Source organism: Lacerta agilis, chromosome 14 (assembly GCF_009819535.1).
Source record: "Lacerta agilis isolate rLacAgi1 chromosome 14, rLacAgi1.pri, whole genome shotgun sequence".
Taxonomy (NCBI): Eukaryota; Metazoa; Chordata; class Lepidosauria; order Squamata; family Lacertidae; genus Lacerta; species Lacerta agilis.
Genome location: NC_046325.1, coordinates 14,696,050 through 14,765,808, shown reverse-complemented (window position 1 = coordinate 14,765,808; position 69,759 = coordinate 14,696,050). Strand labels below are relative to the sequence as shown.

General features: G+C 47.6%; 4 protein-coding genes across 8 annotated transcripts; 3 read left to right on the top strand and 1 right to left on the bottom strand.

Annotated features, from left to right (window-relative positions):
- Positions 1–1,555: 1,555 nt before the first annotated feature.
- LOC117058350 (serine/threonine-protein kinase NLK2-like) lies at positions 1,556–16,372 on the top strand. Its single transcript, XM_033169479.1, has 11 exons — positions 1,556–1,855; positions 3,412–3,541; positions 4,832–4,887; positions 5,876–5,982; positions 7,006–7,091; positions 9,288–9,497; positions 10,832–10,933; positions 11,031–11,117; positions 12,084–12,282; positions 15,596–15,689; positions 15,811–16,372. Exons 1-11 carry the CDS (start codon positions 1,602–1,604, stop codon positions 15,857–15,859), a joined length of 1,374 nt encoding a protein of 457 aa, XP_033025370.1. The 5' UTR covers positions 1,556–1,601; the 3' UTR covers positions 15,860–16,372.
- Positions 16,373–18,499: 2,127 nt separating this feature from the next.
- On the top strand, positions 18,500–19,431 carry C14H16orf54 (chromosome 14 C16orf54 homolog). The gene has a single exon (XM_033168375.1). The coding sequence runs from the start codon at positions 18,500–18,502 to the stop codon at positions 19,118–19,120; it is 621 nt and encodes a 206-aa protein (XP_033024266.1). The 3' UTR covers positions 19,121–19,431.
- A 4,367-nt stretch (positions 19,432–23,798) lies between these two features.
- On the top strand, positions 23,799–49,119 carry LOC117058629 (mucin-5AC-like). Of its 5 annotated transcripts, none has more exons than XM_033169918.1 (4): positions 23,830–23,996; positions 36,666–36,786; positions 46,410–46,853; positions 46,989–49,119. In XM_033169918.1, exons 3-4 carry the CDS (start codon positions 46,480–46,482, stop codon positions 47,785–47,787), a joined length of 1,173 nt encoding a protein of 390 aa, XP_033025809.1. In that variant the 5' UTR covers positions 23,830–23,996; positions 36,666–36,786; positions 46,410–46,479; the 3' UTR covers positions 47,788–49,119. The 5 variants fall into 5 exon arrangements, 3 of the variants coding, with proteins under 3 accessions (XP_033025809.1, XP_033025808.1, XP_033025807.1); XM_033169917.1 differs by having other exon boundaries at positions 36,666–36,824; XM_033169916.1 differs by lacking the exons at positions 23,830–23,996; positions 36,666–36,786 and adding an exon at positions 36,957–37,048.
- A 1,630-nt stretch (positions 49,120–50,749) lies between these two features.
- On the bottom strand, positions 50,750–59,554 carry LOC117057523. The gene is made up of 2 exons (XM_033168373.1): positions 59,335–59,554; positions 50,750–53,059 (listed from the first exon to the last, which is right to left on the bottom strand). The coding sequence occupies exon 2, from the start codon at positions 53,057–53,059 to the stop codon at positions 51,317–51,319; it is 1,743 nt and encodes a 580-aa protein (XP_033024264.1). The 5' UTR covers positions 59,335–59,554; the 3' UTR covers positions 50,750–51,316.
- Positions 59,555–69,759: the final 10,205 nt, after the last annotated feature.

The window sequence follows — 69,759 nt, the reverse complement described above, 5'->3', positions numbered from 1 at the left end:
CCCACCCCCACCCCCCGCCACCTTCATTCATCCTCTCTGAGCACCCCGGAAATTATCTGATTCTATTTCCAAGGAAGACCTTTTCCCACTAGGAGACACCCAGCCCCCCCAATCCACACAGAAAAAGAACACCCCCCTCCAGCACCCTAATATTTGCCATCAGCAACCCCCAGGCATCAACATCTGCCCCAATCAACAGCTGACCTTTGAGAGGGTTTTTCCAGGCACCCCTAGGTTTTTTTTTTTTAATCAAACTTCTCCAAATCGTAAAGGAAGATCTGATTCCGGGAAGATAGCTTCCCTCCGCACACACATTTAAAAACAGAAACCCCTTTCAAAGAGGAATCTACTTTCCTGACCCCCCCCCCAAATTCTCAATAGGCTTCCCCCAAAAGTGATTTCACCCCTCTGTGTAAGAGATCCCTTGTGGATCTTACTCACATTTGCTGGTCATAATTGTAGAGAATCACACAAACATCCCTTTGGACACTGCCCAGAATTTCTGCTGCTCTTGAATTTTCTGTTTACTTCAGCCACCTCTCATGATTTCTGTGGTACAACCCTGAATCTCTCCCCCCCCCACCCCGCACCTTATTAGAAAGGCAATAGATCCCCTTCCCCTATATTTTGAAGTGCACTTCTGAAATCGCTCCCGCTTCCCTGATTCCAGACGGGCACCTTGCTTAAATTTCTTTCTCCCCTAGCTATAGGTCATACCATCCATTTATGTCTACGGGGATTTCCAGATTTTCCATCCCTCTAGCAGGGAGGAGCCTGGGCTTCTTCACCACATTTCTATAGGGTCCAGCATTTGCGTCTTATCTGTTTGTAAAAGAACAGTAACAGTAATAACAGATTCCCTAAATCTCAGTTATATAGTGAGATAACATTTGAGTGCCTGCCTGCTCTCTAGTAAGCACCTAATCCCAGAGGTTCCTGATATAAAAGCCAACAATTCTTCCAGCCTATCCAACATTCTGGAACTCGGGCTCCAAAAATCTGCTTTGACAAATTGTTCCTTTTCATTTAATTCAGTTTGACATTCGCAGAGGAAGAAAAACCTCCTTAGAGATATTCCCTGGAGCGTCTCATCTCTGATAGAGGGACGTGAATTGGATAACTAGAGTTTTCGTGTGTTAAATTGTCCTGCTTTCAACGAGAGTTGAAAGTAGTGATCTGAGACCCTGCAAACTGCCTCCGTAGTGCCCCATAACCCAAGACACCCACCTACAACCTGTGTTTTCCAGATCCTTCTACGTTCAAGGTATCCCTAAATACCTCCCCTTTCTTCCTAAGTCGTGAGAGCTTTCAAGAACAGGTGCTGCTAAGGCCATACAACTGTCAAGAACACTCCTTTGCAGATTCTGGGACACCCCAAAACTTTCGAGCACTCAATATTGCAGACGTTTCTTTAGCCCTTTCGATAGGCACCCACAAAATTCCCCCCCCAAGCTCAGAGCTTCCCCGCTGTCCCAAGGGTGCCTTGAAATCCCAACTCCAGACCCAAGAGCACATCCTGCTTTTGATTCCTAAAGCAGGTTCTCTGTAGCTCCTTTCTCCAAACCATCATTTCTTTACTCCCCCCCTCCCCAATTTGTCCAATGGCTTTTCAGGACCCGAATCACCCCCTGCAAGCCCAGCTCTGTAGCAATGTTTTTGGGGCGCTCACTGGGTTAATACAACCCCCTTTAGCAGCCGGGCTAGGTGGGGGGCAGAAGTATTATTGCAATAATGGGGTACAGCTAGCCTCCCCGCAGCAGCAGCAGCAGCAGCAGCAGGCGCCATTCAGCAATGCGGTGATGGTGGAGCCGGAGCCCGACCGGCCCATTGGCTATGGAGCTTTTGGCGTGGTGTGGTGAGTGAGGAGTTGGGAATCGCTGGGGGTTGTGGGCTGGTTGGGCACGGAGGAATGGTGGGGGAACTGGCAGGGGAACCCCCAAGGGAAGAAGGCTCATGGGACAACCATGAATGGTCAGAGGGAGAAGACTGGGAGGAGGAGGTGTCGGAAGCTGAAGCAGTAACAGGGCTTAGTGAGCTGGGAGAGTCTGTGGCAGAGAAAAGCCCAGAAGCTGAAGCAGGAGAGGAGGGAGGCCCAGAGGCAGAGATGAGTCAGGCTGGTGAAGAGTCACAAGGGTCTTCCTCTCCTGCTGCAGCAAGCTCTCTTTCCCCCTGGTCTCTCAGAACCAGAAGAGGCATGAATATATTATTATTATTATTATTATTATTATTATTATTATTATTATTATTATTACTACTACTACTACAAAACAAAATAAGAGAGTATGCTGAACTGGCAAGATTATTGGCAAGGTTAAGAGATGTTACATATGAAAATTTTATCAGAGAGCGGGATATATACAGAGTATAGTGGACGCTTGGGTTGCGAATGTGATCCGTGCGGGAGACACGTTTGCAACCCGCAGCACTGTGTCTGCACACGTGCGGGTCGCAATTTGGCGCTTATGCGCAAAGCACGATTTAGCGCTTCTGTGCGTGCGCGAGTGCCAAAACTCAGAAGTGACCCATCCCGGTACTTCCGGGTTCGGCGTGGTGCACAACCCAAAAACGCACAACCTGAAGCGGCCGTAACCTGAGGTATGACTGTATATATAAAAGAACACTGTCAAAAGATCAATCCGTTGGCAGGTCTTGATTGAGCTTCGGTGTGTAAGTAGGATCATTTTATAAAATAAAATTTATAGTAAGACAAATAACCCAGAGAAATTAAAGTTTAAGTGCGTATTTAAGGAACTTAATTTGGGAACGCAAGGGGAAGATTGGAGGTCTTGTCAAATTTAGTCACAAATGGATGTACAATGCAAGTATTAGTTAAAGAATGAATAATTCTTTGTTTTTTATTTCTTATTTTGCCTATAACACCCATTGCATATTTATGTTATAAAGTTTTCAACCAATAAAGCACTTAAAAACTGGGGGGGGGGGTAACAGAAGAGGCATGAAAAGGGCAGAGGAGAGGTGCAGTCTCAGATTGCTTGGGGAAAACCCTGGAGAGGAGGGGACTTAGTCTCAGCTTCTGCTCCATGAGCTGTCGCAGGTGAGTTGCTGTGCTCAGTAGGCCTGCTACTCCTGTGCATATCTTGGTTTTGCTAATAACGAGTTAACTCCAACTTGGCTCAGTGTGATTTACTGCTGCCTCGCTCCTGTCACTGGATTTCGTTTCGTTTTTTGAGGAGGTTGAAGTCTGAAGCAGGGAAGGAAGGGGCTAGGGTAGGTGTCAGGAAAACTGGCGCCTTCTGGGTGTTCAACTCCCACCATTCCTGACCGTTGGGGTCTGCTGGGAATTGGGAGTCCGACAGCATCTGGAGAACCACTGGTTCCACAGTCCGGAGCCAGAGGACCAGGGGAGCTGCGAACGGCCATTTCAGAGGCGTTCCGTTTTTCTCTCCGCAGGTCGGTGACGGATCCCCGAGACGGGTCGCGAGTTGCACTCAAAAAGATGCCCAACGTTTTCCAGAACTTGGTCTCTTGCAAACGGGTCTTCAGGGAGCTGAGAATGCTCTGTTACTTCAAGCACGACAACGTGAGGGTGCAGAGGGTGCGAGGGGAGGTTGGTGGGGCTCGGCAAAGTGTCCTCGGCTTGGCTGCTCTGCTATCTGCTGCATCTCTCCATGGGCCTGTCGTTGGGGGGTAGGGGAGCAAGTGGTCCAGTCAGTGCCAGCCGCCATCCAGATTTCTGCCAGTAGCCCTGATGTGGCATCACTCTGTGTACTTTTTCTGCGCTGTGCATGGCTTTTATACACGTCTGTCGTGTCCCCACCCTTGCGCACCCTTTTTCTGAACCAAGGTTGCAGCATTGGGACTTTAGAGAAAAGGCGGTTAAGAAGTGACGTGATAGAAGATTATAAAATCACGCATGGCATGGACAGTGGCTAGAGAAGGATGCTGGCCGAAGTGGGCCATTGACTTGGTCTTATGTTCTTAGGACCTTGACGGTACCTTCCCTGGTTTGTGGTATGCATTCAAGCTGAGCTTTCCTCATCATCATAATTTTATTATTTCTACCTCACAAAACATAAAAAACTTCCCAATACAGCAGTTCTCACATTCTGGAGAGGTTTGGCCCTCTTGGTGTTCAACTGCCTTTGTACCAGTCCCTTCGTTTTGGGGAGGTTTCCTCTTTTGAAGCCAAATGTGACTAGTTTGGGATTTCCTTGGCACTTGTCTCGCTTCCCATAAACGTTGGTTTTGATAACGCGATGGTCGCTTGTCCCCAGTCGGTTCTACAGAACTTACATCTTTTGCCAGGTCCTGGCTGCTGCTTAACGATTACAGTCAAACCTTGGTTCCCAAACGGCTCCGTTTCGGAACGTTTTGGCTCCCGAAAACCCAGAAGTAAATGTTCCGGCTTTCGAACATTTTTCAGAAGCCGAGTGTCCGACGTGGCTTCCGCTTGAGTGCAGAAAGCTTCTGCGACCAATCGGAAGCCGCGCCTTGGTTGTCGAACACTTCGGAAGCTGAACGGGCTTCCGGAACGGATGGTGTTTGACAACCGAGGTTTGACTGCAAGTCCAGGGTCACTGCTCCCCAGGCTGTTTCCTGGACACAGTCATTCAGAGTGTTTAGAAACCCGACCGCTTTGTTGTGACTGGAGCCCATATGTGTCTCCGTCTTTCACGAGGGTATCTGAAGTAGCAAAATAATCTTTTCCCCCCGAGTGATAAAAGAGGGCTGAGGAGCCGTAACAGTTACATTGGTTTGCTGATGAAATGGAAATGCATTGAGATAGCTCATCCCACATAACTCTCTCTGACTGGACATGGGGGAAAAACAAAAACCCAACTGTTGACTTTTCTTTCTCTTGTTCTCTCAGGTCCTCTCAGCGTTGGACATTCTCCAGCCTCCACAAATCGACTGTTTTGAGGAGATGTATCCTTCGTCCCACACGCAGGCCGCTGCGGCCTGTTGCTCGGTTATCTTCCCAGCATTCCTTTGCTTATCATTTCTGCCCCCCCCCCCCACCTCTGTCCTTTGCCGGAGAGGCCAATATAGGTATTTTCTTTTTGTTGTCTCCTTCCCACCCAACCCTTTTACGTGTTCGTTCGTTCGTTCGTTCATTTATTTATTTTTTAATTGCTTTTCTTAACAGTTTTCAGGGATTGTGTTGGTTTGGGGTTTGGTTTTTCCCCCTATAATTCTTCTGCCATGCTTCCCCCCCCCAAAAAAAATTAATTTTTGTTTCCTATCTGTGTTTAGCTTCCTTAATTTACAGTTTGTCAAGCATTTCTCAGTCCCCGCCCTCCCACCCATGCAATTGTCTCATGGCTTCTTCTCAGCTCCATTTCAGTTCCTTTCTTTCTATCTATCGTCTTTGTTTCCCTTCACTTCTCAGGGTCTCCTCTTTTCTATAACCTATTTGCTTCCAAGACTATCATTATTCATTCCCCTGCCTGTTTCTTCTTATTTTACTTCCTTCTGCTGTTACCACTATTTGTCTGTCCTCCCCAATTATAACCTCCATTCGTTCCGCTTTTGTTTTCAATAATCCGTTCCCCTCCCCACCCAATTTTCATCCTTGGTGTCTCCTTTACAGCCAGCGTTGGCCTTTTCCATCGTTTCGATTGTCTTGATGACATTCTTTCACTTTGCAGTGTGTTTTACTTTCCTTTTACCTGTCTTTGATCTGCACTGTGGCCCATCTGTATAATTATTATTTTTTACACTTACCTTAATTTTGCCCTTGCCTTTGTGTGTTCTGTGCTTTCTGCCTCCCTAATTTTGCTGGAAGCAGTTGGTTCAACTAAATGGCGGAGAACCAATTTTTCTTTCTTGCTTACGATGGGAAGGGGCTGGGCGCTCAGATACCTGGTCGTTCTCTGGTCCCATCTCCCGCATCCTCCTTGACGATGTCCACCAGTTACGTCATCACTGAGTTGATGCAAAGTGACCTTCACAAAGTCATTGTGTCTCCACAACCTCTCAGCGCTGACCACATCAAGGTCTTTCTGTATCAGATCCTCAGGGGTGAGTATCTAAACGTTTCTAAACTGAGCTTTTCATTAACAATATGCCGCAAGGCAGTCAGTATGCAACACACCAAATTACGGTAGCTTCTAGCAAAACAACAATAAAAGCTCGTTAGGGGATGGGAATCATGTTTCAAAGGCTCATCTGAATAACTCTGTTTTCATGACACCATTACCGTAGCAAGTAGGCAGGGATGATTCCTGCTGAACGTCTAGTGGCAGGGAGTTCCACAGCGCAGCGCCTGCCACATCAAAGGCTTGGTCCGTAGTCAAGGCCAACTGAACCTCAGGGATATGAGAAGCCACTAGAAGTGCCCATCAGAGGGTCTCTGTAGGATGTGGAGACGCCACAACCTTTTTATTGTAGTAGGGTTGATGTCCAAACCAGCTCTGAAGTTCCATCCCTAGAATACCTCTTCCTTCCATCCTCTTAAATTATTCTCTTCTCCTTCATGCTTCTCTTCCCTCTTGAATTTTATTGCTATTTTATTGCTATTTTCTTCTGTCCCTCACCTGCACTTTCTCAGTTCTTTCTCAACCTCTTTCTATCACGCTTCATGTATTTCTTTACCGCCTTTCAATCACTTCCTTCCTTCCTTCTCTGAGGTTTTTGTTCCTTGCAGGGCTGAAAACCGGATTAACCACAGTTTTTAGTCCATTAATCGTATGAGTTGTTGTTAATTGATTTATCAATAATGCTGGCATATGGGTAAAACGATAGTTCTGAAGCCGGAAGCATACTTTCCTCTGTTTTCAGATCATGCAAGCATGTCATTTTAGAAGAGGCATTACCTGCTTTGTAAGAGAAAAGGTGGTGGCGGGAAAAATGCCTCTTTTAAGATAGTGCTAGCCCTCTAGTTGTTATAAGTAGTTGCACTTTTTTTATTATCTTTTTTAAAAAAAATTAATGGAGCCACTCTAATCAAACATCTCAGTCCTTTTCCTTTTTGCTTCTTCAGCCAGCCCATTTGTTGTAGGCAAGTTTTGTGACATTGCGAATTCCTTTCTCTCTCTCTGCCAGGGCTGAAATATTTGCACTCTGCCGGTGTTCTCCATCGGGACATCAAACCTGGGAATTTGCTGGTCAACAGCAACTGTGTCCTCAAGGTAATTCAGCCTCGTAGCCACTAGGGGGAGCCCTTAGGGTGCAATTGTCTCTTATCCCACTAATTAACATTGTGATTGCTAATCATAGGTTTGCCATATTTCAGAAAGTGAAAATCCGGACAGAAAAGTTATTGAGCTTTTTTTTGGCAAATTTGTTTTTTTGGCTAAAGTTGTTGAGCAAAAAAAAAATTTCAGGTTTTAGAGCTATTTTTTTTCCAAGAAATTGCCACTTCCGATATGGGTTGCCATGCGTCCGGATTTTCCCGGACATTTCAGGGATTTCCCAACGGCCGAATCCCGGCTGTGTCCGGGAAATTCTGGACATATGGCAACCCTGCTAAACAGGATATCTCATAGTTGTTGCTTGCTCACTGAAAATGTCTGTTCAGGTTGTGACCATTTGTGAAGAAGGGGAACTCTGTGCCAAGTAATCCTTTCTTTATTCGAAGCATTAATGCCCCCCCTCCTTTAACTGGAAAAAGCTCCCACGGTGACTTGTAGGTGCATAGAAATAACACAGCTCTTGCTCTCAGGCTTGCAGTCTAAGAAGACACGTAACGAAAAGAAAAACGGGGTGTGGAGGGAAAGGAAAACAAGCTGGATGAGGCTGGATAGCTCAGTCGGTAGAGCATGAGACTCTTAATCCCAGGGTTGTGGGTTCGAGCCCCACATTGGGTGAAAGATTCCTGCATTGCAGGGGGTTAAATAATAAATAATAAATAAAATTTTTATTTATACCCTGCCCTTCCCAGCCAAAAAACCGGGCTCAGGGCGGCTAACACCAATTAAAATCACAGCAAAAAACATAAACACAATCAATTTAAAATAACAGATTAAAATACAAATTTAAAAATTCAATATTAAAACTGCGGTCTCAATTTCAAAATAACCCACCAATAAAAGAATGAAGCATAAATATTAAACAGAAACCAACCCAAAGGCCAGGTGGAACAGCTCTGTCTTGGAGGCCCTGCGGAAAGATGCCAAATCCCGCAGGGCCCTGGTCTCTTGTGATAGACTGTTCCACCAAGTCGGGGCCAATATTGAGAAGGCCCTGGCCCTAGTTGAGGCCAACCTAGCATCTTTGTTGCTCGGGACCTCCAAAAGATTATTATTTGAGGACCTTAAGGTCCTACACGGGACATACCAGGAGAGGCGGTCCCTTAAGTACGAGGGTCCTAAGCCGCATTGGACTAGATGACCCTCGTTGCCCCTTCCAGCCCTACCGTTCTATGATTCTAAGCAGACTCGGGCAACGAACCCTTCAGTGCTGCAAGGTTCTTATGATGAGCAGCTTGGAAGTATCTCCTAATGGTTAATCGAAATCTGCTTCTTTGCAATTTCTACCAATTAATTCTAGTCCTGCCCTTTAGAACAGTCCTCTAAAACGGGTGGGGATCCTGTTGCCGCCCCTGCTCCCACCCCAAGAAAAAAGTGGTTGCTGGGTTGCAAGTCACTGGGCATGCTGGAGTCCCAACAGCATTTGTAGGGCCACGGGGTCCTCACAGACCCCCCCCCGCTGCGCTGGAAGACTTTGGCTCAAGTCCTGCCTCTGCAGTAGATGACACTGAGTTGCCTCCAACGAGTTGCTCACCTCCAGCTCAGTTCCCCTGCAATGGAACTAAAACAAGACCTGCATCCTAGTCTTGTCACGGGGACAAAGGAGGTAAAGATTAGAAGGCAATTTTGGCCTCTGTAAATAATGAATAAATCTGCAGGGATAAACGTTCAAATTAAGCAATGTTGCAGGTGCCCACCCTCATTTCGGCAGAGGGCAGCTTTTCCCTGATTACGGAGGTGAAGCAGGAGACTTTTTTCCCTTCTCATTTTGGAGAAAAACCATTTATAGTGCCAGGACCGACGTGGAATACATGAAACGACAGTGAAGGAAAGGAACGAAGTGTCACGCTCTGAAAAGCTTTTTCGTTTCTCACTATTCAATGAATCGCCGCAGCCCACCGATACACAGCTGGGATCCATAAGAAAATCCTTCCGGGTCAAAGGGCGTGACTTTCTGGTAGACTCGGGCCCCAGCAGCTCTAATGGAATCAGGGTCACTTGTGGCTTTGAAGGAAGTTGGTTCATTCCACCAGGGGGCGCTGCACACCAGACTGAAGTTGGAGAGGACTTTGGTCCAGATGTCTATGATCTTTGTCCTCCATCTAGCGCTTGACACACTCCTTGTCTTCCCTTCAGATCTGCGATTTTGGCTTGGCCCGGGTAGAGGAGCCAGATGAGTCCCAGCACATGACTCAAGAAGTGGTAACTCAATATTACCGGGCCCCTGAGATCTTGATGGGCACCAGGCACTACGGACGCCCAATTGATATTTGGTCAGTGGGCTGCATCTTCGCTGAACTTTTGGGCAGGCGTATCCTCTTCCAGGCCCAAAGCCCAATTCAGCAGGTAATGTATAGAAAGCCAGTACAGTGGTATCTCGACTTACGAATTACTCGACATACGAAATTTTCGACTTACGAATGAAAAAAAGTGCCCGCACGCCTACGAATTTTTCAACATCCGAAGGACATCCGCTGGCGGTTTTAGATGGGGTTTACTCGACTTACGAATTTTAGATGCGGTTTACTTGACTTCCGAATTTTTCGTTTCCAATGCATTCCTATGGGGAAATCGCTTTTTTTGACTTACAAATTTTTCGAACTACGAATGTGCATTCAGAACAGATTAAATTCGTAAGTCAAGGTACCACTGTATTGGGGAAAGGGTGGGAAGCTGTTAGTGTCAAAGAGCGTGGCTGGATCTAGAAGCATTTCGTTTAAATGTGTTGTAAACTTCGTATGAAAAATCGGGTTGGCAAAAACGGGGCTCCACAGCCCCATCTGGTGGCACAGTGTTAGAATGCATAAACAATGCATATATGGGTTTTTTGTCATTGTAGCGAAGTCCCATATCACCGTTGCTTGTAATTCTACAAAACGGCCACCAGTGGGCACCAAACAGCAAACCATCCATCCACCTACAATGCGAAAAAGACAAATTCTCATTTTCCTTAATGATGGGTGACATCAAAATGACATTGCATATTAGGCTTCTAAGGAAGTTGATCACTCCCAAGTTGACACCAGGTGCCTGGAAGGCATTGGGGTGAGGCAGGGCAATGAGGTTGGGGCCAGATGGATGCATCAGCCAGAGTCCTGTCACATTGGCTGCTATAGGTCTCACCACTCGTCCATCTCACTCAGTATTGCCTTCACAGTCTGGCAGCAACTTCTCCAGTGTTCCCACCTCAGCCTGGAGATTAAACCTGGGACCTTCGGCACACTAAGCAAGATGCTGTGCCATAAAACATACAGTTTTATAGGGTCCTCATAAGACGGTGTGCAACTAAAAGGGCCGATTGGAATACTTTTGAATGGGTTTAGAAAACAAACGCACACATTAAAAATCTGGCATCGTAAGAATCAGGAATCAAGTGTGATTAAAAACGGAAAGACGGGCTGGATTTCCAGCCGCTTTTGAAGGTGTGTACCTGGGAGTGCCTTTGATAGTTCTGTAGGGAGGGAGTTCTGCAACTGCAGGGCCACCACTGAGAAGGCCCTGTCTTTGCCTGGCAACGTAATGGGCTGTACCTGTGGGCATTCAAGGCGGAGGGGCTCCGTAGCTGATCACAATGCAGGAGCAGTAAATTTCTTTCTTTCCTGTCCCGCTTCTCCCTCTCGCCGCTCCCTCTTTCTCCCTTCCGGCCTCACGGCTCCTTTGCGCTGTTCTGCGGTCGGCAGCTGGACCTGATCACAGACCTCCTGGGGACTCCTCCTGTGGCCGCCCTCCATTCAGCCTGTGAGGGGGCTCGGGCCCACATTCTGCGTGGCAACCACAAGCCAGTGAGTACGGCTGGGACTGTCTGTTGGGGGGGGGGGAGAGAATAGCACCAGGCATGTGCCCCCCTTCTCAGACTCAACCCTCTCTGTCTCTTTCCAGCCGTCACTGTCTGTCCTTTACATGCTGTCTGGAGAAGCCACCCACGAAGCCGTCCATCTGCTCTGCCGGATGCTGGTCTTTGACCCAGTGAGTTGGTGTCAGGGAAGGTCTTGGTCTGGTGATGGCCTCTTGGGGTGGCCTACCTCGCAGGAATGTTGTGAGGGTGAAACGGGAAGGCAGGGGAACCACGTCTGCATTTTTTAGCTCTTGGGAAGAATGGCCGGGCGTAAAAGTAACGAAATAAAAATACAAAATGAAACGTTAGGCTGCTGCTCTCTCCCTTGTCCATTGCATGGAAAAGAAGCAGTTCTGGTTATGCTTCCTCCCTGCCACCACCTGCAAGCACAAAGTGTGTAAAGTGGTACCTCGGAAGTCAAACGGAATCCGGTCCCGAAGTCCGTTCAACTTCCAAAACGTTGGGAAACCAAGGCATGGCTTCCGATTGGCTGCAGGAAGCTCCTGCAACCAATCGGAGGCTGTGGAAGCCGCGTCGGATGTTCGGGTTCCAAAGAACATCCGCAAAACGGAACACTCACTTCCGGGTTTGCGGCGATCAGGAGCCAAAACGTTTGACTCGCAAGGCGTCCGGGATCCAAGATACCGACTGTATGTTCTTCCATTCCACAGTCATTCTGTGGCCCTCAGGGGTTGGGGTCACAGTCTTCGCTTTCTAAGCCAGCCAGCCAGACTTAAGCCTCAGAACCTGCTGGTTTCTTGGTACCCACTGCAGTTTCCTTGAAGTGCTAGATTAACTAATTTCGATAATCCAAACCACCTGAATTCCATTCGAGAGCAGATCGCCCAAAGAACTGCCCTCAACTGAAGCCCTGCCTTGAAGCAGAAATTAATATAATTTTAGAACAGAAATGTTTTGTTGCAGGCCAAAGGCAGAGCTTAAAATGAATTGTGGTGAGCCAGGTTTTGCTTTTCAGGTGTGAAACTCCCAAGTGCAAGGTGCTTCATTTCATTCTCATTTGAATATTCAGCTTCCGCTGTTCAAGTTGCGGAGAAGAATATTCAGTGTTCGTCTGACTCTCCTTCTCCTGCCTGCAGGCCAAACGGATCTCTGCCAAGGATGCCCTCTCCCACCCTTACCTAGACGAGGGCCGGCTCCGCTACCACACCTGCATGTGCACCTGCTGCTTTTCCGTGTCCTCGGGCCGCGTCTACACCAGTGACTTTGAGCCCCGGGCCGACCCAAAGTTCGATGGATCCTACGAGAAGAACCTCACCTCCGTCTGGCAGGTCAAAGGTAGAGTTTCCTCCTGCCTGGGGCTCCCTCCTCCCCAGGAGCAGTTCCACCCTGGGCTTTATTCCTTCCTCCTTGACTATTTTAATTTCTATCTCGGCTTGCCACACCAGGATCCCCGAGGCAACTGAAGCTGATAGCGTATGCAATAAAGTTGTAATTACAGTGGTACCTCTGGTTACGAACGGGATCCATTGCGGAGCCCCGTTCGTAACCCGTGACGTGTGTAACCTGAAGCTCTGCATCTGCGCATGTGCGCGACGCGATTCGGCGCCTCTGCGCATGACGTCATTTGACGCGTCTGCGCATGCGCGAATCGCCGAACCCAGAAGTAACGTGTTCCGTTATTTCCGGGTTCGGCGTGTTCGTAACCCGTGCTGTACGCATCCTGAAGCATTCGTAACAAGAGGTTCGACTAATACTTTTGAAATGGCAGCAGCAGAAAAAAATGAGCAGAGGAAAACTGCCTGGAAACAGAGACAAGGGTAGGAAATGTGATTCCCACCATAAGTTGTGGGTCTTGAAAATCTGGAGGGCCAAAGGTTTGTCCCACCCCCACCTGCGCCCCACTTGGACTCCTGGATAATCCAGAAAGGTTGCACTGTTAGGCTCGCTTGCAAGGGGTGTGCCCAGTTGGAGACAGCGGGACTTACTTGCATGTAAACGTGAACAAGGCAGTTTGGTAAATTACATATACAGAGGCCCATCAGCTGGGCAGGTCCTGGTTTTGAGGAGGAGATAATCTAGAATCTGACAGGGACTCACCCTCTGTAACAGCACTCAACTGATATATCTATGTGGAAAAAGCTGCTCGGGAGGATTTTATTGTTGTTGTTGTTGTTCTTCAGAAAGGCAGCATACGTGTATCTTTTAAAACATTTTGTACTTATAAAGAAAACACAGCAACAATTTAAAAACAGGAGGATTGCAACCATACATTTGCAGCGTTATCGCCACGTTCGATTCTGAAACTCGCGATGTGTCTTTTAATTGTTGCAATGCTTTTTTTGTTTTGTTTTTCAAGAAATGAAAAGTGGCTTTAAAATAAACAAGGAAGGCAGCATGCTAACGGTTTGAAATAAATAGCAGGGAAAGTGGAAGGAAATGGGGAAGCTTGTGTGTTTTCTGTTGGGCTGAGGTACTGGTTGAGTCACAGGAGGGGTCTGGGAACTAGGGGTCATGTGCCTCCAAACGCGTCGTGGAAAATGTCGTTTTTGAGAAGGAGGAAGGGAGGGGCATCGTGCCGCTGATCCGGGAGGCCGTTCTAAGCATGCCAGGGCTGCAAAGGGTTGTAGCTCAGTGGTTAGAGCACATGTTCCGTGTGCAGAAGTTGCGAGGTTCAACCCCGGGCATCTCCCAAGGCAGGGCTGGGAGAGTCTCCTTGCCTGAAACCCTGGAGAGCTGCTGCCAGTGAGTGTGGGCAGAGCTGAGCCAGATGGAGCAAAGGATAAGACAGATTCCTACATTACTCATAAGGGGGGGGGGGGGATGCGGGAGCAGGAGACCCTCAGGCGCTGGAAGGGGGGCAAGGAGGTGGAGGAGCCACGATTGTGGCCAAGGGCTTCAGCGGGGTTTAAGAACTGAGGGAGAAAAGGGGGGAGGAGGCCATGGGGGGCTCTGGAGGTCAGAAGGAGAGTCTGCAGGATCTAGGAGCAGGCAGGATTAGGCCAGCCTTCCCTACCCTAACGCCCTTCATCTCCCAGCAGCCCCAGCCTGCATCTACAGTGGTTATAAATGAGGGGCAGGGCCAGCACCAGACTGCAGGGGGCCCTCAGCACCGTGCCCTCACACACCCCCCCCCAGCCATATAGTTGGATCAGCCACATGCCCATCTCTCTACAGGGTGTAATGGGGTGCTTTTCCCACCCCCCTTAGTCCCTTTTCTCTCCATTCACTGACCAGGATCGGAATCTGCATTGGCAGAGGAGCATTGCATTCTGGGTAAATTAAGATGGCAGGTGGCTCCCCCGGGAGCTTCACTCTCATGCCAAAGTGCTAACCCTGCTGCTCACCACTATAACAGGGCCTTGGCGATGAGCAACGGGGCACTGAAGGGCCCGTCCGAGCCCCCGTTGCTCTTGGGGAGTGCCCCGCCGTGTTGGCCAATGGCGCCAGGCTCAGCGACGGGAGCTGCAGCCTGAAACTTTTGGAGGGCTCCAGGCTGGAGAAGCACGGGCTGCACCGTGAGTCATCGGTTGCGTTGGCCGACTTGGAGCCACGTCTGTCACCCGCCCTGCGGACTTGCTCAACCTGTGGTTTCCTATGTGTGTCTGTGTGCAGGAACGTAGTGGGGGAAAACGCACAGCAACAAGGTTGAAACAGCAGAAGGTAATAAATACACCTGAACACCACAGGGGCCTTCTTGGCCTGCCAGCGCCGTGACAGGTGGGATATAAATGCAACTAAATAAAAGGCCAAAACACCAGCCTTCTGAACTGAGCTCAGAAACAGGCCCACGACCTGCAAGGCTAAGCTGAGAGCTGGCAAAATGGGTTTGCTTAGATTGGCCCCAGCGAGCAGCCTAAACCAGGCATGTCCAAAGTCTGTTTTGGGGGGCCTAATTCAGCCCGCCGGTCGGTGTAATCCGGCCCCTGTGGCAGTTTATTTACTGGGGTAACCCCCCCTGCAAAAGCTGAACAACTTCAACCCTAAAAATAGCTCAAGAACTCCAATCCTAAAAAAAAGGTCAACAAATTTGGTTGGCCCTCATGGCCCTTCACTTCATCACATCTGGCCCTCTTTGAAAAAAGTTTCAACACTACTAAACAATCTGTTATTTTGGACTACAGTGATACCTCGGGTTACAGACGCTTCAGGTTACGGACACTTCAGGTTACAGACTCCACTAACCCAGAAATAGTACCCCGGGTTAAGAACTTTGCTTCAGGATGAGAACATAAATCGCGCTGCGGCGGCAGGAGGCCCCATTAGCTAAAGTGGTACCTCAGGTTAAGAACAGTTTCAGGTTAAAAACGGACCTCCAGAACGAATTAAGTCCTTAACCAGAGGTACCACTGTAATGGAAGTTTGCAAGCAGTCGTCAGTAGTCACCCCCCCCATGTGCCAACCACGGCAGTAAGTTTTGTGTCCAAGTGTGATTGTCCGGCAGGCCTTGGGGCGGAAGAGAAGGGAGCCCTGGGTGGGAAGGAACAAGTTTCAAGGCAAATTTACAGATATGAAGAGCTGCTTGAACTCAGGGGAAGAACAGAGCTGGGATGGGAGAGCAATGGTGAGGCTGGGGGTGAACTGGGCATGGAAAAGAGAGATGAATAAATGGGAAGACTGGAATGACAGGGGCCCCTTTCTCCCTTTCCAGAGCTGGTGCATAGGTTTATCTTGGACCAGCAGCGGGGGAAACGCGTCCCACTCTGCATCAACCCCCAGTCGGCTGCCTTCAAAACCTTCATCCGGTGAGTGTTCGGTGCTGCCCCCTGGTGGCATAGCTGGAATCCCCCCACCCAGCACACCTTAGGAGTAGGTTTCTGGCCTAGAAATGAAGATCTTTAAACTCTTCTTGTTTCCGCCCGGCAGCTCCACGGCGTGGCATTCCTCCAAAGTATCCAAAAAGGAGGAGAGATGAAGGCGCCCAGTGGACAGGATGGGGAGGAAAGAGAAGAAGAAAAAGGGAAAGCAAAGGAGAAGAAGGGCAGAATGAGAGAGCCTTTTCATCGGGTGATGAGAGAGAGAAAGAAGAAGAAGAAGAAGAATAAACAACCACTCTTCTTAATCCTGCACTCTTGAATATTTTGACTCATGGACAAACATTTGGGGTGGGGGGAAAACGTCTGTGTCTTTTTTTATTATTATGAATATTAATATTATTTGGGGTGGGCGGGAGGGTTGGGAAGGGATTGTTTTTTGCATCGATTGATGTCTTTTTTCCCTCCACCTTTATTGTCCTGCACTGGAAAACCCTTTAGGTTGTAGGTTATTCTCCTTGTGCAACTCTCCCTGTCCGCAAACTCACCCCCAAATCTGCACTGTTCCCCGACACGCCTGGCTGAGTTACCCTTCCCTCTCTTGTTCCTGCATTATTAGGGTTTTGTCTTGCTACCCCTAGAGGGTTTGCAGTTACTGGAGCAAAGGGGTGTTTGCTTTTCTCAGTACGTTCTGCCCATTCTGCACCAAACCCTGCTGTTCCCCCCCCCCAAAAAAAAAATCTCTTTAGGATCAGTGAAAGGTCTTACTGGCTGCGTCTTCCCTCCTATCTGCAAGGCACCATCCCGTAAATAGGCGGCGTGTTTTATTAGTTCCCCTAAATGCCCTGTCCCAAAAGAACCACAGGTGTGGGGAGTGGAGGGGGGGGACACACAATTTCCCAGGTGGTATCCATACAGCCTTTATCAACCCTATTGTTCACACTGAATATTCTGCCACTTCTTACAATCAGAAAAGGGGCCTAGGTAAATATGATCAGTGATGGAACACCAGTAGGATTTTAAGTAAGTAAAATGACAGTGAAAGCATGGGGCAGGGATTTGAAAAGTGTGGCAGAGAGGGGGCTCAACCCTTTCCTTGTCTGCTTGCCCAGTTGTCCCACCACCAACCCCAGAAAGAAAAACAGGTGAGGTGCCACTTGGCTCCATTTTGGCATCTCCCAACGTAGCCTTTAAAAAAAATAAATCACTGCTGGGGTTTACTGTATAGTTTAGTTAGTCCTTCATCCTGTCAGCAGAATCTCTGGAAGTTTCCTTCTCCCACCACCCCACTCTGCAACCAGAAAAGCACCCCAGTTCTTCTTAGCACTCCTCAAGGACATTTATTCCTTCCTTATTTCCACACCCGTTCGAAAATCTACCTCTTTTTTCTCCTAGTGTGTGTTTGGTTTGTGTGTTTGTTGTTTTTAGCTGGGGGTGGGGGTGTTGAACTTTCACACTACTGTTGTTAATTAATTTGTATTTTGTTTTCCTGGCTTTTTTGCGGGGGAGGGCGGCTGTTGGATATTTTTATTATTATTAATTTTTTTCAGTTTCATTTATTAATTTATGACCCCGTCGGTTTTTAGAGACTCAAATCCTGAATGCGTGTGTGCGTGTGTGCATTTTTCCTGTCCCTGAAAAAGAAAATGAAAAAAAAAAAAAAACACAACCAACAACCTGGAAACTTGAACTGTCTTGGCTGTAATAATTTTTTCTCCTCCTAATTTAATTGTGCTCCATGGTAGCTGAATTAAATTTATGCTGTGTATTTTTCTCCTGTGAATTTTTTTATTTCTCTTCCTATTATTATTATTATTATTATTCCCTTTGAATGTAAAAGCACTTTTCCTAGCAACTCTGTTGTACACCTGGATCCCTTTCCCAGTTCTGCTGGGGCGGCAGGTTGCTTTCGAGGGGCGGTTTGGGGTGTGCACCTGCCCCAGTGAGATTGCAAGCAGGAAGTGCCCTTCTGTGGGCTCCCGGCCTCGCAGGGCGTGCTCAGGAAATGATGCGATCAGGACGCCTCGACCACATCCTTTTATTCCACTGTTGTCAAAGTGGAGGCAACCTTTGCTTTGTCGGGGAAGTTCCTCTAAGGCAGAACTGCACACTTGGAGGTCCGCAAACCAAGGAATCCGGCGCTTATCAGGTGAGGTTTTATATATTTTGGGTCTTCCCGTTCCTGTCCACTTCCCCACTCCTCAGCCATTAGTAGGTGGGAGACAGTTTCCTCTTCATGTCCTGATGTGGAAAACACCCAGAGGAAGAGGCCCATGTAGGGGTGGGGAGTCTGGGCCCTTCCATACCTTGCTGCACCTCGGCTCCCATCGCCCCTAACCATTGGGCATGCTGGCTGGGGCTGATAGGAAGACCACAAGCTCCCCAGACCTGCTGTGGGAGAGTGGCAGAGCATCTACTCTGCCCAGCCAGATGGGCAGGGTACAAAATAAAAACTTATCACCATCTTTATGGCTGCAAAGTTAAGCAGGGGTGAGGTTGAAGGGGCCACAGGGGGAATCTAGCCCAACCGCCCCTGTAATCTATTTGCCCAATGTGGGCCTCAAACCTACTACTCTGAGATGAAGAGTCTCGTTGCTCTACCAACTGAGCCATCCTGGGAGGGTCTCGGAAAACTGGAATGGGACTGAGCGGGACTTCACAAACAGGTTGAGCTTTGGGACTTGTAGCTGCAGAATAACAACTATTTTTCTTTAAAAAAAAAAAAGAGCTGAGGTTTTATTTTTATTTTTCAATACCACTCCACCCACACCCCTCGATTACATCAAAAATAAAATCCCAATATGACCGCCCTGATACAAATTGGTGATTTGCCTCCTCCCGCTTTCTCCACAGTTTGGCTTCTTCCTGACGCACCCTTTCTGATTGTGGATGCGGCTTTGATGCGGCTCCATCGCAGTGGCCCACCTCCTGCTACGTTGTCAACGCCGGCCCCCTCGGCGGGTGCCCAGATGCCTCCTTCCTCTGTGGCCTCCCCGCTCAGCGAGTGTGGCAGCTGCCTGCTGATCATGACCGGCATCGCCTTGGTTGCTGGCCTTTTCATTGTGATCTCGGCCATCCTCTGCGACCGGGTCTTCCGTGGGTCCCTGCCCTCGGAAAGAAGGGGGCTGCCGTCTGTCTGGAGGCAAGGTGGGACACTGTGGATCGAGCCTTCCAGGAGCCGCAGGGAGCCAGATCTCCTATCTAGGCCGTCAGAAACGGTGCCACTTTGGATCCAGCGCTCAAACGACTGGTTTCTGGAGCAAGGGAGCTGCGATTCACCCGAAGATACCCAGATGGAGACGCAGAGCCCAAGTAGCTCTGCCCCTTTCTGGGATGACGGCGAACCCAACTGGAGGATACAGCCACGCGTCACCTTGCAGGACCTAGAGAGCTTTTTCCAGCACAGCGGTCGGGGTACCTAGAGTGTTCCGTGGCTGGTTTCACTTAAGGTGCCCAAAACCTTCCCTGCCCACTCCACTCCTTCCTGAATCCAAGAAAGCTCAAAGGTCACTGTGGGGTGTGAGATGGAAAATTTCGCTCTTGGGGTGTTAGTGCTTGGGAGGGAGAATGTGGGAAATGGGCAAGAAAAAGTCCTGGGTTGTTTTTTTTAATACCCTGCTGGTTGGTGTAAACATAGGCTATGATTAAAGGACATTGGGAATGAGAATTTTGGGACCAAGGAGTTAACGTCTCGGTGTGCTGGAGAAGGAGGCAAAAATGGAAAGCCATTTTTTAAAAAATAAAAAAATTCCTTCCAGTAGTACCTTGGAGACCAACTAAGTTTGTTCTTGGTATGAGCTTTCGTGTGCATGCACACTTCTTCAGATACAAAATATAATAATAATAATAATAATAATAATAATAATAATAATAATAATAAGAAGAAGAAGAAGAAGAAGAAGAAGAAGAAGAAGAAGAAGAAGAAGAAATGAGAAAACCCACAGAGGTTTTGCTTCATCAAATACCCATTTTTTTAAGCTTTCCAACCTGACTCACTTTATACATCTCCCATGCAAAATATGCCATTTCGGCATAAAGGGCCGGGGCCCTCTGGTTTCCTACAAGCCCTTAAGGACTGCCTCCCTGCACATTAAACTGCCCGAACAGGAAGATTGTACGGTCACACTGTTAAAAGGGGCTTCAGAGCTCAACTATACCAACCTGCTGCTGATGCAGGATGAAAGCAGGCTTTCAAAAACCGCAACTGTACGTCTGACATGCACAAGAGCGAATGTGGCAACGAAGCAAACGGCGGACATTTTGTAATGGTTCTTGTGCTCTTGGCAGTTTATGCTAATATGCTGATTAAAAAAAAAAAGGTTGACCTGTGGCTTGTTTTATATTTTATTACAGTAGGCAGCATTTTAAGTTTGTATAGAAAATAATAAATAATTTAAAATAACTAAGTGATGGGCTGCTGGGTTTTTATCCCGTCATTCTCAGAGGGTATTGTTACCGCTTTTTGAAGTGACGCAAAAAAAGCCTTTTCTGTCATCGCCACCCAACACCCTGCCGTTGTGAGATGTTCTCAGGAAGCCTCGTTGATGGCAGGTGACGGCTCGGCTCTTTCCACAATGGGAAGCGGCAATGCTTCGGAATACCGCTTGCCAGAAACCGCAGGAAGGGAGAGTGCTCTTGGGCTTGAATCCAATCCTTCTTCTGGTTGGCCACCGTGAGAACAGGATGCTAGACTAGATGGGCTGTTGGCCTGATCCAGCAGGTTCTCCTTATTGATACAGGGTGCGAAATGTCCGGGCTCAGCAAATGTCAGAATTTAATTAGAGCATGTGTGATGGAACCAGGAAAAAGCCAGACCCGTGTGTGTTTAAGGCAGATCCGTGTGTGTATTTGACCTCTGTACTCGCCACTTCTAATCATTTAATTAGCATGTGTGGAACCTAATTATTGCTGCACAGACTTCTTAAACTGTGTATTAGGTTCTCCTTAATCCTAGGAAATCAGCATGTGTTGAAAGGTTCTAGAGTCAGCCTAATTTCCTAGGGAGAGTGAGCCATTCACACACCAACGGCCTTGGCTGGGGTTAGAAAAGGCAGAGGCAATGAAAGCTAGGGAGGAGCATCGTGACTCAAGCTGACAGAAGTTGGGGGTCAGAGGGACATGACTTTTTGCTGCTGGGCTGCAAGGCTGCAGCCACGAGAAGTACAAACACCTCTTGGAAAGTGATGATGCTGTGAGCTGCCCCATCTAGACTCTGGTTGCATAGATGTGTATATAAACCATAAAGACACCACAGTCTCTGCTGGGCCTCATTGTTCAAAAAGAAACGCAGCGCTTGCAGCCCCTGGAATCTCTCACCACTCGGAGATAGGGTTGTGTGTGTGTGTAACATTATGTTCAGCTTTTAATTTACCTTGAGGCCAGGAGTGCCAGCTTGGCCCCGTGGGTGCCCAGCCCCTCCATGGGGAATTTTGTGGGTGCTCAAGGCCCCAGGGAGTTGGCACCTATGCTGGAAGCTTTTCATAACATGTTTTAGGACTTTTAATGATTTGGAAGTTTTATTTGTTGCACTGCTCAGACTTTTAAATATCACGATTAAAAGAGACAATGGTTTTAATATGGTTCGCTGCTCTGAATTGTGCTTGTTCTCAAATATGTCTCGCATCGGTGCCAGCAGATGCAAGATCCAGTTTATCCCTATATTCATGACTGGTGCTATGATAACTGCACATAGTTAGCATCTTTCTTTTCTTCTTCTGCTGTAACCTATCAGGAACGTAGCAGCAGGTGTAAAGCATGGAGTGGTCTTGACTGAGTGGATTGCAGGAGGGATATAAAATAAATGTGTGCTTCACAAATGAGGCAGCCCAAATGGACTAAAATTATGTAGCTGCCTCACTGCTCTCGCCCCCTCTGACCCTCACTGGTAAAATGGGCCCACTGTCCTCTCTTGCCTGTAGAAGTGGGGTGGGTGGCTCAAATCATGACCTGAGAATATGCCCCCTGGGGCACCTCGACTTCCACACGCACGCCAACCCCCAACAGAGCAAGGGGTTGTATGTGTATAAGAAGCACATTCTGGCTACATTCACCTGAGACACTTGAAAGCACTATGATGCCACTTTAAACAGTCATCATGTCTTCTTCCCCCGAAGCATCCTGGGAGCTGTAGTTTGGTCAGGATGCTGCTGAGAGTTGTTAGGAGAGCTCTGTTTCTCTCACGGGACTAAAATCCCTAGAGTGATTTAACACGATCCCTTTCACGGGGAACTCTGTGGACTGTAACTCTGGGAGGGGAATGGGGGTCTCTTAACAACACTTAGCAGCCTTAGCAAACTACAGCTCCCAGGATTCTTTGGGGAAAGCCATGGCAGTTTAAAGTGGTACCACAGAAATTTCAATGTATCATGCGAATGTGGCCTCTATATGTTCTGGAAGCAGCCGCACTGAGCGCTTGCCCTCAAGATATTTGGCTGGGCTAGAGGGCCTGATCTCACCCTAGATTACCAGCATCTTTTCTCAACTATCTGCTTCTTGCTTATATTAAGAAGCAGGCTTTTCACATATAAACGCCCCATCACATCCTTTGAAACATACTAGATGCAGATTATCTCGCATAACCTTTGCAGTTCCCATGCCCAGCCTTTCCTGTGGTTGGTCTTGTGGTGTCCTCTATGTTTATCTCAGCTCTTGCTGTCCTTAAGCCATTCTCAGGCTTTCAAAGACCTCGCCTCCTCATATTTCTTTTCGTTTTTCTTGCCCCACAGCCTTTAAGGACAGGCTAACATGCCAAAATCGAGCAGGAGAAAATCTTCCCTTCACACTTTCCCCATACCTGGATAAATTTCTGCTAAATCTCACCATTTTTTAGACGGTTGCTAATGTCACAAGAAAACAGGGACAATCCCACCAATAATCCCTGTCCACACTGCTTACTCTTTCAAATAGGTTTTTCAGAGTTTTTAAATAGGTTTTAACTGGTTTAGACGGACGGTTTTTAAAACTGATTTTAGAAGTTTTAGAATAAGGAATTGTATTCTGTTATTGAATATGTTTTGCATTTTTAAACTCATTTGAATCACAGCACCAGTCACAAGTACAGGTAAAACGGGGTTTGGACCTGCTGCCCTCGATTCTAATCCTATTTATTTAGGAACACGCACTATTTTGTTCTAGAAAAAGATGCTACTACTACCTCGAATAATAATGTATGTGTCATATCAATTTTCTGGGCAACCAGTGGCCTTGACATGTGGGGGAAAATAGCTTTTGAACAATGTAAGTTGCCAACATTTGGGGGCCAGTGGGCATATTTGGAATTTTGCGAAGTCTCCTTGGGTGCCAGTCACACAATGGCTGCTAGGAAGGGACAGTTAGCGTATCACCAAATGACTTCGGTGATGGGCCCATGAAATGCTCCTGCAACTGTCAGCCCATCGATGCTGGGAAAGGCACCTACACTAGCTACTGCCATATTCACTCAGAGAGAAAAAACACCAGCAGAGAGAAAAACCAACTACAGTGGTGCCCCGCTAGACGAATGCCTCGCTAGACGAAAAACTCGCTAGACGAAGGCATTCGTCTTGCGGAAGGCTGCCCCGCTAGACGAAAAAGTCTATGGGGCTGCCTCGCTAGACGAAAATTTTTCGTCTTTTTTTTTCCGTCTAGCGAAAGCGCGGCCGTCATTGCCGCTTCGCTAGATGAAAAACCCGCTAGACAAAAATTTTCGCAGAACGAATTATTTTCGTCTAGCGGGGCACCACTGTACCAGACTTTTAGGAGCCATCTGAAAGCAGCCCTGTTTAGGGAAGCTTTTAATGTTCAATAGATTATTGTATTTTAACATTCTGTTGGAAGCTGCCCAGAGTGGCTGGGGAAACCCAGCCAGATGGGCGGGGTATAAATAATAATAATAATAATAATAATAATAATAATAATAATAATAATAATAGCAAGGTTAGTCTAGTGACGTCACGCACAACACACAAAGACAAGTCCCAAGGCATTTTGCTGCCTGAAGCAGAGCCCAAGTACACACGCAGCAACTATCTTGGACAGGGCCGGGGAGCCCATGCTTCTCCCCTGAGAATGCCCTCTCCATAGCGGCTGCCAAATAACGGTGGCACCACCAAGGATCATTCTCTGGACTGGATGTTAAGATGCTGGGAGGAGGACCTGGATAAAGCCCTCCCACCACCTGCAGTCCAGCGCTGATAAGGAGACAGGCAAGGGGAGATAAGCAGCCGAGGACGTCAATAAATGTTTGTCTCCTTGCAGATGCTCAGAGAGGGACCTTGCTAGCCTAGTGTGGACGCAACTGCTCGACAAGACCATTGGCAGGTATGGTGAAGAAGCCACCCCACTTGCCCCCAATCCACCCGCTTGGTCTCTGCCAGTGCTGCCCTTCCCTGTTGGTGTTTGCTTTTCAAAAGGGTGGGGGCAGAAACAGGGTTGGGAATGGCGTTTTTCAGTGGGTAAGGCTTTGCTCCATTCCGAGTCCCACCTTTTCATCTCTTCTTTTTCTTTCCTGTGATGGAGGAAGGCAGGAATTTGAATTTTTAAAGTGTTAGCCCTAGCTGTGTTTATGTGCGTGCATGCCGACTATTTGGACTCAGCTTCAAGCAGCAAAAGGTCTCGGGGCCAGCACTGCGTTCCCCGCAGGACAGCCTGTGGAGCTCTGGCAAGGGTCTTCTGCAATTTAGCAGCTGAGTGGCAGGTAGAAATCCAACAGGTGTAGTATGCTGCCTTCATGCCAGAGGAGGGGAGCTTGTACCCACTGCAACCAAGAGCACAGAAGCTGTGCCAGAAAGGATGTTTCAGCCACAGATAAATCTAATGGGGCCAATAAAGTTATCCAGTCTTCCTCTCCCTGCTGCTCCCCAGCTGCCCTCATGCATTATGAAAGCTGGAATAGGCTCCTGTTTTCAGCCGTGGGGGCCGGTCATTGCCTCTCAGCCTAACAGGGATGTTGTGGGGATTAAATGACGAGGCGGGAAACCATCAAACCACCTTGAGCTCCTTGTAGAAAAGGTGGGATATAGAATAATAATGGGATATAGAAAAACAGTAATGATAATAGTAGAGATGTATTCTGCTGTTCACGAAAAAAAAAAATCGTGGCAAACCGAATTAATAGTAGAACAGAACTTTATTCTTCACGAGGCCTGGGAGCCTGCAAAGCGTAGTAGTAAGCTCTCTAGGAAGGCCAGCCCTTTGAGCCACCTGTTTCTCTTAAAGTAGGGTTCCCACATTTCGAAAAGTGAAAATCTGGACACAAAATTGGTTGAGCTTTTTTTTGTTATAAATTTTTTTTAAGAGCTATTATTAAGGAACTTCGCCAAAATATACACTTCCGACATGGGTCAGGATTTTCCCAGACATTTCAGAAATTTCAGCAAGGGACTGGTTATGTATGCGAACACTATCTTAAAGGCGCCAACTGCCAGATATTTAAATGATGCTGCATACATTGCCTGGAAGTTGCTCACCAACAGTTGCCATTGCTTTATTAATAATAATAATAATAATAATAATAATAATAATAATAATAATATTCTGTTGGGAGCCACCCAAAGTGGCTGGGGAAACCCAGCCAGGTGGGCGGGGTATAACTATTATTATTATCATTATCATTATCATCACCTGAACAATAGGCCAAGGAGGTAGACAGGTCACCGACAGTCAATGTTAGTTTTAATTTGCAGCTATACATATAAACATGTAAAGTCCTTGTAAATCTATGCCATCTTTTGAAAATTCTGGTCTCCCAATGTTTTTTTAATAGCTGAAAAACAGATGAGCAGGTGGGATGGAAGTGGGTGGGCAGAAAAACAAGTCTGTTTCTGGTGTGTGCTTAACCTAGACCACCACAGAAATCCAACTTCTTCTTTTTTAAGTTACACAAAATTTTCTATTTAAATGTGTCCTTAAATTGATACTTTCCCCTACAAAATACGTACTTAGAGATGCATATCTCAATGTATACATTTAAAAACATATCTTATCCTAAAATACATGTTTTGTAATGCATTTTAAGAACTGCATTTGACCTGAAAAATATATTGCATTATTTGGAGACATGCAAAATCTGAAGGCGAATTATGTTCCAATCCGTATATTAGTCTGGGAGGTGCAAATTAGGTCAGTTTGCTTAAAAATGCAAAACAAATTACCGTATTTTTCTGTGTATAAGACGCCCCCATATATATGACGCCCCCTATTTTTGGGGACTCCAAATCAAGAAAACACCCCTCAGCACTACCCGTGTATAAGAGGAGCCCCAATTCTAAACCTGATTTTTTGGTAAAAAAGAAATAAATAAATAAACCCTAGTCTTATACACGGAAAAATACGGTAAATTCTCCTCTATCCCCGTGTGACACTGGGAGAGCCAGTCACCATCTTGTCATGTCGTTTGTCCCTGAGAGACTTCCATGGAGGGTGTTCTCAGCTCTCACTCAGCTCCGCAATACTGGCGGCCTTCTAACTGCCAGGGAAGCTTTGGGTTTGGGACGGACTTGCTGTTTGGTTCAATCTGGCAAGCCCTGTCAATATCCGTGTGCCTTGGCAGATGCCCGATCTTGCTTGGTGGCAGCGCCAGCCGCGAGTTGAAAATGGAGAGCTGACAGCTGTCTAGAAACGATAAGGTTGCCACATGTTGAGGAAGAAGGCCTGTTGAAACACGGCAAGTCCAGCCTCTCAGCCGGATTCTGCACGCCTGGCCACATTCTAGGATTCACCACCTGCACCCTTTTAATACGTTGAGCAGCAGGTTGCGAATGCTAATTATATGTATTTAAAATATCCCCCCCCCCTCTGGGCATCTGGTGCAGCTGCTTCCCTGCATTCCCACAAACTAGGTTACAGCACCGCCACGAAACTTAAAGCAACAACGTGTTGAAATGTGGCCGGCTGATGAGGACACTGATAGAGATGGGGGTCTTGCGTGGCACCCACACACCGCGGGGCTAGTGAGGAAGGGGAATCAAGCCCTCGGAGCACCTCGATACCACCTAAATAGGGTCGTGTCCCCCAAGTGCTGTAGAAATCCTCGGTCCAGATCCTCGGTCAGTTACTGCATGGAGCAAATGATCTCTCTGGAAGCCGGCTGAGACAGGCATCTCCATCCTTATCTTCCCCCCCCCGAATGGTTTTTATTGATTTTAATATATACAGATAAATACATATAATAATACATATTATTTAACAAATAAGATATTTAATCGACTTCCAGTCTTCCATGTTCTGTCTCCCTTAAATCTGTCCGTTATATTTCGCATTCTTTTTCCGTTTCTTGATTTTAGCGTCCATTCTCTCCAATTAGTCTAATAATCTATATACTGGTATATAAAAATGTTCAAGCTGGGTGTTTGTTGGCGAAAGCCTTGCTCCATAACCGCTTGACCGATTGCCTTCAAATTTGGACACAACGTTCCATGGCAATATGGGAGTGATCTGATGTACTTACATTGAAGAAAAACCACACCTATCAAACCTAAAAATGTGATTTTGTACAAAACAACATGGCGCCCTCCAGTGGACGTAAAACGCAGCACACTATAGAACAACAGGGAGGGAGGGAGGGGGAGCGGAACTTGAGGTCAGCTCAGCCAATAGGCTGCTGGCAGGGGAGTGGCCGGAACACACTTCAACTGCCGCCGCAAAGACAACTCCTTGCCAGGGCCGTCTCAAAGGGATCGTGCGCCCTGGCGCGACGATCCCTCGGCGCCCCCGGTGGGCCGCCTCTCCGCCCACCTCCCTCCCGCGCTGGCCGCCCCTCGGGAGGGGGGGTGGGCGAGCGGGGGATGGGGGCGTGGCGCTGCAAGCCGGCCACCCTCCGGCACCCCAGCTGGAGCGCTGGGAAGGGCGCGCAAAGCCCCGCGCTGCTCCAGCGCCACGTCCATCATCCCCCGAGGGGCGGCCAGCGCGGGAGGGAGGTGGGCGAGCGGGGGATGAGGGGCGTGGCGCTGCATGCCGGCCACCCTCCGGAGCCCCAGCTGGAGCGCTGGGAAGGGCGCGCAAAGCCCAGCGCTGCTCCAGCGCCACGTCCCTCATCCCCCGAGGGGCGGCCAGCGCGGGAGGGAGGCGGGCGAGCGGGGGATGAGGGGCGTGGCGCTGGAGCGGCGCGGAGCTTTGCGCGCCCTTCCCAGCACTCCAGCTGGGGCTCCGGAGGGTGGCCGGCTTGCAGCGCCACGCCCCTCATCCCCCACTCGCCCACCTCCCTCCCGCGCTGGCCGCCCCTCGGGGGATGATGGACGTGGCGCTGGAGCAGCGCGGGGCTTTGCGCGCCCTTCCCAGCGCTCCAGCTGGGGCTCCGGAGGGTGGCTGGCTTGCAGTGCCAGGCCCCTCAGGGCGGGGGCAGGTTGGGGAGGGGGCGCCCGGTATGCCGGCGGGCTCGCGGGGGCGCCCCTGGGGGGCCTGGCGCCCTGGTTCACCGTGCCACCTGCCCCTATGAATGAGACGGCTCTGCTCCTTGCCTCAGGCTGCGCCATTTGCAATTATACAACAGTAAGCAACAGAGTGCGGGAGTGGCGAACAAATCACAACACAGGAGTTCAACAGCAGAAGCTGTGGTGAAGCAGGCGAAAGCGGGGGGTGGGGAGACGGAGAGGTGCCAGGTGAGAGTTCAACGGGATAAGCTGTGGGGAGGAAGGTGAAAACGGGGGAACGACAAACAAGAGGCAGGCGGAAGTTCAACAGGAGAAGCTGTGGGGAGGAAGGCGAAAACAGGAAAGATGAACAGGAGGCAGGCAGGAGTTCAACGGGAGAAGCTGCGGGGAGGCAGGCAAAAATGGGGAAAATATGGAGAGAAGGCAGGCGGAAGTTCAACAGGAGAAGCAGTGGGGAGGCAGGCGAAAACGGGGGCAAAGACGGAGAGGAGGCAGGCGGAAGTTCAACAGGAGAAGCTGTGGGGAGGCAGGTGAAAGCAGGGGCAAAGATGGAGAGGAGGCAGGCAGAAGTTCAACAGGAGAAGCTGTGGGGAGGCAGGCAAAAACGGGAAATATGGAGAGGAGGCAGGCGGGAGTTCAACGGGAGAAGCTGTGGGGAGGCAGGCGAAAACGGGGGCAAAGACAGAGAGGAGGCAGGCAGAAGTTAATCAGGATAAGCTGTGGAAAACCAGGCGAAAACGGGAGAGAAAGACTGAAATGGGCCACACGGAAGTTTGTGGGGATAAGCTGTGGGAAACGTGACGAGAACCGGGGGGGGGGGGGGGGAAGAGCCACAGCAAGGTGTGGCCGGGCCAGCTAGTCTATATATATAAAAATGTTCAAGATGGGTGCGCGGACGCGAAGGCCTTGCTCCGTAACCGCTTGACCGGTTGCCTTCAAATCTTGACACAACATTCCTTGGCCATATGGGAAGGTTCTTAGGTACCTAGATTGCAAAAATATCACACCTTTCCTAGGTAAATTTGTGAATTTGTGCAAAAAATCAGCGCCCTCCAGTGGACGTCAAAGTGTAGGACCTGAACCTTCCTCGGGATGTGGAGCGAAGGATCCAACCACAAAGAGGCAATACGCCATGCAGGGTGCAACTGAATTTATTCGAATTGCATATGCAAGACAAAGGTGCAGCGCAAATGAACTCGCCGACTGCACAACACCTAAGAGTTGAGCTCTTCCTTTTATACAGTTTCAGGAATTCGAAACCTATGGCTATCGAGCCCCATGTGATTTCCCCTAAAACACATGATTTCCAGGAAAACAAAAGTTACTGGTCTTATCCAAATTTATTGCTGTAGTCCGGTACAGATAAGCTGCTCCTTAATTAACTGTTGAACTATTCACCCTGGCTGCCACAAATTAACTGCATGGAACTCACTTACAGATCAAAGCACATAGTTATTTCTTCTTAATTAACAGACATAGAAACTCATAGTCAATTACAAATCAAAGAGAGCATAGCTATTTCCTATTGATTTCCAGAGTATAGCTATCTATTAATGTTTAACAACTTGGAATGGGCAAGACGTAGAAACTCATTAAAGAGAGCATAGCTATTTCCTATTGATTTCCAGAGTATAGCGATTGTAATAAAAATTAGGTTCCACCCCAGAAGGGAGTCCACGAACCCGAGGGAGAGCCTCAGCAGGGCTCCCCTCCTGTCAAGAGCACCTAAGAACAAATAGAGACGATACAAAATCTCCCAAAGCAAGGCGATAGCCCTTTATTAGAAACTGCTGCAGCAGGGTGTTTTGCAAGCAAAAGACCTCGAACAAAGGCGCGCAAGCTCCTATATAGACTTTTGAAATTGCCCCCCTCCAGCTCAAGACCACCCCTCCAGACATCAGAATTATATCACAAATTGGGAGGGTCTGGTAGCAGTGATCTGAGCATCCTGGACCCTGCCCCCATGTCTCCTCTTGCCCTCCACCAAAAACCCATCAAGTGAAAAAAAAGATATATACATTTCCCTATTTCCCAGCCAAGTTAATCACACCCTTTTGTCTGGCACTCAGGTATCAGGATGCCAGATATTATCACTCAGGCAGGGGGCTGCTGAGTAGCTGGAGGGGCAACCCCCCCTTTTGTTCCTGAGACAAAGAAATACTTGGTCAGTTGGGAGTCAAAAATGGAGTGAGGCCTGCCTTCCTGTGATGATGGGGCTGAACTGTAGAGATGGAGAGAAATTCATTCATAACCAATTAGGTAGAAATTCAAACGCATCAGATTTGCATTTTCCAGACCAATAAACCAAACACAACTACCCTTTCAAACCAGCACTTCTCTGATTTAAAAGCGTAGGACAGGCTTCCTCAACCTTGGCCCTCCAGATGTTTTGAGACTACAATTCCCATCATCCCTGACCACTGGTCCTGCTAGCTAGGGGTCATGGGAGTTGTAGCCCAAAAACATCTGGAGGGCCAAGATTGAGGAAGCCTGGCCTATGAGTTGAGGTAGCCGCTGGCTGCCCTCTCTTCTCAATGCATGCTTTTGGATATTTCTTTTACATTTTGTCCTCAGGTTGCTGTTCCTTGTTGCTTCACTGCATACCTCTAGCCCCTACCCTCTGGAGTTCTGACACTATGGAAACAATATCTCTTCTCAGGCAAATAATGGGCTACAGCGTGTCTTTTGGCTTCCTTATCCTTTTGGCTGTGGCTGCAAATGGTGATGAGCCTGCAACCACACACCCTCCATACAAATCTTCTGCTCTCTCATCGCCTCATCCCACTGTTGCAGCTAGCGAATCGTCTCAAAATGCAACCACTTCGGAGACAATTGATAAGTCCAGAGAAAATGGAAAGAAAAAAACCTCTGGAGAAGTGGATTCCAAAGAATCGAATGAAGGTGAAAAACAGCCTCCAAAAGCAACCATCAGCACCAACGAGAGTTCACCTGGCGAAAAACAAAGAGCAAAACCAGGACAGGCTAAAGGGGAAGGAGAAATGAGGGCACCGCCTAAGTCAGCTGAGCAGAATTCAACCCAAACCCATGTTAACAGCGGCTGTGGGGATACCTGCCGACCATCATCAGCTGCAACATGTGGATCTCGTGGTCTGATAGCAAGCCTTGGAATCATCATGGCAGTGGTTCCTCTCTCTCCTGCTCTGCTTCCGTCCCTCGTCTGACCCCCTTGGTTGATGTGGGGCTCCCAAACCATGAAGTCCGCTCACTCAGGGATGTGGTAGGATTGCAGTAATGCTGAAAATATGCCCTGGGACATCTCCGCTTCCAAACACCTAAACTATACTAAACTAACTAGATACTAAACTAAGCTATACTAACCTAAACTGTAGTGTGTGTTTGTGTGAAATAAATTCTATATTTTTTGAAAGAATTGCTCTGAGGTCAGCCCTTTAAACTCCCGGACTGTTACAGTGATGAGACTGTGCTCCTCGATTACCTTCCTTTCACCTCAAGAGTTTCATATGTTTCATACATCCTTGAAGACCTAGATTAACCCATCTAACTTTGCAGTTCCCCCACCCAGCCGTTCCTGTGTTGGTCTTGCCTTATCGACTCCTTTCGTTGTTCAACCGTTGCAGTCCATGGGCCCTTATCAGGCTGCCCCACACGGGCATTCCTCCCATGACTTTTGTTTCTCCGTGCCCTGCGGCCTGAAATGAAACACTGCCATGCCAGAACTGAGCATGTGAAAAACTTCCCTTTGCGCTTATCTCTGTGCTCAGAGATGTTTTTTTTTCTGCCACCCCTGCTGAGGCCCCAAAAGAGCCAGACATCTCATTTGGAATCAACCATTGGGGGGGATTTTTACCGAGACTGCAACAGAGGAGAAAAGGCTTAAATTTGCCTTCCCAACGCACCACGCTGACAGGGGCTGCCATGAAGCCCAAGTGTCGTAGCAGTTCATTGTAAGATTGTAGCACTGGAAGGGACCCTGTGAGCCATGTAGTCCGACCCGCTGTCATGCAGGCATCTCAACACACTGTCTCCCATCCAATTTGAAACCATACTGGGCCCTGCTTAGCTTTGCAAATGTGCTAGCAGTTTTCTTACTGCGCTACTAGGAGTGGGGTGTTTGTTCAGGGGCTGGGCACACAAGACCCTAGGTCCAATTCCTTGAATCTCCATGTTTTGGAAGGGGGCCACAATTCAGGGGTAGCTGAGCAAGGAGTCCCATGGGGAAACAAAGTGGTTTGTCTAGGGTTTCCACCAGGGGCATTTCCAAGCCTTAACCCTGGAGATGCCAGGAATTGAACCGGCAAAGTTGTGTGTGCAGAGTGTTTGCTCTGCCACTGAGTTATGGCCTTTCCAAGGTTCAGCTCCCTCTTCCAGCTGAAATACGTAATGGTGGTGCAGTGCTGAAGACCCTGGACAGCCAATACTGCACAGAGGGTACAAGACTAGGCAAGGTGGGCCAGGGGCTCAGTGTGTGCTTATTTTAAAATAGCGTTGAATTCTACTTCTGAAAGTGAAGCATCTAGGGAATCATTTATATTGTCTTCCCAAGAATCGCTTGGGAAGAAACCAAGCCTTTAGTGTCATCAGCTCAGTCCTGGGAATACGTACTCTGCCCACAGAGATTCAGCAAGCACCTTCTGTTTCAGCTTTTGAAAGCCTGCCAAAAACTTTTCTATTCAGTCAGGCTTACACAGGCAATGAAGAATGCATATTTTCAAAATAGTTGGCTGATTTCTGATATGTGTGTGATTCATAGCTGTCAACTTTTCCCTTTTCTTGCGAGGAATCCTATTCGGAATAAGGGAATTTCCCTTAAAAAAGGGGGAAAGTTGACAGCTATGTGATTGTTTATATGATTGTTGAAAATGACTGATTTTTTTATGAATAGTGGAATATATAGATATTAAATACAAATATATAAATATTTTATGATCATACAAATGAATAAATATTATTTGGGGAGTATAGAGGATATTAGGGAAGGATTTTCATTATCATTTGAGTGTGCTGTGTAATCATGGGATTGCATTTACTGTTCAAAGGATTTTGACATGTTGTACTTCCTGGTTTCCTCAGCTGTACTATAAAATAAATTGTAGATGATAAAAATTAAAATTAATTTTTTTCTTACCTGCACTGATGATAGTCATTGTTTGGATGGGAGGCTTTTATCCATTTCCGCAGTCACACAATCAATCAATCAATCAGTAGCTGAACTGGGACCCACACAGTCACAAAAACAAATTACCTAACTGAAAAAGCCTCAAATCAAAAAACGCAAAATAAATAGAAAAACAAAAGCACCAAATATAAGCTCCAAATATCACCTTAGAACACTGCAATCGGAAATGGAAGGCTTGAATTACAATGGGGGGGGGGCGCAAATTAGCAACGCAACAGGAAACACACAGGGGGACGCAAAATGGAGCACATTTGGCTTCCAAAAAAAGTTCGAAAACCGGAACACCTACTTCCGGTTTTGCAGCATTTGGGTTCCAAGTTCTTCTTTAACTAAGCTGTTCGAAGACCAAGGTACCACTGTATTAGACAAACTTGAACCAGGCTGCAGACATGGGGCAGGCCAGAAAGGGACCCAGTCTAATTACAAACCTAACACCACTTACCTGGGAGTAAACTCCCTAGAGTGCAATGCACTTTCCTTCTCAGAAGACAGGGTTAGTCTGGTAGTTCTACATGCACAAAACACAAGATTTGCATACATCCGCCACAACGCTGGTGGGTACAGAGACTGTGGAGGTAACAAAAACATTTTGCTGCCTGAAATGGGCCTCTAGCGCTTGGGCCAACCATTTGGGGATGCTGTGCTTATCCCAATGCTGTTGGACTCCAACTCCCATCAGCTCCAGCCATAAGGGCCAGAGGACAGGGATGAGTGGAGTTATAGTGCTTTAAAACATCTCTTCTAATTCACCTTCATCTATTTCCCACCATTGGTGTCTGAAGGAGATCACCTCACATTCCATGGCTAGGCCTGTCCTGGTCTATTTGTGTGTGTGTGTGTGTGTGTGTGTGTGTGTGTGTGTGTTTGGGATCATTTGTTTTATTTCTTAAAGAATAGCAAACTCTCAGCAAATAAAAACTGGATGGTGAACGCTTTCTTCAAGCAGAGGGCCGCATTCCCTTCCAGGCCACCTGTCCATGGAAGCGCAGGTTAATTCTGTGTCCAGGGCGGCTGTCTACCAGCTCCATCTGGTACGCAGGCTGAGACCCTACCTGCCCATGGACTGTCTCGCCAGAGTGGTGCATGCTCTGGTTATCTCCCGCTTGGACTACTGCAATGCGCTCTACGTGGGGCTACCTTTGAAGGTGACCCGGAAACTGCAATTAATCCAGAATGCGGCAGCTAGACTGGTGACTGGGAGTGGCCGACTGGTGACTGGGAGTGGTGTTGACCTTTAAAGCCCTAAACGGCCTCGGTCCTGTATACCTGAAGGAGCGTCTCCACCCCCATCATTCAGCCCGGACACTGAGATCCAGCGCCAAGGGCCTTCTGTCGGTTCCCTCACTGCGAGAAGCAAAACTACAGGGAACCAGGCAGAGGGCCTTCTCGGTAGTGGCGCCCGCCCTGTGGAACGCCCTCCCATCAGAAGTCAAGGGAATAAACAACTACCTGACATTCAGAAACACCTAAAGGCAGCCCTGTTTAGGAAGTTTTTAATTTGTGACTCTGTAATGTATTTTGGTATTTGTTGGAGGCCGCCCAGAGTGGCTGGGGAGACCCGGCCAGATGGGCGGGGTATAAATAAATTATTATTATTATTATTATTATTATTATTATTATTATTATTATTGGTGGCGCCAGAGGCAAAAGAGCAACAAAGGTACAATCTACCCTTTTAGAACAGGTGAGTTTCTGCACATGCTCTCACACAACTCTCTTTATCCCCCTTCAAGGGGGGGATAAGGCATTCTCGAAGTTTGAGGACACGTTCCAGTCAAACAAAAATATTCAGGGAGGGTACAAAGCAGGACCAGTAGGAGATGTGGCCTTGGAATGGGTAGAGTTCTGAGGGCCACTGAGTTCTGAGGTATGGAGGGCCACTTTTGGCACTCGGTTCTTAGGTTCCCCATCCTAGAATTATAGTAAGGGACACTCCAAGGCAACAATGTAAACATCCAATAAATGGTGACATACTGTCCAATTTTTTCAGGTCAAAAAGTGGGTTGTTTGTCTTCTGGGATGCTCCCCCAGTCCATGACCTGTGCTGCGATCTACCCCTGGAAAAGTACTCCCCCCCCCCCATCGCAATCTTTAACGGCACCAAAAACACACATTTTGGGGCACCATGCAAGTTTGTGGCCCTGAAAGAGCACTTTTTGGAGGCGTGATTGTGCTGTGAGATTGCACAGCACCCAAAATGCCCCCCCCCAAATGATCTCGTGTGAAAAAATGGGATACCCTGTTTTTTTTGAGACACTGGTGAACGGGAAGACTGAAGGAAGGGCAACAAAATAAAAAATAAAAATTCCACTGGCGACATTAAAGCATCAATAAAATATTTTAAAACTTCCAGTGGGAGCTTTTCTGCAGTGCAAATTTCAGGTATGGGACTCTCATAGGGGCCAAGAGACTTAAAGCACTTCCACCTTCCACTTCTGGATCCAAATGGAGCTGTCCGCCCACCCCACAGCCTAGTCAATTTGTAAAAGAAAATGCTTGTGTTCAAGGAGGATGAATGTTGGTTGTAGCTCGGCCCTAAAGTGTTGAGCTTCAAGATTTTTGGTGGGCCTCAGCAGGCGACTGGCTCCATCCCCTGAGGGAGTGGGCAGGCACTGGGAATGCATTTATCTATTTCATTTACATATCAATTTTCCTCCATACTCAATATGTTCTTGCATGGTTCTCCGACTTTCCATTTTATCCTCGCAATAGCCCTGTGTATTAGGTGAAGCTGAGAGACAGTAAACAGCCCAAGGCCACGCTTCACAGTCGAGCGGGGATTAGAACCCTGGTCTCCCAGCTCCTAGTCTGATGCTCTAACCACTACACCACACTGACCCTATCCATTGTGGCTGCCCAAATGGTGGAAGTGAGATATTCTCAGGTCTGGATGTTCTAGAGATGGGAGGAAGATTTAGAGAAGTCACACACCCACACACATACCCCACCCAGTCCCACAGCAATAAGGGGAAGATGTGCAAAAGGAGATAAGCGCTTGCCAGCTTCGGGGAGCCTGTGGATGCCATACTGATATCTAGATGAATAAAAAGGGCCGTTACTGCCCTAGTCTGAGCAGGATGAAAACCACCACCCACTTGCACGGCCAGTCTGCCTGCCTGGCAGCCCATCAATCTCACTTTCCTCGGCCGTTCTGTGGTCGTGCCTTCCTCCGCTGTGGGTGCAGGAAGCGGAGCTGAGCAGGGGCTGATTGTGCTGGCTTACTGGAGAGGCAAGTGCACTCTGCATGAGCTCTGAGGCACCCTTTCCTCACGTCGGCCACCCTAGCATTTTGTGTGGGAGGGTGGATAACTTTGGTGGTCTTCGGTTCCAAGAGCCTCTCGGTCTCCCCACATGTCCCAACGTGGGCCTAAAAGGCCCCTCTCACACCCGCGATGCATTGCCAAGCTGACTACACCACTTCCTCTCTCTGTGTGCATCTAACGGTTGCTTCTTCTTTTTCAGTATTTCTCCACCGCCACCTCCTTCTCGGTTTCATTCACTCCTTCCTGCCTGGCCAAGCAGAAAATTGGTGAGGTGAAGGCAAAGCTGAGGCCTGCCCCCCCCAAGAACCTTCCCTCAAAAGGTGGGACCAGCGTTGTGTGAAGCCTTCCTAAGCAAAAGGTAGAGGGGAGCAGGATGGTGAGACATTGGTCATTTGTGTTAGAGCAAAACTGCAAAGTATCGTGTGGAAATGGTTGTGGGGAAGGTGGGGTGGTGGCTGCGGAAATGAGAGGTGCATTGTTAAAGTGTGTTTGTTGTATTGTCCATATGTTGTATTGTCTACCTGTCATCCCTCGAAGGAGTTCTGTTGGGCATCTATTTTATCTTCACAGCAGCCCTGTGAGGTAGGTTAGCGACTAGCCGAGGTGGGATTTGAACCTGGCTCTAAATCAAACACTTTGTCTGCTAAGTAGTCTGCCCTGAGCTGGGATTAATAGCTGAAAGAGCTGGAAGAACAGTGGAAAAGAGGCTGCTATATGCAGAGAATCCAGCATCTCGACCAAGTGGCAAAGTAGAGAAATCTGCTTCAGGCAGGACCATGGTAGAGAGATGGGGAAAGGCAGGAATTTTAATTTTGGAAGTGCCGGCCCTAACAGAAGGGAGGTGGTACTTCTGTGGCTCAGCTTCAGGCGGCAAAATGACTTGAGTTGGCACAGGAGTCTCCACAGGACTGCATTGCGAGGGCTAAATCGGGTTTCTCGTCCTGATTTCACCCTTATAATCTAGGCAGCTATATAGCTTTATAGTCTACAGCCACATTTTCCTTCCTGGATGCTGGCCGCATTTGTTAAACTCTTCGCTGCTCATGAATAACACATGCCGAAACGTGGAAAGTCAGTGAGCACCCTTTTTCTATAGTGATAAGTCACAGATTCCATGCTGCGTGGATGGGTGAAAGTTCTGCGCAGCCCTCATGTTTCCCCTACACCCGCCTTCAATTACGATATCTCACAGTAGATTCAGAAGAGACGCAGTGGAGGAGGCACAACGTGCACACGCTTGGCATCTCCTGTCTGAGCTTCCTACGCAGGAACTGACAGAGGATGGTCCATTGTGGTGAGATGTGGGGAATCCCCCTCCCAAAAACCGCAGGAAAAGCACTCAGACAGGACATGCTTCTCTCAGGGCAGCCTCTCATGGCCCTTCTCTGGCCCCTCAGGGGATGGGATGAGGTAGAAATTCAGATTTGTTTGCATTCTAATGAGAAACTTCCTAATCCATGCTTCTCAAGCCAATGCACAATTACCGGTAATCATCCTTTGGAATTTGCACCTCTCCAGATTTTGCAATGTAGATCTCCAAACCAAGAAGGTGTGCAAAAATGCGTATGTTAGTGCTTCTCCAATTTTCCACCTCCCACATGAATTGTTGAGGGTCTTGGCACACCCCTTGATGATTCCCCCCCCTGCTCGCTGTAGCAGTTGCAATGCGCCGTGCTAGACGCTGCATGATTTTGAAATGCATTTTTGTTGCTGCTTTTATTTGTTATACTGTATTTGATTGTACTGCACTTTAAATTCCCTAGAATTTGATAGAGTGCAAGTGTCCTTTGCGGAGATGCCACAGACCACCTGAATGAAGCTTATGGGCCACTGGTAATCCGCAAACACAATTTGGGAACCCTGTGTTAGCATACAGTAGGCATAAAAATGCATACGTTAGCAAAGATAACGTAGAAAAATCCATTGTATTATAGGAAATCGCTTACAAAAAAAAAAGTGCCCAATAGTCAAAGCTGCATACTTTTTTTAAAAAAAAATGTGGGGTTTTGGAGAGAATTTTGCACTTAAAAAAACTGAGAAATTTTCATGAGGATTTTTTAAAAAACAGATTGCAATTTGCTGTGAAAATGCAAAGATGATAATTTAAGACTGTGAAACAGAGGAACTGAGAGAAACTGAAATGGGCAGATATATTCATCCTTTATCATCAGGGTGGAGGATAAACTGCTCCAAAGGAATATTATACCAGGATCTTCCCCCGACTTGGAGCCTGCCCTGTAGAGAGACACCAAGGGAAACACATGAAATGGAGTCTAAATGGTACTGCAATATTTTTATGGGGTTGGGCCTAGTAGGGATGAGGCAATGCTTCAGGCAGAGAACTGTCTTGGGCTGGAACAACCCTAATCCTTCGGCTTTCTTTCTTTCTTTCTTTCTTTCTTTCTTTCTTTCTTTCTTTCTTTCTTTCTTCTATTCCTTTTAATTAAACACTAGAAAGAGAAGCAGCAGGCTGTGGCAGGAAGAGGGAGCTGCCCTTTCCATCCACCCGTCTTACACAACTGCCACCTGGCCCCTCCTCTCCCCAGGTTCTCTCAGCGGTCAGCCATTTTGTGGGGCGCACACAGTGAGGCCCCTTCCATTGGCCTCCTTTGACCCATTTTTATGTTCCTTCCATGAGACACATTGTGGTTTCCTGCTGAAAGGCAGGATAGAAATATAAACGTACACAACAGAACAGTATTGCAGCACACAGTCAGCATTTCCACCCAATTATTTCATTAATAGAATGTCTCATCATCAGACTAGGATACCTAAAGGGCTGTCTCCTTTCATAGGAGCCTGGCACCTTGTTAAGATGAAGGAAATGTTTGAGGGTGGAGGGTGGCAAAATAACAGGAGCCTCTGAATTTACAGTAATTCTCTAATGGCCATAATTACTGTGCTGCCAAGTTGGTTGGCAGGGATATTAGGACTGGGCACATGTAGGTGAGGGAAATTCTTTAGCTGCAAGTGGCAGCAGGTAGGGTCTTGGGCAGTGCCAGTTTAAGGTTTCAGAGCAGGCCTTGGCCAAGATGTCCCTCAATGGGCTTCAGCTTCCACTGCCATCACCCAACTCCCTCAGCAATGCCACTTGCCCTTGAAGTATTCCCTCAAATACTATGCCATGTGCTCTATCTTAACTTTCCAGACTCCACCCTTGGATGTTTCTTTCTGGAAAGTCTAGCCTGGGTCTTCCCTGTTGTTATGGAAGAGCAGCCGGGTTCCCATGAGAGGAAACAGTCCTTTGCCTGAAGAAATCTCTTCATAGCCACCACCAGTTGCCAGCTTCCTGTTCAACAGGCACACATATAGACACATATTCCTAATCCCAGCTCTGGGGCATGGTGGAGGTGTCAGGAGTTGATATTGCATACCCCACAAGTGTCCCAGGGGAAAATGGGGCATTATTTTTTTATTGCAAGAGAACAGTGGCCATTTTGGTTGCTGTAATCTTCTATGGCATGGGTAGGCAAACTAAGGCCCGGGGGCCAGATCTGTTCCAACCACCTTCTAAATCCGGCGCGTGGACGGTCCAGGAATCAGTGTGTTTTTACATGAGTAGAATGTGTGCTTTTATTTAAAACGCATCTCTGGGTTATTTATGGGGCATAGGAATTCGTTCACCCCCCCCCAAAAAAAAATATGGTCTGGCCCACCATAAGGTCTGAGGGACACTGGACCAGCCCCCTGCTGAAAAAGTTTGCTGACCCCTGTTCTATGGTTTTGTGGCGCAATCCCCACCACCCCCGGAAAAGCGCTTTCTTCAGGACGTGATTTCACATGGTATCCCCAAACACTCGTTTTTGGGTGCCTTGCCTAAAAGAGCGTTCTTTTTTTGGAGAGGGGGAAACCTAATGGAAAAAAATAACTGGGTACTGAACTAAAAGGTGCAAAAGAAGAACTTACACCCCAGTTAACAGTGGCCCATTAAAATATGCTTCCCGCAGAGTTAAAGAATAAACGCAACAGAAAAATTAACTTGACTAAAGCAGGCACCAGGGGGGGGGGGGGAGGAAGGCTTTCTCAAACTAGAGTTTAATTTACATAAACAAAGTAAAAAACTCTCTGTTACTTTCTAGCCTTTTTTCAGAGACTCTGTTACACTAAATCAACTGTACTTTAGCTTCAGAACTTTCACTCCCTTACTCCCAACCTTCAAACCCCCACCACCTTCAAACCTTCAAACTCCAAGGCTAGGAGCACTAAACGCTTTGCAACAGAGCCAACAAAACCATGGTGCAAAATCATGTGAGATCATGGCAACCCAAATGGCCATGATGTTCTCATGATAAAAAATGGGGAAATGCAGCCCAGGAAGATGGTGTCCTGGATTTTGGCTTCAAGGTCTTGCAGGGTATGGTATGGCTGGGCCTGCTAGCCTCTCCCTCTGGGCGGGCATGAGGACTGGGCCATTTGCTTGCCCTCTTCCTCAGCATCCAGACAGCATAGGATTTCAGCAGGTTTTGGGTTGACTCCTACCATACTTTTTACAATGGTATCCTGCCTTTCTCTTATTATGGAACTCAAGGCAGTGTACATGTAAGTTCTCAGCTGGTCTCCCATCCAGGCACCAATCAGCACTGAGCCTTCATCGCATCCATAAGGGAGTAGACTCACGTGCCTTCGGACCACACCAAGAGCGGACTTTGCTCTTTCAAATTTCAGTGGCATCCTTTGCAGGGCCAAAACTTGACAGCCCCACCTCTCTCCTTCCATTCTGCTCTACTTGCTATATCATAGCTACCTGTTTCTCCTAAAATAAGACATAGCCATAAAATAAGCCATAGCAGGATTTCTATGCATTTGCGAAATATAAGCCGCTCCCCAAAAATAAGCCATACCCCAAAAATAAGCCATAGTGACGTGGTACCTCCCATTAAAACAGCCTGGAGAGGCGTGGCTATGCAGCGTACCGATGCAACGTGGTTAAAATAAGACATCCCCTGAAAATAAGCCATACTGTGTTTTGTTGAGCGAAAAAATATATAAGACGGTGTCTTATTTTAGGAGAAACACGGTACACCGCTCCCGATATTCAGCGCCTCTGACCACACCCACTGGAGCGGGAAGGAATGATGGGTATATCTGCCCATTTTCAGTTTTCTCTTCATCCATTTCTCATATCTTCAGCTCTTCACATTTCCACATGAACTGGCAATTTTTTTAAAAAAGAGTCTGGGTGAAAATTTCAGTGCCAATTTCTCATAATATACGTATTTTTATTTTTATTTTTGTATGCAATTGTACCTAGTCTACACATTTTTGCAAAGCAATTTCCCCCAATAGAAGGCGTTTTTGTACAATATTTTCACCCACATGTGGATTTTTTTGTGCACACTTTGCTGCATTTCTGTACGCATGACTTGGCTGGAGAAGCGTGCTGCAAAACTGGCGAACTGCAAAGGATGCCTGCATTTTGGTTCATGTATTGTTTCAGAAAGTGCGGATTAGGTAGGCTCGCCTATAAATGAGGACAGAATTGAATGGTTCCTCCTGCCCCCTAGTTCCCCGTTAGTACCGGATGGTGAGGTGGCGTTGTGAGCTGTTAGCTCTGCCGCTCGTACTACAGGCCACTTCCGTCAGCAAAATGAGTTATTCTTCCTGAGTGGAAAATCCTGGGTGTGGCCCTGCTGGGTGGGGAGATTTCCCCCCCCCCTCCAAACGAATGAGTTGGGCAGCCTCAGCGGCTAGGCCAGGGCTCTGATGTCCACCAGTTTGGATGGCTTTGAAAGAAAATTAGACCCATTCATGGAGGAAAGGCTATCAATGACTAGTTATGGTGGTGACTCTGTTCTGCCTCAGCTGTTGGAGGCAGTATCGCTGCTGAATACCAGTTGCTGGAAACTGCAGGAGAGTAGAGGTGTTGCACTCTGGCTGCTAGTGAGGGCAGGATGCTGGATTAGATGGGCCACTGGCCTGATCCAGCAGGCTCTTACCACGAAAGAGCTCAGGCATGGTGTAACTCTGAAAAATGCATAAGCAGAAATGAGATTCCAAAGATGGCAACTCCATTCTAGACTCTTCTCCGGTCCGCCGCGCCCCCCCCCCCCCAAATATATGCATGGCATTTATACAGAGAGTCTCTCCAGGTCCCGAATAACGCCTGGTCTGACAGGGCTCATCTTACATTGCAGCTCCTGGGATCTTTAGTTCTACCGCTGAGCTCTGAGCCATCACTCATGCAACCTGCAGCTTCTGAAATGTAAAAAAAAAAAAAAAAGAAGCTTGTGTCTTTAATGCATTCAAATTAAAACCACAGGGGAAATCTGGAGCATGGACTCCTGTTCGTGTGTGGTCTTCCTCACTTGTCTTTCTCAGCTATCGGCTCGTTCCACACCTTCCTCTTCTGATCCCTGCTTCCTTCCCCCCCAAAACCTCATAAGCCTTGCTCCCCGCCCTTTCCTGTCTCTTTCAGTTCCTCCTCGTTCAATTTGATTTGGGGGGTGGGGTAAGACTTGAGAAGGCTGCAGAAATAAACTGGTCCTGTCTCCTACTTTACAGAGGACAGCAGCCCTTTATTTGAATGTCACCTCTGTAGGAATGTGTGTCCCGTCCAAGTGGCGCAGTGAGCTAATTCTAGACCCTGAACCCTAATAGTCTTAAAAGAGATCCCTTCAATCAGGGGTGGGGGAACCAACAGTCCATGGGCCAAACCTGACCTGCAAGAGGTCCCAATTTGGCCCATGAGAGCTGTTTTCCCACCCAAACCGTGCCTAGATGTGGCTTCACAGGATCTACTGGGAGCTTAAAGGAAAGTCCCACTTGTTCCTTTGCACAAGCAAGATGTGCTCCTGTGCCTTGTTCTGGAAGCATTTTGTGGGCTGTATGAAGGCGTTCTCCTCCATGTTGTTGATACCTGCAAAATCTGAGCTTCTATCTCCACCTCTATTAGCTGGTTTTTTTTGGGGGGGGGGAGGGGAGAAAGACACACTTTTCCAGTCCTTTGCTCAGTACTTCCTAAAGGGTCAAGCACTCCACACTGGGCAATAGAAATGACACAATATCGTCCTAAACCTCTGGAAGAAACTCTGAAAAAGAGATATGAAATTTACCGTGCATTATTCTCTGAAAGAGAACTATTTGAAAATGATTCATAGATGGTATTTAGCTCCGAGTAGGTTGGCTAAGATGTATAAAGCTGAATCAGGTACATGTTGGAAATGTAAAGAAATGGGAGGAACTTTTTTCATATGTGGTGGACATGCAGAAAGGTAAAAGAATATTGGGAAATGATTTATAATGAGTTGAAAAAAATGTTTAAACTTACCTTCCCCAAAAAACCAGTCCTTTTTGTTGGGAATAACCCTGACAGAATTTCCCAGGTGCCAGAAGTTTATTTATGTATGCAACAACAGCGGTCCGTGTTTTGTTAGCCCAAGAATGGAAAGTGAGCGAGGTCCCATGTAAAGAGGATTGGCAACTTAAGACGTTAGAACTTGCAGGCATAACACACACAATAAGAGACCAAGAAGAACGTATATTTAAAGAAGAGTGGAACATATTTAATGAATATATGAAAAATAATTGTACTCAGCTGAAAACGCTGGCAGCATTCAACAGAGTAAACAATATTTGATTGGTGTAAAAGTGGAAAATTGCTTTGAATGGTTATAGTAAAATATGCAGGAATGTATGATATGTAACATGAACCATGGAAGGAGAAGAAGGGAAGTCACTTTGTAAAATGTTTGTAAAATGTTTATTTTGAAATGTAAGAAACTGAAAACTCACTAAAAATTATTTATTAAAAAAAATAAACAAAGGGACAAGCACCCTACAACAGTCAAGCTGGCTGTCGGGTGCTTGGGAACGTCACACAAGAGATTTTGACAGGTGGGAGGGACAACCTGCCTGTCAATCACATGAAACCCCAATGATGTCACATGATTGACAAATGGGCTGTCCTGCCCACCTGTCAACATTGGGCTGTGTTTCTCCACCCCTGCTTAACTGGCCATGTATCATGAAACACACAATTAACATTTCTCTTCTCTTCTCAGCCCCTCCCCATCATTAATTCTAAATTTTCAGCTATGCATATAAATTATATGTGCCATTGTTGGTTAACTTTTTTCGAGTGATGCATTTCCTCCTTTTCCGGTGATGCATCAGTTGCTGCCCTCCTGCAGATGTATGTGGATTTCAGACGTGAGAAATGTGTCTGGTAGGAAGTGCCACTCCTTATGCTAACCCTTTCTAGAACGGTTGTAGGCAGTTCTGCCCTCAACCAATCCCCAGGCACAAAATAGTGAGTCCTCCTGTCTACCATATTCCTTAGGAATTCTGCTTGATTGGAGCCCCATTTTTTTAAAGTTCTCCCCATTTTTTTAAAGTTCTCACGCATCTCACTTGAAAATACTGCTGGTTCATTTGTTGTTTGGTTTAAAAGAGAATTCACAGATGCCAAGCTCCATGTTCGGCACAAGAGAACCCAAGCAGAGATTTGAAATTTAAAAAATACACAGCAAAGTAAAGCGTGGAAATATAGGCTGTTGGATCTTTAAAATAACCCCTTCTAAGATGCTTCCTAGCTCCTCCTCTTCCCTTAGTACAGAAAGAGACTACATGTTTGGGAAGTTAAAAATGGTTTACATACAAGATCTTCAAAGATCAGGTTCATGTGCTTTCCCATATAGCAGTCAGAAAAAGACAGGTAGTAAAACTAAGGTTCCAAATTGGCGAATGTTTATTTGCCTAGACGGCTTGCAGAAAGCCATGAAGCTAAGCTTAGCCTCCTTACTTAAAGGTAAAGGTAAAGGGACCCCTGACCATTAAGTCCAGTCGTGTCCGACTCTGGGGTTGCGGCACTCATCTCGCTTTACTGGCCGAGGGAGCCGGCGTACAGCTTCCGGGTCATGTGGCCAGCATGACTAAGCTGCTTCTGGTGAACCAGAGCAGCGCACGGAAACGCCGTTTACCTTCCCGCCGGAGCGGTACCTATTTATCTACTTGCACCTTGACGTGCTTTCGAACTGCTAGGTTGGCAGGAGCTGGGACTGAGCAATGGGAGCTCACCCCATCGCGGGGATTCAAACCGCCGACCTTCCAATCAGCAAGCCCTAGGCTCTGTGGTTTAACCCACAGCGCCACCCGCATCCCAACCTCCTTACTTGCAAGAGTGCAAATGGTGTAATGGGAAGAATGAAGGCTTGATAACCCTTTCTCCCAAGATAAGAGAGAGTGACCTAAGCCTGGCAGGACAGCTTACTCTATGGTCTTAACCCCTTCCTGCATTAATTAGAGTTAAGCATGTTGGTTACATGGGACTCGAGTATCCCACAAATACATCCTTTTATCCATCATATGCTTCTGTCCTTCTGGATTTGTATACAACTTTCTTTCTTTCTTTCTTTTTCTCTCTTATCCAACGTATATCATGTTAATTTCAAAGCAGCTGGGGAAGGTTGATAGCACAGTGGTTAGAGCATCTGCTTTGAGTGCAAAATGTCCCGGGTTTAGTTCCCAGGGCTGGGGAAAAGATCCCTGTCTGAAATCCCGGAGAACCATTACCAGTGAGTGGGGACATAGCACTAAGTTAGATGGACCAAGTGGTTTGACTCTGTATAAGACAGCTTCCTTTTATGTTACTAGCGAACAACATTTACACTAAAGCAATACAAATCAATTCACCAAATAAAACCAGTTTGCAAGACTAGAGATAGGGTGTGGTCAGCTCCAGACCTTGTTAAACGCTGGAAAGGAATTTGCTGTGGGATGCCCTGAGCCAGAGCCAAACAAGACACAATGGCCTAGGAGACATCCGTGATGTGTAGCTCCACATGACCTGAGTGAGCATGAACTCCCCAACCCATCAGAAGGATTCACGTGTCCTTAATTTAAAAAACCCAGGTGTTGAGATATTCTCTTGCTCCCCTCTCTTTTCAGTGCAATCTTCCAGGGGGAAAAAATGTTTTTAAAAAAACTTTTCACGTTTTGTTCTCAGGTTGCTGTTCCGTGTTGCTCCACTACATATCACTAGCCAAGCAGGCCCTGCCCTCTTGAGTTCTGCCACCATGGAAACGCGATCCCTTCTCAGGCAAATAATTGGCCACAGCATGCCCTTTGGCGTCCTTATTCTTTTGACCGTGGCTGCACATGTTGATGGGCAAGTTTCTGCTACTTCAGACACACAGCCTGTGGGGAGCACCTCCTTTACCCCCACGCCAGGCCTCACAAGTGAAAGGGTGGGCACAGAGCTTGCAACCTCACCCTCTCCAGCCAAGCCTTCTGCTCTCCCCTTGTCTCAGTCCACTGCTGCAGCTAAAAAACTGTCTCTAAAAGCAGCCACTACAGAGACTGCTCTCCAAGATAGCAGCACAGATGAACATGAAACTATCACCAACAATATATCAGGCACCCATCCCTCTACCGGCCCTGCGATCAGCCTCACCACAGAAACAGTTGTTGTAGGACAAAAAATTGCAACCAGCCCTACCACAGAAGCAGCTGTTGTAGGACAAAAATTTGCGATCGGCCCTACCACAGAAGCAGCTGTTGTGGGACAAAAACCTGCGATCAGCCCTACCACAGAAGCAGCTGTTGTGGGACAAAAATTTGCGATCAGCCCTACCACAGAAGCAACTGTTGTGGGACAAAAATCTGGTACAACCAGTGGGATGGCGAACCCTCTCAATACAACAACAGCCCCTCTCAAGACTGACGTTGGGAGTTCATTCGGCCTCAAACCAAGGTCAAATCCAAAACAGACTACCAAGGGTGAAGCACAGCCAAGTCCGACACCAGAACAAGATGTGTTAGATGACACCAAGACGACTGGCAACCGCACCCATCGGCCTGCTCAGCGGCCCTCAACCACAACAGCTGTCCCCCAAACACCAAGCACTGTCTTTGGCCCAAGAGCAAGCCCTGAGAGGAAGAGCCAGACTGGAATAATTGTGGCCGCTGTCCTCTGTGCCCTTCTGCTCCTGATCCTCTTGATTGCCGTCCTCCTTTGCAGGCGAAAGCGCCGCTCTGGCTCGACCAGCTTCAGCACAGGGTGGGCAGGGCAGGCGGCGCTGCCAGACGACTTGGCCTTGGATCGGGATGTCGAGCAAGGGGCAGCGCCTGCAAAGGAAGAGGAGACCAAGCGCAACACACTCATCACGTTCTCCGGCAAGCGTCAGTCGAGGGTGCCTTCAGTAGCCATGGAGGAAATAGGCGAGAAAGGAAAGAGTGAGGAGAACCAGAAACTGCTTTGTGGAGATGCTGGAGGAGGCTCCAGCCCAGAGGCTTCTGGGAAAGCAAATGGTAAACTCCCAGAATCCACTGTGCAGTCCTCTCAGGAGATCGTGTTCCCTCCACCCCCAGCTAACCAGGACTAGCCTCTTCCTAAACGACCAACGGAGGACACACTTCTTATGCCCCTTTCTACCCCCCTTCCAGTAGATTAGGACACTCCATTGGCCCTGTTCCCGGTCCGTTAGGAGCTGGTGGAAGGGCGGAGGAGCCCAAGAGAGAAACGCTTGCACCACCAGTGTTTCCGACCACATCCTTTTTCCTGTTTGTATGGTATCTGCAAGGTAGAGACAGCGATCTTAAACCAGGAGTCCTGGTCTCCCAGCCACCTTTGCCTTAGTCTCACCAAACCTCTTTTTCCTTCTAGAAGACAAGGAGTTTGAGCTGTTGTTTTTTCGCAGCTGTGCAGAAAACACCTTGGTGTGGTTGTGCAGGTAGAAAATCCAGGGCTACAAAGAGGAGGGAGGTTGTGCTGGAGAAACAACGGCCTCCTATTTGTAGCAGAAAGTCTTGGTCACCATTTTCAGAAAGAGGGTAAATTGACGACGTCAAATTTGCTGCAATTTTCCACGACGTCAAAGAATAGTTGTGGCCGATGAGCCCTATTATCAGAACCAGTTTGCGGGGACTTTTAACGCAGAAATGCGAATAGGCTAACCAGATATCCCAACCCTATTCTTTAAATCTATCCAGGCCAGTGGGCATAAGCCTGTAGGTTCATATGGACACTTCTTATTTAATTCAGGTATCATCCCAAATATTTCCAACCAGACAGCTTACTGCTTTGTATCATATCAAAAGTACATCTTTTCAAGCAGCCAGTGAACGAACCCTTATTAGCCAATTCTCCAGGATCTGTTGCGGGGTAAGCAGAGTATAGATGCTGGTAATTTTAAGTAGACCACAAATGAGAGGAGTGTAGCCGGAGTGATGGGCAATATTTATTTCTGGATAACCGTTACAGTTAAGTGGGTTTTCAGGACCCATCATTACAGATTGTTGCCTCTTAATATGCTTCGGTCATCCTTTTGGACCAATTATCGAGTGGGACGTGCATTCTCCGTGATTTATTTACCCAGGAGTTGAGGATTCTAACTCACTTGGAGTGTGAGGCAACAATTTCCTGGGAGGTAGTGTGCAGCAGCAAAAGCAACAAAGAGGCTTAGGGCACCTTAGGGACAAATGGATTGATAGCGGCACAGGATTTCGTGAACTTGAATCCTCTTTATCTGATGAAGTGGCTTCTAATCCACGAATGCTTATGCCCCATACAAAATTTGTTTGCCTAAGATTAAAGAAGCCACACTGTTGTTTTGGCTGAGATAATATGTGGTAATCATTTTGTACTTATTAGTACAAAATAGTTAACGATACTTTTGTAAATAGGCACTTAGGGAAACCAAACCAAAGAATCTCCAAAAGTTCCCCCCCCCTGGTTTTCTGAAAGCCAGTGTTAGGGCACCACAAGATATATGCTTTAAAATCCTCACAGAATAACAGGTTCCAAAGTTCAATGGAGGAGGAAAACATGGCAATAATCCTGGTTTTGCTCCAGTTTAAATTTCTGCTGCAGGTCATAATATGCGACAGTGTTTGCCCGCACAAGCCCCAATGAAATAAATAGGAAGAGCTGTGCAAGAGGCCACCTGCCATTTCCCCAACTTGTCTCTCCTCCATTCACCCTCTTGATAAACCTGTATAGTGTTCACTATATATACAATGGCTGTTTGCATCAATTTGTTGTGGGTTTTTTTTTGCATGGATTTATTTTTGTGTGTTGCCGTATCAAAATATATCAATAAATAAGTTTTACTTTGGTTTAATTTTTTGGAGCGTGGTTTGGAACGATGTCAAAACCCACTATTTCAATCAGTTCCGAGTGACAATGTAACTGACACGCAGTAGACCCATCTTTTTATATTGTACAATACTAAAATTCAGTTTATTGATACTGAATACAATTAAACAATGGTTTTAAGCGTTCATATCCTGACGATTTGAACCTTTCAAATCTTGCCAATGAAGGTGCAAAAGTGATTTAACAAAAGTTCGTCATCTCAAAGAAAACAAAGGCGGCGTTCAGAACGCTGCAATTGATTGCTCTAATCTTTGCTCGTGGTGTTTATCTTGCATACAATTAGTCTGCAGGACCCCTGTGCCAGGACTCCTGGGCTCTCCTTAATAGAAATTGGTTGTTCATCCGTATGGGTACACAGGAGAAGGCCCTGGGGTTGATTTGCCCGGTCTTATTACAAGCTGGGGTGGGGCACAGTTTCAGAGTGGCGGTTGTATGTACTTCTTACCTCTTGACTGTGCTTTCAATGGAGTCGTAACTTCTCCCTTTTGCTCAAAGTTGGTTAAAGGCTAATTAAACTAATGAGCGTGCTGTGGTATAAAAAGGAATGAAATTATCCTTCCTTCTCTGTGCACACATTCATTCTGCTCCTTCATCTGAACCTCATCAAAATTACATTCCTTTGATTCCAGATCTTAAGGGATTTCTTGAAGTCATTATAGGTAACTTGCTGCGGGGAAATTGGCTCAGGAAGCATCTTCTCCCTCTCCCCCCACCCCACCCTCCGCCCCGTTTATTTTAAAATCTTGCTTCATAAACAGCAATGTAACAATCCAAATTAGCATTCACCCGCCCATATAACAATCTGTAATTTTACACCACTCTCATCTACCACAAAAATCTCTCTCGACTAATTGGTACTCCCCATTCGCTGAACCAGCGTGAGCTGTCACAAATAATCACTGCAGTGAAATGGTACATTTTAAAACAAAACAAAAAAGGAAAGAAAGTAAAATAAAATAAATATGTTGCTAGCATTCTTTACCACCAACAGTAGCGCAAGAAAATCGAACAAAGTCTAAACTTTGCAAAGATTTTTCCAACAACAGGAGCGGGCAGGGTAAGCTCCGGCCTACAATGGTGCCCATGCGAGAGGTGCCAGAACTGCGCTACAGTGTGCTCTGGCTGATAAAAACCCCCAGTGACCTGGAGAATCTATTGTTTTCTGTATGTAAGAACATTTAGTCACGTGAGACCCCACCATCTACAGTCTAAACTTCAGGCTGCTGCATGCGCTGTTCCCCCAGACACACCTTGACAACCTCAGAGAGAACAAGGCCTGGAATAGGAAAAAGGAGACTTTTAAGTTAATGTAGAAGTGACAAAATTCCAGACTTTGCAGTTTCAGGGTGGCACGTTGGAATTCACCGGAATGAGGCTGTACTCACACCTTACTTTTAAAGGATTGTGATACCACTAAACAGTCATGGCTTCCCCCAAAAGAACTATGGGAGCTGTAGTTTGTTAAGGATGCTGAGAGTTGGTAGGAGACCCTCCGCATTCCCCACTCATAGCTGCAATTTTCCAGAGCAGGTTAACAACCAATCCCTCTTCACTGGGAACTCTGGGAATCGTAGCTTTGGGGTGGGAATACAGGCCTCCCAACAACCCTTAGCACCTTCAACAAACAACAGTTCCCAGAATCCTCCTTAGGATTTTTCCTGAGAGGGGACTTCTTTTTGTATGGAGGAACATTCAGTCCTGATGTGAGCCTGTGACCCGAGGCTTGACGTGGTTGTCTGGGCCTCTCGCCACCCTTCTCATACCCCCACTTCACGACCTCTGTTGCTGTTGTCATCATCCTTCTCCTCCGTCTCCTCAGAGCACACTTCTTCGTGGCTTTCCTCTTCCTTCTCCCCACACATTCTCTGGCAGCTCTCGTTCCAGCACATCCGCAGGTGGAAGTAGCCGGAGCAGGTGATGATGAAAAGGATGGAGGTGAAGACCAGCCCCCACAGCGCCACCCGCTTCTCAGCCCTGCCTCTCACTGTGCACTCAATCCTCTGCTGGCACCTGGTAGTTGGCGGGGTGCATACCCAATTCGCACCCAAGAGCCTGGGCATCTGGAAGATGAAAATGACACAGAGGAAAGAGATCTCCAAGGCAAGGATAAGTCCCACCCAGATATCAAAGAGGGGGACACCACAGATGTTAGTGATCCTGGGCCTCTTCTTCCGCCTAGAAGAAGATTCTCTGCGTCGGTCGTGGTGGTGGGCAGTTTCACACGGCGGGGCCGCATGACATGGCTCAGCCTCGGAGCTCGTGCAGGCCGTGTCTCCATGGTAACACAGCATCGGTCCGGCAGCCATGCCTGGTCCAGACATGACCTTTGCCTGGCCAACAGGCTTGCAGTGGGAGTCTCCAACCATCCACGGCTGGTTGCACATGTTGCTTCCAAAGTCCCCATCACTCCTGCCTGTGGCGTCAAAGGTTACGTGGCGCTGGACGTGCACCTTACACCCCTGAGCCGGCCTGCGTTTGATGGCCATGTTTGCTTTGTCTTCTACGCAGGGACGGGCAGGGACGTAGCCCATGTTGCCTTCAGTGTCTGACTTGCATTTGGTGGCCGTGCTGTATTTGCCATCATCACGGATACCTTGGCCGATGTATCTCTTAGGTGTGCCCATAGCATACCCGTCATTAGCCAAACCACCCGATTCTTGAGGGTCGGCGTATCTCCAATGGAGGGGCTCTCTGTGCTCGTCACCTGACCAACACTGAGGGGGCATTTTGCCTTTGTAAGGTGAGCTGCTAAGGGAGGCCGGGGTGCTCTTGGTGGCCACATGGCACTGCTCCTTTTCGCCGCAATAGGATGCCGTAGTGGTTTGCCTCATGTGACCTTGATGTGCGGCCATCTTGGTTTGCCTAGTGTCCGTTGGACCATAGCTCACACTGGGGCCATACCCTTCGGGGCCATACCCTTCGGGGCCATACCCTTCGGCCATGGGGGCCGCATGCCCCCCGTGCCAATCATCCCAGGGGGTATAGTAAGGATGGGGGGCAAGGGGGTTATTGGGGTGGAAGTCGTGGCCATAGTGCCTAGGGAGACCACGGTGCCCAACGTTGTAGATGGTGGATATGTCAGGGACACCACTGTGGGATGCTGTGGCAACAATGGCCAAGCCTTCCCCTTTATCCCTATCCTCTTTCTCTCTCCTCCTCTTCTTCTTCTTCTCCTTGGGGGTGGTGAGCCGCAGGAGCCCTACGAGAAGGATCAACGCGATGAATACCAGCCCCCATGTTGCTGCGATAGAGACAGGAAAATGTTCGTTGTAGCACAGGGCTGTGCAGTAGTCTCGCGACAGGTCGCCGTCGCCCTCGGTGATACTGCAGCTGGTGTCGTCTTTGATCTTGTCCCAGGGGCCGTTGGCGAAGAAGATGGCCATGATGCGGAGGCCCAGCAGGAAGTACCATGGGTTCAAGCCCTCGCAGTCGAGTGCACCGGAGAGGGAGGACAGCAATGGCCGAAAGAGATGGATAAGACCTGAGAGGATGATGGACATCTGTGGAGAGACAGGGGTAGGGGTGGGAAAGGGGAGGTTAGGCCTCAGGCAGGAACCTGCATTGGAATTCTACCCAGGGCCAGCACTGGGATTTGGTACCACTGGGCATTAACTGAGGTACACTCCACAACATATTGTCCTATGCAAGCAACCACACAAGCGAAGAGAGGAAGCGGCTGTCTATACCTGCATTGCCCTCTCCTTCTGGGTGTTGGCCATGTTGGGCTCATGGCAAAAAAATGGGGAGCAGGCACTGTGACATAGAGAAGATGGACTTGCTCGGGGAGGGATGCCCACGGAAGGCCTCCTGCCCACCCCACCCCGAATCTAGTCAATGTGCTAGCATTATTTGGAGTGAGCCAAACTGGGCTGTGGGGCGAAGGGGGAAAGCACAGAACTCTCTTCCCTTGGCTTCCGGGATGATTTAAGGACATAGGAAGAACCCTGGTAGATCAGGCCAAAGGCCCACCTAGTCCTGCAGCTGTCAGACTTTGGGCAATCGGCTTCCTCCACCGTGGCCGTAAATGAGCAGATCAAGCGAAAGGAGTTCTTACCAGTTAGTTTCTTTAATAAACACAGTGAAGGACAAAAGAAAGCGTCTACTTAGAATGGAGGTGCTCCCAATTAAGGGTCACTCCCCCCTCTGTCCCTATTAATCTACGTCACTCCTACGTCTTGTATTCTGGGCTTGTAGCCTCTGTGCTTTCTGTTCTGACATTTTCTGAGCTCTCCGTGACTTTGGAGAAGGGTGTGTGTGTGGATACTATCCAGAGACTGTGAATCTGTTCTCTCTCTCTCTTCTGGTGTTTCTTCTGCTAACTGTTCCCCATCCAGTATTTCCCAGCTTCTGCCTTCTAAACTATGCCCCTCTGCAAACCGCTGTTCCAAATCTATACTGTCCTCCTGCTCCTGGGAAGATTCAGGAGCAGAGCAGGGGGAGGAGGTGGCTCCCACTCTTCCTCCTCATTGCAGCCCTCCTCAGCACGGTCCCTGACAGGTGCCTGGTCTCACAGTCGCCACGCAGGACCTGAACGCAACAGCACTTTCCTAATATCATACCCTCCAACATTCCTCAGGTGAAAATGGACATTCCTCACTCCCCACCAACTGACCCTGCGCAACAACAACCCCCCTTTTTCTGTCCCACGCCCCAAAGAGCATTTCCTTTCAGAAGTGACACCACCACAACACCAACGGGACACAGCACACACGCCCTCCACCGTCCCAAGAAAACCCCTTAATCCTGGTTTTATTTAATTTATTCTTTGGTAGATTTACAAAAAAGAAAAAACACACCAATAAATAGATTTTAGAAAGGGGTGAGATTAGAAGCGGATGCACAAAGCATTTTTTATACAGATATATAAAATCAAGACTCCTCGCACTCCACTCCGCTCCCCCCCGGCTGTCATGCGAGGCTGGGCCTTGGTGGCTCATCCTCTTCTCCTCCTCCTCCTCCTCGCCTGCTCTCTGAGCTGCTGAAGGAAGGCCAGCAAGCAGTGCCATGAAGAGGCAACGGGATGCTCCCTCGCACTACCACAGCGCCGGCTCATCCTCCTCCCTGAGCTCGTCGCTGGTGGGTCAAATAAGGACATTGCAGTATCAAAACAGAAACCAGAATGGCTTTTGTAATTCCGGGACTGTCCCTGGAAAATCAGTACACTTTGTATGCAATTATCGATTCCCAGGAACTAGTACTCAGAGGCTTATTGCCTCTGACACCGGCTTGTCGTCATTGATAGCCTTTTCCTACATGCAACCCAATTTGCTCGTGCTGAGGTTAGATGACTTGCCTCAAGCAGGAGTTACGCCACACTTTCCAAAACATTTCCCCAATGTTTTCCTTGTCGGAAGAAATCCAAACATTTGGGAAAGTGGTTTCGTTGTGCAAGACCTCCTGACCAACTGCAACTGGGCAACCTGAACTGGCAGGTGTGTGATCCAACCGAAAACTGTGGCGGTCTGGAAGTGCCCTGTTTAAGCCTTACCTGCCAGGTTCACTAACGCCTGGCTTTCTGTCTCCAGCCTTCTGCTCCTTTCCAGAGTGAAACCTCAGTAAACAACTTAGGCTTGGGGAAACCTTCTCTGAAGAATACCATCCCCATAATCCTGCAGTGATTCAAGCTTGATAACCTCTGGTCCAGCCAGCACTGGACTTCCCTTCCTCCCCTCTTCTGCAGCATCCGTTTCCTATTGACTTTCACGGTCATCCTCTTTTGTCCACTCTTTTCTTCATGCCTGTTCCATCATTAGTTTCTTTCCTTCTGTCTCCTTCTCCCCCTTTCTCTGATTTACCCACGGGTGGCACTGTGGGTTAAACCACAGAGCCTAGGGCTTGCTGATCAGAAGTTTGGCGGTTCGAATCCCTGCGATGGGGTGAGCTCCCGTTGCTCGGTCCCAGCTCCTGCCAGCCTAGCAGTTTGAAAGCATGTCAAAGTACAAGTAGATAAATAGGTACCACTCCGGCGGGAAGGTAAACGGTGTTTGCGTGCGCTGCTCTGGTTCGTCAGAAGTGGCTTAGTCATGCTGGCCACACCACCCGGAAGCTGTCTGCGGACAAATGCTGGCTCCCTTGGTCTATAGAGTGAGATGAGCGCCGCAACCCCAGAGTCATCTGCGACTGGACCTAATGGTCAGTGGTCCCTTTACCTTTACCTAAGGCCAACCTTTCACGAGGTCTTGAGGCCTTGTTCAGGCATTAGTCCCTGCCTTCATCTGCTCCACTTGAAGCAGGTCACTTGGCCCAGATTGCAGGGCTAGGCCTGTTTACTTCCTTCAATATTAGCATGACAGCTGCTAGCAGAATATTCCTTTGTCAGGCAGATTGCTGGTTTGTAGTCCAGGATGGTTGCTTGATGTTTCATTCATGGGAACTAATAGGAGATGATCTCTTGACGGTTGGGAATACCTCTCTGAGCACCTCAAGACTGTTGAAATTGCTGGATGGGTTTCAGTCACACACTTGCAAACTCAGGTTGTGCAATTTTTGTCGATTCTGAGGTTGTGCAGCTTTTGCTCAGCAAACCTGCTTACCTCAAAAGCTCAGAGTTTTTGTGATAAGCAAAACTATCGGGAAATGCACTGGGAAATGTGGGGTGACACTTCCTTTGAAGGAATGTCATCTAACCACACCACAAGCAAATCAGAATGAATATTCATCAAATAGCTTCTGGCTGCATATGTTGTTGTTGTTGTTCAGTCGTTCAGTCGTGTCTGACTCTTTGTGACCCCATGGACCAGAGCACGCCAGGCACACCTATCCTTCACTCCCTCCCGCAGTTTGGCCAAACTCATGTTAGTAGCTTCGAGAATACTGTCCAGCCATCTCATCCTCTGTCGTCCCCTCCTCCTTGTGCCCTCCATCTTTCCCAACATCAGGGTCTTTTCCAGGGAGTCTTCTCTTCTCATGAGGTGGCCAAAGTACTGGAGCCTCAACTTCAGGATCTGTCCTTCTAGTGAGCACTCAGGGCCGATTTCCTTGAGAATGGATAGGTTTGATCTTCTTGCAGTCCATGGGACTCTCAAGAGTCTCCTCCAGCACCATAATTCAAAAGCATCAATTCTTCGGCGATCAGCCTTCTTGATGGTCCAGCTCTCACTTCCATACATTACTACTGGGAAAACCATAGCTTTAACTATACGGACCTTTGTCGGCAAGGTGATGTCTTTGCTTTTTAAGATGCTGTCTAGGTTTGTCATTGCTTTTCTCCCAAGAAGCAGGCATCTTCTAATTTCGTGACTGCTGTCACCATCTGCAGTGATCATGGAACCCAAGAAAGTGAAATCTCTCACTGCCTCCATTTCTTCCCCTTCTATTTGCCAGGAGGTGATGGGACCAATGGCCATGATCTTAGTTTTTTTTTTGATGTTGAGCTTCAGGCCATATTTTGCGCTTTCCTCTGCATATACCCTATACATATACCCTATACATTTCCTCTGCATATACCCTATACATTTAAATAACGTGACACCACTCCCCACCTACCAAATAATCCAAGGAGCTGTAGTTCTCCTAACAATTCTCAGCACCCTTAACAAAGTACACTTTCCCATTATTCTTTGGGAAAAGCCATGACAGTTTAAAGTGGTATGATATTGCTTTAAATGTCTAGTGCGGGTGCTAATGCCTCTGTGCCCCCCCCCCCATCAACAGGAAGCAAGACCTGGTAGAACAGTCTCTGGAAGTTTCCTTCTCTCTTACATTTCTTTGGTGGGACATTTTCACAGCCCCCATATTCCTTCCTTCTGACTTGCCTCTCCTCACATGTTTTCACTCATCTAATCCCAACAGTGGAATCTTTCAGCCACTAACATATTGTTATGGGTTTCTAGGTGCCAGGCTCCCCTAATTGCCTGGGTCCAGTAGGTGTTAGAATTTAGTCAAGGCTTGGGGAGCTAAACTAGATGCCAGACTGCTAAACCCTGGACCCAGCTCTCCATATCCAGGAGATCGCCTGGGAGATGAGCCATTAGGAGGAAAGGTAATGAGCCATTAAGAAAGCCAAGGAGAGACTCAGCTCAGTTAGTTAGAAGATAAAGCCGGGGTTTGAAGCAGAGAGTTGAGAGTTGTCTGTGATATGACCTAGAGTGATGTAAAAAGGTAAAGGACCCCTGACAGTTAAGTCCAGTCGCGAACGACTCTGGGGTTGCGGCGCTCATCTCGCTTTACTGGCCAAGGGAGCTGACATTTGTCCGCAAAAACCAACAGACAATCACGGAAATAATAGCCCAATATGAAATACACAAAACCGTGAAAAACTCTGAAATATGAACTATGAAAATATATTATACAAACAAATTGACCGAAAGTAACATAACCTAACACAGTAACACATATCTACAAATGTCTCCTCAAAGGATATAGCCTATAGCATACTTTCAGATATAATAGACTCTTAAGGAGCAAAAGTTCAATATGTAATACTATGTGCTGTAGAGTGATTGTACACTAAATGTTCATAGTTATGTTGTATACAGCAAAGTCCCTCAGACGTCCTCGTCTGTCCTCCGACAGAAATACAGAATAACAAAATTTAACCATGGCTAAAAAGCTCCAGCAACTGAAATGTTCATCACTCTGGCAAAGGCTAAGAGTGATGAACGTTTGAGTTGCTGGAGCTTTTTAGCCATGGTTAAATTTTGTTATTCTGTATTTCTGTTGATGAAGTCCGTTCCTTTGAAGAAACTGTACCAGTGAAACGGGGAGGCCTCCAGCTAGTCACCCGTTAGGTTATGTTACTTTCGGTCAATTTGTTTGTATAATATATTTTCATAGTTCATATTTCAGAGTTTTTCACGGTTTTGTGTATTTCATATTGGACATTTGTCCGCAGAGAGTTTTTCCGGGTCACGTGGCCAGCATGACTAAGCCGCTTCTGGTGCAACAGAACACCGAGACCAGAGCAGCGCATGGAAACGCCATTTACCTTCCCGCCGGAGTGGTACCTATTTATCTACTTGCACTTTGATGTGCTTTTGAACTGCTAGGTTGGCAGGAGCTGGGACCGAGCAACGGGAGCTCACCCCGTAGTGGGGATTCGAACCGCCGACCTTCTGATCGGCAAGTCCTAGGCTCAGTGGTTTAGACCACAGTGCCACCTGCTGATAAAGGCAGCAAGCTGGAGAGAGGGTCGGAGCATATGGCTCCCCCCAAAGAATCCTGGGAACTGTACCTGACCACTCACAAAACTGCAACTCCCAGCACCATAACAAACTGCAGTTCCCAGGAATCTCCTAGCAGTGCTTGATCTATATCATAGAACACAACTACTTTATAAGATGACCACGCCGCTGCCAGCTGCACTGGGCTTTGGTTAAAACTCTGCTTCTCTCCCCTTCCAACAAACATGGAACCAATGCATTCCAAAATTCTACTTTACACTAATGGCGTCTTGTCTGGTGGTACATATGTTTGCTTATGTTTGCTTATTTTTGTGAGATTTTTCTTTTAGTATTATTGGGTTTTTTTAATGCTTTGATTTCTAATCCGCCTTCATTTTATACAAACAGTTAATAAATGCGGTGGGATTCTCCTGAGCTGTGAACTGCTGCCTTCAAGGCTCTCTCTTCCTCTGGTGCCTTCCTACCACACAATGTATTGTCCCGAGGTTCTGAGTTTTCTTACGCAAAGTGACTTAACCTGCCATGGAGTCGTCCCCTTCACAAGTTACTTCTTTCGCTTTATTTCTCAGAAAACAAAACCACTGGGCCAAGTTAGCTCCTTGCCCCTGTTAGCCAATAAATATACGTACCCCTGTTCACTCTCTTCTCCGTACCTGATATCTTGGCTACGTGGGTTTCCCCTTCTTCTTTCATCCGTCCTGCTTTGGAGTTCAGACCCTCCTGCCAAACCACAGCTGATCCTGAATCCTGAAGTGTATATCCTAGTTTGGAGGCAGCCAAACAACTTGCCAGTCAGACTGAGAGCACAGGTGAAGACACCGACAGCGTGTGGCAGGGCCTGACAATATATTGAGTCACTCCCTGTTCATTTGAATTCCTTCCCTCGCCAGGCAGCCTCACTTCTGCTGCCAAGAAATTCCACAGCCGCCCACAGGGCATCTTGGGCTGTTGTGGCAAAACAAAGGCTCGTCCTGATCATTAGTGTGATTAATGCTACTGCACAGAGGAGACCACATCCGAGCATATTTTGCAAAGGTTCCTCTTGCATACAGAGAGAAAACTCCGAGGCTCTGCCCCTAAAACCACAAATGCGGGGGAAAGCTGTCAGCTCCCGATTTCCCTAAAGATAATGGGAAAGAACCATCCATCTCCCAGATAATCCAATTTCCTCTAACTCCCGCCCAAACCCGCCTCTTTTGCAAACTTAGAATGCCAGTGACCTGAAGCAAAGCACCAAACACCTTCCTCGTGCTAGGACCAATGCTTTTTTTAGATGGTTCACCACACGTACAACTCCCACATTCCTCAGATGAAAATAGAGACATTTCGTACTCCCCACCAACTGACCCTCCTCAACCCACTTTTTTTTGCCCCCCAACTGCGGAGCACTTCCTATCAGAAGAAGGGCGAGTGCCGCCACCACTATGCCAGTGGGACACAGCCCACATTCCCTCCATCGTCCTGAGAAAAGCCCTAAATCCATCTTATTTTTTTATGCTATTCTTTGGTAGATTTACAAAAAGGAAAACACACACCAAGAACAAAATGTTAGAAATGGGCAAGATTAGGTTTCCAGCTATGTCACAAGTCAATGGCGGTAACTCCTCGCTGCCCTCCGCGGGGATTGAGGAGGTTCAGGCAGGGGGAAGCCGGGATTTATGATGCAAAAGTCCCAGCAATTTTCCCCAGGGGGGTCTGGGGAGCTCACTGCATCCCGCTGCCCCCGCTCAAGCCCGTGTCTGTCATGGGCCAGGAGTCGGCTCCACCTGCTGAGCAGCAGCCTGAAGGAGAAGAGTTTGGATTTGATATCCCGCTTTTCACTACCCGAAGGAGTCTCAAAGCAGCTAACATTCTCCTTTTCCCTTCCTCCCCCCACAACAAACACTCTGTGAGGTGAGTGGGGCTGAGAGACTTCAAAGAAGTGTGACTAGCCCAAGGTCACCCAGCAGCTGCATGTGGAGGAGCGGAGACGCGAACCCGGTCCCCCAGATTACGAGTCTACCGCTCTTAACCACTACACCACACTGGCTCTGTAGCACTACACCACACTGGAGCAGAAGGCGAAGTGACCACCTGCTGCTCATCAGCCTTCTTGCTCCTGATGAGAACCAGCTGGCTCCAGCTTTCTTGAGCAGGGTTTCCAGACTCGGTCAGTTGCTGGAAACAACATTCGTCGTTCCTGACCAGACCTTGCTGATTCTTGCTTCTCGTGACCATAGACCCTCGGCTTTCTTGACCCCCAGATCGTCTATGTGAACTGAGATACTCCTGACCTTAGGACTGGACTGGACCTTGTTTGCGGACTCTGCCCTCAGGCAAGTACCCCTCTGAGACTTGGCTGGTTGGCTGGCTTCCCCCTCCACTGAGCTGGCAGCACAGGACTATGACAGTGTCTGCCAACTTGAAAGGCAGAGCGGGTGTGACCTGGGAGTGTGTCCCTGCCATGGACAAGCCTCTGTCTCAGTCGTGATTTGTGGCTGATTCCTCAGTAATTCGGACAATTGGCATTAATCAAGAGGCGCTCCTGGACCGACAAGGCCGAATGCAATTTCTTTATAATTATTCCTGGACTGGACTAGGAGTGCTGTTGTAGGAATGGAGTGGAAGGGGAATGAACTGCTGCCAAACAGATGCGGTAAATGAAGCCGAATTTGAGAAAAGATATTGCTTTTAACTGTGTGCCGAGGAAGAACTCCAAAGTGGAACTTTAATGGCGGAGTTTGGATATGTACTCTGTGAATTTATGGCTGCACCTCGTACGCTAGTCTGTAAACAGCGGAAGGAATGGAATGTGACCTTGTACCATCCAGATAAACACTGCAAAGAACCGAACAATGGAAGATAGTAATTAACTCTCCCAGCACACGAGGTCCGGAGCAACAATGAAATTGATTATTTATTTATAAGCTGTAACGGAGGTGTAGTTTGTGAGGTGAAAAAAGCGGCCAGCTGGAAGAATGGTTTATCGGCAAGTGAAGGACGTCAACTGGACTCTAAATAAGAAATGATGTGGCTATGCGAGGAAATGATGGTGATCATGTGTTTGGAACAGCGATGGGAAACCTCATTCTTAAGAAATTGTAATAAATTCATTTGGTTCGATTTGTACTAATCTGGGGAAATAATAAAAATAATTTGGGGGGAAAGCAACGAAATGGGCAAGATTAGATGGGGACTCACAAAGCATTTTATGTATTTAAAAAAATAAGACTTTGCTCCCCGTTTCTTCCCACCCAGGGCGACCCTGGCCTCCACCTGACCCTCAGAGCTGATGTGTCACATGGAGCATGGGGGGGGGGCTTGGTGGCCACAGCCTCCCCTCCTCCTCCCCTGCTCTCCAGCAGCCACTATGAGCTGCCCAAGGGAGGAAGCCAGAAGCGGCAGTCATGCAGAGGCCATGGAGAGGCAATGGGATGGTCCCTTGCTGTTGTCGCCACTCAGGACAACCGCTGGCTCCTCCTCCTCCCTGCGCTTGGTGGTGGTAGCACTGGTGGGGGAAATCGGGACATTCTGGGATCAAATCAGAAGCCGGGGCGGCCTTCATAATTCCAGGATTGTCCCTGGGAAATTGAGACACTTCACAGCAATTCCTATCTCCCTCAGTTTTGCCAAAGAAGCCTGCTTCTCCTTGCCCGACAGTAGGTCTGGGCCTGTGGATCATCATAGCGTCCCATCCTCTTTTCTATGCCAGCAGCTACTTGGGGATTGCTTCAGGTTTCAGGGGGCTTTGGGCAAAGTGATCTTGGGCGGATCCCTCCTCCATTGGTAGACTCTGGTAGGCTTTACCCGACAGCTGAAGGTGGCAGCAGTGCTCTGGGTCGCTTTGCAGAGGGCGCCATTTTCATCTCGGGGGTCGCATAACTCCAAACCCTCCAATGAAAATAGGGACGTCCTACCATACCATCCCACATTTCTCTGATGAAAATAGGGACATCCTAAGGAAAAGCAGGACATTCTAGGGTCAAATCAGAAACCAGGGCAGCTTCTGTAAACGTCCGTGGAAAATAGGGACATTTGGAGGGTCTGTAGTTTGTTAAGAGTTGCTCAGAACTCTGTGAGGGGCAAACTAAAGTGCCCATAATTCTTTGGGGGAAAGAGTGCGTCTCAAACTTGCTTTAAAGGTATAGTGGGTAAGCATCTCCATCAGAGGTAATGCAGGCAGGCAGACACCAAAATTATAGAATGGGGGGGGGACTCCATCAATACCCATCTCTTCCCACAACATTGAAAACTTGCTTATTTAAGCAGGCCTTGAGGGTGGTGCCAGACAGGGACTTAATGTTGAAAGTGCGTCATTCAGATATCAGAAACAAATGGTTAGGAAGAGGGTTTTTTTATTGGATCTCTGCAGAGGAATTTGAGTTAAACAGGGGGGTGGAAATACAGGCTAACATTTTATGACATCATGAGGCAGCTGCAAAAATTGCACATGAATGAGGAGCAGTGATCCCATAAACAAACACTCGCCTGGAAGCACACCAAACCCACCCAAGGGATGAGGGATCCTGTGGTTCTCCAGGTGTTGTTGGACTCCAACTCCCATCAGCCTCTGCTCGCATGGCCAGTAGTCAGGGATGATGGGAGTTGTAGTCCAACAAAAACATCTGAAGAACCACAGGTTCCCCACACCTGGTTTAGGGGGATCCCTGTCCTGTGGAATATTTTGAATCCGTTTTTAATTATGCTGTTGCTATTTGGCATGATTGTTTATTTTTGTCTCGCATTTTTTATTTTTCATACACATCGGCTGCTGTGGTTGTTAATGTTATTGAACACCATGCAAATTAACTAAGTAAATAACTAAATACACAGCTATTGCCTTGTATTGAGGCCAGTCATTGTTTCATCTAGCTCATAATCTTCTACTCTGTCCAAAGGAGCCTTTGTCTCAAGTGGCGAGAGGAAAGCACTCTGTATATGCTCTTGACTACTTTATTAAACTGGTGTTGAAAGGCCTGCTGCTTCTAATGCTGCAGGTAAGTTCTATAGGCCACCCTGACTACTAGTGATTGTTATATTGTTCCCTGTGAATTTGCCTAATCCCCATGTAGAGGCTGTCCCAAGCTGACAGCCATAATCACATCTTGTGGTAGGTAGTTCCATGGTTTAACTGTGCGGTGTGGGAATGGAGCATTTCCATTCACCTTTATTGGATCATCCAGGAGTCTAGTATTATGAGAGAGGAAGAAAAACCTCTCTGCATCGATTCCCTCTCTACACCATGTTTATTCACACACAATCGACCACCAATCAAACACCTCTATCATGCCCCCCCTTGCCTTTTTAAAACTCCCTTTTCTCAGAGATCCCAACCTCCATTTTGATTGCTTTTTTCTGCATCTTTACCACTGACAGTATAATTTTCGAGGCAGGGTGACCAGAACGGCACCCAGTATTCCAAGTACAGTTGCACCATAGATTTGTACATTCATTCTGGTGGATTTATTTTTAATCCCTTGGCTGATGATTCCTGACATGGAACCCACCCATTTCACAGTTGCTGCACACTGAGTCAATGTTTCGGTTAAGAAATTCACCATGACCTGAGCATCCCTTCCCTTCCCTGATCTGTCACTGTCAGTGATGGATATGTGGAGTTACCGGTAGGCTTCCTACACTCCCCCACGTACAGGGCTTTACACTAGATATTTGATTCAGATATTTGAACCTCCACACGCCACGCTTGCCAGAACAATACATGTCTAAATGAATAAATGCTTAAGCCAAGAAAGAACTTAGCATATGAAGTTGAAAGTGTGCAAATGTACCAAATCTTTGAGAAAGAATTTTTTGAAGAAGAAGACTAGTTGTTCTAGTTTAGATGAGATGTAACATGTAAATTTGTATGTATGAATATACAGTAAATCCTGGGAAAGAATTTACTGAAGAAGCCCAAAATTGTCCATGGGCGAAACAGGGGACAAACGCCGGCACCCTGTCTAATTTTTGTGCATCACATCTTCAATATTCCATCTGATTGGACTTGCTTTCATCTATTAACATCTGTGCGTATCATCTGACTGGACCTATTTTCATCAATATCTACAGGAGCCTGGCTAAAGACATTTATAGACTGAAATTGTCCTGTTGTACTAACTTGAATGAGTTTTCTGTTTGTGGCTTCTTTGTTTGACTTCTTGTATTGCTCACTTTTTGATTGGACTACCAATATAGAATTCAATGCGTGGAATGGTTTGGTAGATTTGTGTGCGCCGTTTTTGTGCTGCTTTGTTGTATACTGATTTAGAACAATACATGGGCCAACAGACAGCCATCCTTCAAAATTTGCAACGTTCTGAGTTTTGCAATGCAGTTCCCCAACTAATTCATGTTTACAAAATGCATATATGTGGGCAATTTTTACTTTAAAATGCATATATTAGCTGTGCCAGATTAAACCCTGTGGTGGTTCCTAGGCAGTTGAACTCTCAGGTCCCCCCCCCCCTTGTGTATCACTCTAGTGCAGGCATGGCCAAACTTGGCCCTCCAGCTGTTTTGGGGCTACAATTCCCATCATCCCTGACCACTGGTCCTGTTAGCTAGGGATGATGGGAGTTGTAGTCCCAAAGCAGCTGGAGGGCCAAGTTTGGCCATGCCTGCACTAGTGGGATAACATTGCTTGATTTTAGTTTTCTTTCAAGATCAAATCATTATTATTTTGATCCGCTGTTGTGGGGAACCCAAAAGGCCCTTAGGCTGGTGCCTACTCTGCCTATTTGGTAATCTGGTACTGTGCATTATTGAAAACAACATAAAATGCATTAAGGAACTCCCTGTCCCCCAAAATGTGTTAAATAAATAAATAAATAAATAAATAAATAAATAAATAAATATTATTTGTATCCTGCTCTCGCAGGCCAAAGCTGGGCTCAGAGCGACTAACATCATATTAAGGTGAAATTTGTTGAGCATTATGAAGACTTTTTAAAAAAAAAAAAAAACAACCCAAAGTAATATGGAAATGTGCAGAACTGAACTTAAGGCATAGCTGTCAAGTATCACGTATTTGCCGGGATTCCCCCGTTTTTAAACATGTTTCCTGCTGCAATCCCGGGTTAATAAAAAACCCGTATATTCCCGTATATTCCCTTCCTTCCCCGTCTCCCCCGTTCTTTGCCTGCTGTCACTAAGAGCCAGACTATCTGCAGACAGGCAGCAGCCAGAGGAGGGGGGAGGAGGAGGAGGAGGAGGGGAAAGGAGGAGGAGGACTTGTAAGCGCCGAGGGGAGGGACTCGCAGCCTCGCTCCGTCCTGCTTCTTTCTTTGCGTGCAGGCTCCACGTGCTCCATGGGACTCAGCTGAGGCGGGAGCGCCGCTGCCGCTGCCGGTATTTTCTTCTTCCTCCTCCTCTTCCTGGGGGTGCTGGGGGAGCAGTTCTACTCAGCTGCCTCTCGCTCGCTCGCTCTCCTCAGGAGCTTCGCCACAGCCTCCTGCGCTGCGCTGGGCGGGAGGGGGGGGGAGCGTCGTAGGAGAGAGAGAGGCAGGTGAGGGGACTGTCGCCGGCTCCGCCTCTTCCTCGGCGGCTCTCGGGCAGCCGGAACCGCACGCAGCTGCGGCGGCACCTGCTGCTGCTGCGGCAGGAAGGGAGCCCGGAGTGGAGGAATGTGGGGCTTGGGACGAGGCAGGATCTTCGGCGTCTTCTCCGCTCCGGTCCTTGTGGTCTGCTGCGCCCAGAGTGGAGCCTCGGCATATTTTCCCATTGGCTCCGCCCACTTTTGCTTCTGGCTCCGCCCACCACTGCCACGTGACTATCCTAGGTGAGGCTGCTGATCCCTTATTTTGAAATCCGAAAGTTGACAGCTATGACTTAAGGTTTTCAAAATGAGAAACTGAAACCAACATATTTTCCGCATCCCTGTTCCACCCTTTCTTACACTGAACCACATTTGTAATTTTCATGCCTGTTCCTCTAGTCTGGAGGCGGATCCTTCTGGACTTCTTCATGGTTACATTTTTTTGCTTTTACTATTGTGTCATCGGCATCCTTGGCTGTCTCGCTGCTCACTCCCGCCTGCAGTTCGTGGATGAGCAAGTTCAAAAGTTCTGGTCCCAAAATAGAAGTCCTTTGTGGGGACGGGGAGCGCTTCTTCCACCCGCCCACTGCGAGAACTGTTTACTCTCTCTGATTCCAGATGGCCTGTTTATTGAGCGTTCGCCCTGATTTGTTTGCTGGGAGATTAGATGAAGTTGCATCGAGCAAAAGCCCTACCTCACGCTTTCTAGTGCATTTCCTCATCACTTTCCTTGTCGCAAAACATCCAGGAGGCAGGGGAAGCAATTTTCTTGTTCAAGAGCTTCCGATCGATCTGAACTGGGCAACCTGAATTTGCCACTTTGTGACTGAATCCCTCATGAAAACCGCAGCAGTCTGCAATCTTCCCCTGCGGTTATCAACTGATAAATAAATAGGCCCCTCCTCTTATCCCATGACTGTGAAGTTTGCACAGTTGTCCTTTAGCAAGGGACTGCATCGAAAGCTTTTTGAAAGTCAAAATACATGCTGTCTTATCAGATCACTCCAATCACATGCTTATTTACTCTCAAAAACTTTTAGTGAAACAGGACTTACCCTTCCCATGGCGCTACTTCTTCAACGATTCTTATTTTCTTCTGTAGGCTGGAATAATGTCACTGATGCTAATGCTTTCTGCCAGTTTTTTTCCAGAACAGGTGTCAAGCCAGCTAGCCTGCAGTTTCATGGCTCTCCCCGAACCCCTTTGTGTTTAAAATGGTTTTCCATCAGCTACTTCCCATTCATCAGCTACAGAGCTTCAGATCCTCCATATGGAGATGCCGAGGAACAAAATCTTTATGCATACAAAGCTGTGGCTCATCAACTAATCCCAGCCGCTGCATCCCCTGCAGCAAGGGAGAGGAGGACATCCTAGGTTAAATAAGATGAAGATGCAGGAAGAAGGATGCATGAGGCACCGGCACTTCCTGTCCCGTCCGCATTTATGCCACATCTTACATTAAGATTATGTTTTTCTTAATGGAAGAGGCAACGGATGGTTAAATGTATCTATGTGATTTTTAAAGTTTACCCCGCCTTTGCCCTCAACATAGCCTCCCGGGCAGTTTGCATGCTGCGCATCGTTCAACAACAAGAACAAAGAAGGAGAGCTGCCCTTAGCAACAGATTAATCAAGGCTTAATGCTGAAAACCATTGTGATGAGCAGGTATTGGTTAGCATTAAAAGTCCAGGCAAACAGGATGGACTGGCATCTGTAGTATAGGAAAAACGTCAGCAGGCAAATGCTGTAGCTCTTTTGGGACTCTGTTCCACAACTGTTGAAAAGGCCCCCTCTTCCTATTAGTCGTTTGCCCTAATCTCTGAAGGTGGAGGCATCTAGAGTAGGGCTTCAGAAGTATATCTCAGTTGATGGGCAAGCTCATCTGAGGCAACATGGTCCTCCTGTAGAGCTATGGTCTATCTGAGGCAATTCGTGCCCCCACTGCTGTTGCTATTTCAGTTTATTACCCATTCTACGCCAACAGGTCCCAGGAAGGGTTACAACAATGTAAAATCCTATAGAGAAAACAATTAAAACAATTAAAATTACAGTCACAGGAATAGGGTGAGGTCCTGAATATGCCTATCTCAGGCCAATGCCAAAGGATGTGTCTTCAGCATACAGTGGAAACTATGTAGTGAAGGTGTCAGGCACACTTTTGGGGGGAAGAATGACCAAGGAGTTGCCATGGAGATTGCCCTCTCCCAGGCTGCCACTCCCCCCAATATTTTTGAGGGGAATTACCAAGAGAGCCCCCTCTGCCACTCTTAACACCTGAGAAGGTCCAGCGAAGGAGGATGTCTTTCAGATATTCAGGGGCATAAGTTGTTTATGGCTTTAAGCTCTTGTGTGAGCATCTTGAACTGGATCCGGAAATGAACAGGCAACCAATGCAGCTGTTTTAAGAAGGGGAAGAAATGGAGGCAGTGAGAGATTTCACATTCTTGGCTTCCATGATGACAGCAGTCACGAAATTAGAAGACGCCTGCTTCTTGGGAGAAAAGCAATGACAAACCTAGACAGCATCTTAAAAAGCAAAGACATCACTTTGCTGACAAAGGTCTGTATAGTTAAAGCTATGGTTTTCCCAGTAGTAATGTATGGAAGTGAGAGCTGGACCATCAAGAAGGCTGATCGCCGAAGAATTGATGCTTTTGAATTATGGTGCTGGAGGAGACTCTTGAGAGTCCCATGGACTGCAAGAAGATCAAACCTATCCATTCTTAAAGAAATCGGCCCTGAGTGCTCACTAGAAGGACAGATCCTGAAGTTGAGGCTCCAGTACTTTGGCCACCTCATGAGAAGAGAAGACTCCCTGGAAAAGACCCTGATGTTGGGAAAGATGGAGGGCACAAGGAGAAGGGGATGAGAGAGGATGAGATGGTTCGACAGTGTTCTCAAAGCTACTAACATGAGTTTGGCCAAACTGCGAGAGGCAGTGAAGGATAGACGTGCCTGGCATGCTCTGGTCCATGGGGTCACGAAGAGTCGGACACGACTGAACGACTGAACAACAACAAAAAAATAAAGGGAACCTCAGCCATATGAAGTTTTAACTAGTATTGATTTGAATCAAGAATCTTCTTAGAAATGGGAAGCCTCCCACATATAACCTCATGCCCTTCGACATTCTGCAGAGGAAAATTGGGACATTTGTTTTTCAGGGCGACGCTCCCATGTGAGTCACATGATTTATGTGAGAACATGGCCTGCAAAAATGGGGGTCTTTTGGGGCCGCACTCTTGCGGGACTTCCCGGGATCCAATCAGAAGCTAGGATGGCTTCTGTAATTCCAGGATGTCCCGCTTAAAGCGGTTCAGTTGAGTGGTATGTAACCTTAGCTAGGCTGGCTGAAGAGAATACCTCTGAGAATACATAGTATGTTCTTCCTTTGCAATTTAATTGTAAGAGCCTGCCATAAGTATTATTTATTGTTGCCCACTTTGTAAACAATGCAAATGTGCAATGCAGTCCTGCATATGCCTACTCATTGGCACGCAGACAGTTGAGCATGTGGATCAAGGCCTCCAACGGAGATCTCAACACACCTATATGTGACAAACT

What these genes read in the sequence shown, in the direction of transcription:
- LOC117058350 (XM_033169479.1), top strand. Translation starts at nt 1,602, where the DNA reads ATGGCTTTTCAGGACCCGAATCACCCCCTGCAAGCCCAGCTCTGTAGC. An exon ending in GGAGCTTTTGGCGTGGTGTG is followed by an intron (nt 1,856 to 3,411) that starts GTGAGTGAGGAG and finishes TTCTCTCCGCAG; the next exon opens with GTCGGTGACGGATCCCCGAG. An exon ending in TCTGTATCAGATCCTCAGGG is followed by an intron (nt 5,983 to 7,005) that starts GTGAGTATCTAA and finishes TCTCTCTGCCAG; the next exon opens with GGCTGAAATATTTGCACTCT.
- C14H16orf54 (XM_033168375.1), top strand. Translation starts at nt 18,500, where the DNA reads ATGACCGCCCTGATACAAATTGGTGATTTGCCTCCTCCCGCTTTCTCC.
- LOC117058629 (XM_033169916.1), top strand. Translation starts at nt 36,972, where the DNA reads ATGTTGTATTGTCTACCTGTCATCCCTCGAAGGAGTTCTGTTGGGCAT. An exon ending in CTTCACAGCAGCCCTGTGAG is followed by an intron (nt 37,049 to 46,409) that starts GTAGGTTAGCGA and finishes TTTTGTTCTCAG; the next exon opens with GTTGCTGTTCCGTGTTGCTC. An exon ending in ACCGGCCCTGCGATCAGCCT is followed by an intron (nt 46,854 to 46,988) that starts CACCACAGAAAC and finishes TGCGATCAGCCC; the next exon opens with TACCACAGAAGCAGCTGTTG.
- LOC117057523 (XM_033168373.1), bottom strand. Translation starts at nt 53,059, where the DNA reads ATGTCCATCATCCTCTCAGGTCTTATCCATCTCTTTCGGCCATTGCTG.